The 72,089-nt window shown below is 40.7% G+C and overlaps 1 protein-coding gene across 1 annotated transcript; it reads left to right on the top strand.

Moving 5' to 3' along the window:
• Positions 1-33,174: 33,174 nt before the first annotated feature.
• LOC311038093 (uncharacterized protein) lies at positions 33,175-55,029 on the top strand. The gene is made up of 3 exons (XM_084047432.1): positions 33,175-33,421; positions 34,680-34,790; positions 53,332-55,029. Exons 1-3 carry the CDS (start codon positions 33,190-33,192, stop codon positions 54,996-54,998), a joined length of 2,010 nt encoding a protein of 669 aa, XP_083903558.1. The 5' UTR covers positions 33,175-33,189; the 3' UTR covers positions 54,999-55,029.
• Positions 55,030-72,089: the final 17,060 nt, after the last annotated feature.

Raw genomic sequence — 72,089 nt, 5'->3', positions numbered from 1 at the left:
GGGACGAATTTGGCGAGACCCCGCCCAGAAACAGCGTCCCGGGAGGTCACATGATCAGAAACGCCATTTCCCATAGCATAGTTTGGGAGGTGTACACAGTGCACATTTCTAATAGTTCTCTGTAATAGGCTTGACTAGGCTGGACCAGGCTGGACCAGGCTGCACAAGGCTAGCCTAGCCTCGAGAGGGTCCATCGGGGGGGGGGGGGGGTTGCATGGCATGAATTTGGAGACTCCGCCCAGAAACAGCGTCCCGGGAGGTCACATGATCAGAAACGTCGTTTCCCATAGCATAGTGTGGGAGGTGTACACAGTGTACACAGAGCACATTTCTAATAGTTGGCTTTGATTGGTTGATTGATTGATTGATTGATTGATTGATTGATTGATTGAATGACTGACTAAGGCTCTCTGCTGCCCCCCATTGAGAAAATATAGTTGGCACAGACAGTGTACACGAATAGCAGTCGCGAGTGTTCACGCTCCATAGCAACTATGGGAGATGATCGCTGCCGTGTTCACCGGCACTAGTCCGTACACGGGTCATAGTTTTTTCCATTAGAACTGCCTGCCGTGTACACCACTTCTATTGTTACCCTTATTATTATTATTATTATTATTATTATTATTACCCTTATTATTATTATTATTATGTTTTGAATGTGCTCTATATTATGATAAGTAATGATCGCTATAGACTGTTTGTTCAGTAAGGTCTGCCTGTCTTTCCAGCTCTCTAGTTAACAGAAAATGCATTTTCAGGTTGGGATACAAATGTTATCCAATCAGGAGAAAGAACTCATACAGGATACAGAATAAACAAGTTAAATTGGAAGTGACGACAAGCAGAAATGTATAAAACTGGAACACTATCAAATTGAAGCTGAATAAATTGTTACTGAAATTTGCAACCCACCTAAACATTTATGTTCTGCTGCTACTGAACGTTCTATAGCAATGATTACTATCACAATATGCTTTTATTTTAACCAAAAACAATACCACTTATCACACAAAAACACATAAGATAATCAAGACTAATATATCTCAAAATGTTCATTTTTCAGGAAATGAAAACAATAAAACAAATGGAGTTAGGAGGTTTTGTTCATCATTGATAAGAACAGCTAAATGGACCTCCAAGCTCACAATGAGGTTGGAGGTCAAAAGGGGGTGGAGCCTGGAGTCAGCAAAACCAGCTAACTCCACCCCCCTTTGCTGGACTTTGCCGGTTTAGCAGAACGTTTGAGGATCCAATGGAGTTAGCTGGTTTTGTCAGAAGCACTTTTTAACACTTTTAATTGTTTCAATTTTTTTTTTTACCAACACACAGACGTAAAGGGTGTTCAACAGCACTGATTTATGCAAAAGCGTAGAAATTGAGTTAGCTGGTTCCTGCCGGACAGCAACGATATATTGATTCAGTAAAACATCTGCCTGTAAGATATAGTTGACAAGAGTATTTACCTTGAGTCCAGGTCGTCCAGAGTAGCCCAGGTCACCCTACCATCACAAATATACATACATTACATGCAAGGAGTGAAACTCACAGCATTATGAAAAGACATGGAGCTATGGCGCTGGTTGATATACAGTAGACTACCTCAAACAAATTCACTTTAACTTTGGATTCATCCAAATTGATTGTGGGGAAAATTGGCAGACCTCCTGCAGTAAGCTATTGTAGCATGCAGGTGTCACAAACTTAAAATCTATAATTTACTAAATGTTAACACATCACGTATGCTTCTAAGATGTAACTATAGCTGCCCAGCAATGTACCGTAGCTACCAGCTCTTATTCATGAACGGTCACTGTTCTTGGTTCCTGCAATTGCTTCTGCCACAGATCAAATGTATGCATGAGAATATTTTCACTGGCTGTGCACATGGCACACATAGGCTACACACGTTTTGGTGTCATGCGCAATTGCATTTGGTCATGGGGTGTATATTGGTAGGTTATATCCACAGTTCTGTAGCACCCGCAATTAATATTCAAGCTCCCACTCAGCAACCCCAATAAAAAATCAACTGGTGCCACCACTTTACAGAGCTACTCTCCCTCCCTCCCAGAATGGAGAAATTATTCTGTTTTTTACAAACAGGGTACTAATTATATAATTATTTATCAAAATGTTAACAAACAAACACATCTAAATCAGTACATCAAATGTAGAAATGCTAACCCTTTCTCCCTTTGGCCCGTGGCTGGGCCCAGTAGGTCCGGGAGGACCTGGAATGCCCTAAAGCACAAGAGAAATACTTTGTCACCCTAAAACAGAACGTGATAATTACTGTCACCCCAAAACAAATACAAATGTAATTACAATGTCACCCTTAAAAAAAGAACATGGTAATTACTATCACCCTAAAACAAAGAACTTGATAATTACTATGTCACCCTAAAACAAATAACAAGGTAATTGCAATGTCACCCTTAAACAAAGAACATGGTAGTTAATATCACCCTAAAACAAAGAACTTGATAATTACTATGTCACCCTAAAAAAAAGAACAAGGTAATTACTAAGACACCCAAAAAAACAAGATGATTACCATGTCACCAAAAATAAAGAACAAAGTCATAAATAAGATAGTTCATACGAACCTGGAAACCAGGTTGGCCTGCATCACCCTTCGGACCAGGTAGACCTGGTGTACCAGCTGATCCCCGACTCTGGGAAAACAGTAGTCATTGTTAAGCACCCAGTTTAAAAAAATACAAAAATAAAAATATTATATTCTGGTGAATGTTCCCCGGGTTCCCCCAGAATACTTGGGGTTAAAGAGGCATGAAACCCTAGGCTGGTGTTGCAGTTTGTTTATCAATACAGCAGATTAAAAACATGGCAGACTAGTAAGCAACACAGCTGCAGCTAAACAAATTAGTAATGAGCGTGCTAGATTTCCATAGGTGTGTCCAAAGCCTGCAGGGCCAATGTGCAAGCATGATAGACAGTATTGACACACCTAAAATCTAACACACCTATTTTTAATTTGATTAGCTGCAGCTGTTCATGCCCCTTTAATGGTAGTATTGTCTTGCCTGGGCACAGATGCTGGACAGAGCTGTGATGAGCAGCGCCAGCTTCATGGTGACATAGGACACCATTGTCTCAACTGTTGACAAGAACATCTATTATTATTAAGAAGATCTATTATTAATCATCGACACCATTTGTGTTTTTGTCTACTTGATTGGTACAGATAACACAGTTTGGCTAAATCAATTGTGATGGTAACAGTTTTTATGTTTATAATGCATTATAAACATACACATAATGCATTATAATATGCTAATAACACTGTATAATTATAGCTATAAGCACTAATAGATCATAATGATTCATAACTGTAATCACTGTATTGTATAATGACTTGTAATGTCAAGTATCATAATTCAGTCACATAAATATCATAGTTGTAATACATTATAATAATGTTATAGTGCACTGGAATCACTGTTACACATCATAGTGTGAGTAAAGTCGTTATACGTGGTCATTAGGTGTTTGAACAAAGTAGAAGGTATTACATTAAATGTTTACAAAAACCCACACAACGTTCTGCACCTCCAGGAATGTCATTAATTTACTTAAAGCACCCAATGACCACTTATAGTGACTTATAATCACACTATAATGCAATTATAACAGTGATGATAATGGTTTATAAAAGTATTATAATATTTACAACTATGAGAATTATCATACTCAGAAAACAAATTCCATGAATGATCAAGTATTATTATGTTTGTCCTTATAGGTCATAATACAATGTTTTATAATGTGTTATGACTATTGTTATGAAGCATTATGCATTTAATTGAACATCAGTGTTGATCTCGTAAAACTAACGAAAACTATGATGAAAAATGTTTGTCAACTACCTTTTTTCACGGACGAAAATGAAATAAAAACGAAATAAAAACTAAGCTATGATGACTAAAACTAAGACTAAATGTATTAACGTTTTTCGTCAACAAATAAAAACTAGACAAAAATGTTAGGGAGGGACTAGTGGAGATCCAGTAGAACTAAAAGACAAGTCATTTTATGTTTGGTTGCACTCAGGTGTTGCGCTCTGAAAATAGCAGATCTACATGCTCACAACGCGTCGCAGCGTGACGCGTTGTGAGCTTGGGTTTTCACAACGCGTCGCAGCGTGACGCGTTGTGAGCTTGTAGATCGGCTATTTTCAGCATGCAACCAAGTGTCAAATCAGCCATTACGACGCCATCAAGGCCCGCCAAAATGTATTTTAGTCGACTAAATCTTTTTTTTTTTTTTGTATCTTTTATTGGTGAAACAGGTGGTACAGAGAAAGAAAAGATGGTTAACGGTATCAACATATCACCATGTTTCTTTTTTGTTTTTATGGGACATGACAGGACACAGACACGACTGAGAGATGACAAGGGGCAACAAAGGACTAACCAAAAACAAAAACGAAAAACAAAAGTAAACGAAACAAAACAAAACAGGACAGAGTTTTATACAAACAAAACAGAAGTAGATATGCATATATATATATATATATATATATATATATATATATATATATATATATATATATATATATATATATATATATATATATATATATATGTGTATGAATATGTATATATATATATATATATATATATATATATATATATATATATATATATATATATATATATATATATATATATATATATATATATATACATATTCATACACACTCACATATATCTATAAACAGGGTACAATGAGGCGGGGTTAACATAGTGTCAGAGGTGCTCACCTCAGAGAAGGAGTATTTCTTTTCTTTAGGATCAGTCTGGGTCAAGGGACGTGAGGGTGTTAATGAATGAAATAAGTGGTTGCCATCTATCATAAAAAGTGGCAGTTGAGCCTCTTAGAGAGTATTTTACCTTTTCTGATGATAGAAATGACATTAAGTCCTTGAGCCAGGAAGCGGTGGATGGTGGGTTTGGGCCTTTCCAATGCAGGAGAATACGTGCAAGGTTTTGAACTGGATTAGGCTTAAGCGAGCACATGATGATGTGTTATTGACCCTGAAGACTGCCTCTTCCCACTGTACATCTGTCAGATCAGACTCAAGCTCCGTTTCCCATTTACCTCTGACCCCCGCGAGCGATAACACTTTCAGAGATGATATGATGTCGTATAGGGACGAGATCCCACCTTGTGCTTTTGGGAGAGAAAGTATTCTACTAACCGCTGAGCCTATTGGGGACTTGGGAAATGGTGTAAAGTGGGTACGGGCGTAGTCGCGAGCCTGAAAGTAGCGGAACAGGTGGGAGTGTGGTATATTAAACTTGGTGCGGAGAGCTTCAAAGGAGGCAAATGAGCCCTCTGAGTATAGGTCTAAGAAATGGGTCAGACCTCTCTATCTCCATAAGTTGAAGGCTGCGTCTGAGCTGGAGGGTTTGAACAGATGGTTGTTGCACATCGGGCTGTAAGACGAGGCGGACTGGAGCCCGAAGTATTTTCTGAACTGGTTCCAGATTTTAAGAGTAGCGAGTACGACTGGGTTTTTTATATAGTCAGGGCAGCGAGAGGTGAGGGGGGCACAAACGAGCGCCATCAAAGAAGATGGGCAAGCAGAGTGGCTCTCCATTATGCACCAGTTGAGGGTGGGGGAATTATGCCAATTATGAATTCTTTGGAGGTTGGCTGCCCAGTAGTAATGTTGAAAATTGGGCAATGCCAGACCGCCCTCGCTTTTGCTGTGCTGGAGAAGGGCTCTACGCGCCCCCGGGGGGCTCTTGCCCGCTCAGATAAATGTTGAAATTGTTTTGTCTAATGTGTGGAAAAATGATTTAGATAAGAAAACCGGGAGGGATTGAAACAGAAACAAAAACCTTGGTAGGATGTTCATTTTGACGGAATTGATTCTGCCTGCTAGGGAAATGGGGAGAGAAAAATATAGTTTGTTTTTTTTTGGCAATAATAATAATGCAAAAACAGAAGTATTTGTTTGCATTTGCTTTGTTTCCATATATTTTCATAAGCTTTTTCCACCCCATATATTTTCATAATTAAAAACTGCCATATATCGTATCGATGTTGTGAGCCCAATATCGTATCGTAACGTTTCATGAAATTAGTGTACACACCCCTAACACGAGACAAAGTGGAGAAAGAGCTCTCGCATGATGCATTCTAATCACAAGTGAAGTCACATAAATACGATGGAGCTCAGGAAAGGCCTTCTTATACCCTGGTAGGTGTTTGCAAATAGTGGAGAGGTCTACATTAACATCAGAAGAGAACTATTTTTCCAACATGATTTTTGCAAAAAAATAATCTCATTAGAAAGTGTGTCACTGCGTGCACTTCCTGTCATCTTCTGCAGGGGACTCAACGTGGCAACATCCAGAAAAGAGGGAGATTTGGGAAGAAGGCAATAGGTTCTATTCACAGCAGCCATATTATGAAGACATTCACAGGTGTTACCAATGATACTAATGAAGGCTCTGTTCCATTCTGGTCAAACAGAGTCAGGGTGCTGATATTGTGCATGTTGGCTCGCTGGAAACACTCTGTTACACCAGTGGGTCTACAGTTGGGGTCCAGGGACCCTCATGGGCTTCCAAATGTCCCCTTACAGGTGTGTAACTCTGAGAGTGTACAAATGGAACCAAATGCCATTTGGTTCCATTTGTATGGAATATATGAGCCAAATGGAAAAAAACGGGTGCAATACGTTAGTCCGACAGCGCATTCCTCCGACAGCGCAGTGCTCCGACATTAAACAGTAAACCCGAACCAAACCCGCACCCTAACCCTAACCGCACGCGGATGCCACATAGTCGGAGAAAAGGTCTGTCGGATTAACGCATGCCTCCCGCCGGGTGAGCTGCTGGTCGCTGGCGGCACCAAGGTCTTGCTGGCGCTTGGTGTGCTGTCCTTTGCGAGCAGCTCCTCGGCAGGTGCTCCTGGCGCTGGCGGCACCACCAAGGTCGTGCCGGTGGTGCTGAAATGTAGCGTTCTCTGGACGAATCTCTTCTTCAGTGGTGGTCTCGTCATGTTGCAGTTTAATAATGAGTGGCCTGAGCTAGTCTCAGAGCCCCTTTTATACTGTACCTGCCAGGTGAGTACAGGTGATGGCCCAGACCCCCACCCCTGGCACCCCATGGAAACAAAGCCACACATTTGCATTGCTATGGGTCACCCTACTGAATGGATACGGTGGTGATTGGCTGGCTGCCAGTGAATGGACGAGGAGCCAATGGCTTGACGCCACTATTGTTGTCGGGTTGGAGTTTTTTTACTCTCTGTTTTTCAGTCACTTTATTTTTCTAGGGGAGGCGACGGACACCCCTGCCTCTACAGAGTCTGTTCATAAGCTGATTATAAAGACAAATTCATACTCAAAGTCCTAGAGAAAACTAATTGAATTGAACCTTACAATGTAAGGATTTCCTTCATTGTTCAGGTTGTGTTGCTCTGAAGGAATGTGGAACACTCAGGTGTGTGAAATTAGTAACAGGGTTGTGTGATTAAGCTTTCATTCAAAGTATTTTGAATGCAAATAATGAAGAAACCCCACATTCTTTCACCTGATTCAAATGCAACAGGCTCAATGGTGATGGCTGATGCGTCATTATAGACAATACATTCAAATGCTGAGATTAAACGTGTTAATGGACACTGGTTGTCTGCCATTGAACAGATCACCTGTTAACATTAACATAATGGATGAACTGACAGAGACCATTTTACTGCTCTTTGAGGAGTTTCAGCAAAACTAGATAAATATCACATTATTACCCCCACACAAACTCCCCTTTAACAGTTTGCAGTTTCATACTATAGCAGATACAAAAGTTTCTGCTGCAGTATTGTGTAAACATCATACTAGTAAAAGTAAAAGTTTTTGTTAAAGTTTTTGTTAAAGTTTTTGTTAAAGTTTTTGTTAAAGTTTTAGTTAAAGTTGTAGTTAAAGTTCTAATTAAAGTTCTAGTTTAGTATAGAGTTCAGTAGGTTTAGGCCTACCGGTATGTCTGTGTTTTGGGGGCGGAGAGTAACAACATTTACGTGAGTTTCCATTGGATTGAGCCCCATTGTTCTCCGGTTGCACTGCCCATAAATATCCTACCAGTGTGTTTGTAAACACACAACAGTATTCTTGCAATGGCTACCAAGGAGGACCAACTAGATTCATGCATGGAGGAGTTTGATGAAACCAACAGCGGCCTGTGTTCTGAAACATCTGATGAACGACCAGCAGCAGAAATGGAAAAGATCAGAAACTTTGATTGCAAATGCCAGCGAAAACAAAAAGAGAATTCAGAATGGCAGCCTGTGTCTTGCAGTCAGAGACTGGACCCAGACATGATCTGGGAGACCCAAACGGACATGGCAGCATTGTCGAGGGACCAGAGAGACCTAGTTCTTTTGGGAATCATAAAGACCTTGCATGAATGACTCGGACATGACTCAATCCACCAAGAAAGTGAATAGGAAGAGACAGATCAGCAGATCAACATACATGGTGAATGCTGTGGTGGTGTGTCGCCCTACATTCTGCTTCGTCTATGGGTGAGTTTCAGTTTTTTTTCTATGATAGCCTATTGATATATTATACAGTGGTGGAAGCAGTACCCAGATATATTACTTAAGTAAAAGTAGTAATACCACAATGTAGAAATATTCTGTTACAAGTAAAAGGCCTAGCTGGGTTCAATGTTTGAGTAAAAGTACAAAAGTATTGGCAAAATATACCTAAAGTACCAAATTGTTTGTGTGGTTTTGTTCAGGATCAGCAACAACCTTCTCCACGCCCTTAAGCAACACTATAAGGAGAATGGTTTAACGCCACGCCAGAGGAAGAGGCTACCAACACAGGTAATTATCATGATTATTGTATTAGATATTCATGTACTATGATATATATATATCATAGTATGAACATTATGTGTTGTAACAGTGGGAACATATTTTAAATGTTTGATTCTACTCTATTACAGCTTTGAGGACATGAAACCTGGCCAAAAACACAGTGATGCAGAGAACTGGCTGTCTAGCCTCAAATATTTCCTTGACATGGCCTGGCAGGAATATATTTTTTAAGGAAATCATAAAATGATGTTGCGATGATGCCCTACATACTCCGTCCACAGCACCTCAGAAGAAGACTGTCTCATTATAGTTATCCCTCTCAACAACGCTGCACATGCAACGTGTTTTGCATGCAACATTCTTTTTAACGTTATTTAAGTTTTTCACATTTTTAAAGATGCAACAGCAAGTATACGGTGCAACATTGTCTATAGGTCTACGCCCATAGATGTTTACTTTATGATGAAAATTGTAGCTTTGTGTTTTATTTTTGAAATATTGTTTTTATGTATAGTCACTCACTATGCCCTTATGTTTCAAAGTTGCAAAGTTGAGTTGAACATGACTGTGACTGTGGATGTTATCAAGTATGTGAAAATAAACAAACCTGTTTTATTATCTTCACTCTGTTTTTTTTTTACATTTTTGTTATAATAATAATTATTATTGATCTGTTAGTACTATAGTACTATTGTCATATTAGTACAACTCATGTAGGCGTGCACACAAAAACAAACTCATATGCAGTACAAGAATGGAAAGAGTGGGGTGAGGGAAAGCCATTATAATATAACACATATATGTCATGAGAACATTAGATTTTAGGACAGCTTCAGGTTTGATGTGCCTGATGTTTGAGTCTCCGCATATTGATCTCCTGGAGTTTGTCCACAGTTAAAGCATTGATCACTTTAATTGTACTATATAGCATTATGACAGTGATTATAATGCATTGAAATCATTATAATGTATTACAAGTATGAGGATAATTATACACTATGATCCTCACCAAAACAAAGTATGTATGAAGTATTATCATATAGTTATTATAATGTGTTATGGTTGCATTGTATGTGTTACAAGCAGATTACATTGTATTTATTATTTAGAGAAATTACTATACAATACAACACTACACTACACTACACTACACTACACTACACTACACTACACTACACTACACACACACACACACACACACACACACACACACACACACACACACACACACACACACACACACACACACACACACCCTCAACCCTCCATAGAAACAACATGCAGCATAAACGTTTATATCAGCTAGTATGAAAGTGCAAACCGTTGAATGGGGAGATTGTGTAGGGATAATAATGTGATATTTATCTAGTTTTGCTGAAACTCCTCAAAGAGGAATGTCTCAGTCAGTTCATCCATAATCATAATGTGATCATTAACAGGTGATCTGTTCAATGACAGACAACCAGTGACCATTAACACGTTTAATCTCTGCATTTGAATGATGTTTTGTCTATAATGAAGCATCAGCCATCATCATTGAGCCTGTTTGCATTTTAATCAGGTGAAAGAATGTGGGCTTTCTTCATTATTTGAATTCAAAGCACTTTGAATGAAAGCTTAATCACACAACCCTATGATGAAAGTGTAACACCTGAGTGTTCCACATTCCTTCAGAGCAACACAACCTGAACAATGAAGGAAAGCCTTACATTGTAAGGTTCAATTCAATGAGTTTTCTCTAAACTTTGAGGATGAATGTGTCTTTATAATCAGCTGGACTGAGGTGAACAGAGCCACAAAGAGGAGTGGCTGACAGAGATCTGTAACCACAATTAACCCTGTTGGCCCTATGTTGGGCAAATATTCAAAGATGTTCCACAAATGTTCATGTAAGATCTGTCTAAAATGGTGAAAATAGCCGATCTACAAGTTGACAGTTCTTCATTCCGCATGTTAAGCTAGTAGATCTGCTATTTTCAAAGAGAGAGAGAGGGGATTCAAAGAGAGAGAGAGAGAGAGAGGGGATACTTCTATATCTGCTACATCAAATTAATTAGTAATGATAAATATAATGCAAATGGGACATGTGATATTTCTGTAGTTTTGCTGGAACTCATCAGACTTAAAGCATTTTACTGCTCTTTGAGTCAGATGTGTTCCAGCCAAACTATAGAAAAAGGCCTATCACATGGAAATGATTCTTACCCATAGTGTGAAATGTTAAACATGATATAATTTGGTTTGGATAAAAGAAAGGTGTTAAATAGCTCTATATTCTGACATAAATCATCGTCAGTGTTTGTTCAGTAACATGCTCTCTCTAGCTCTTTAGAAAGGATTTACATGTTCAAATCAGGATACATATTAAATCCAATCCAGTAGAGATAACTCACATGATAAACTAGTGAAATCTGAATGGATGACAAATTGGAACTGGAACACTAAATGATATTTCCAGGATTGTCTCTCCTGATTGGATAGATTTACCTAAGCTATAGAGCTTTACATATCACTTACACCTTTAACATAATTGGAACAGTTATTTGAAGAAAGAAATGTATTAAAATCCGAGCTGGACCATATTTAAGAACTCACACAACATTTCTTTCAAGGTGACATGTTTTATTTCAACCGTGCTTACAACGTACATCACTAGAATATAATGAATGTATTGTGTGCTAATTTCTTCGTTGGAATGCAGACAATGATGTGAACGTAACCAGAGAAATACAGGCACAATGCAAGTCAATTTAAAGGAGCTTACTGGCATGAGAAAACATACATTTACATTGCCAGAGTGTCAAAATACAATAAAATAGTTTAGACACATGAGACACTTGTAAAAAATGTCTGATATACAATGTCGGATATACAATGTCTAATATACATAAGGTGCATGGGCAAAATAGAAATACAATGAGGCAGAAATGCTTCTTGCGCGAGGAGGGGAACATTTGCAGCAGTTATGAATAGCAGCAGATATAAATGCAGTTTCTTAAACAACACTTAGCAGCAGATATCAGACATAGTGCAACAACAGTGGAGTGTAATCTCTCCATTGAGTCCATTGATTGTGTGTTCAAATTGTTTCACAAAACAAAAACTTCTCACATTATGTGGACTTACTATGAGGTGGTGAGGTGAGGCATGAAGGGATGGTTCAACACCTGGTCAGGTGTTATCCTCTCCTTTGGATCCAGATGAAGCATTCGTTTCAACAGGTCCATGAAGAAGACCCACATTTCAGCGCTTTCATCAGCATCTTCATGCAGGGCAAACACTTCTTCCAGTGAGCAGCTCTCATCATCCCCAAGGTCTTCATCTTCATCTTCTGCTTCAAACTCTTCCTCGACACAATACTCCTCTGGTTTCTAGATTTTAAAAAATAACAAAAATGGTTAGTTTCAGGGATTTGAATGGATAATTACAAGGATACTTGAATATATGAGAGGATGTTATTACACCAATTGGGCCAACGTGTGTGTGGGGGCAGTCATACCTTAAATCTCCATGTATTGTTGTCCTGGATGAAAAAGCTGCAGGTTGTTTGTCCAGCATCCAAGAGAGCTTGTGCTGGCATACCAAGCATCAAGACGATGGATTGAAGCTGCAGAAAAAGAAGAGGATATTTAATATTTTCTACAATAATTCAGTCTTCTTTACATTTCTAGATCTAAGAACATGTAACTACTGTATGTTTATTGAGAGTAGAATCTGAAAGCATTGTGCTTTAAATGCACAGTTCAGTAGAATACTCACCACATCATATTCAGTGTCCCCACTGAAGAAATCACGACTCAGCATGGCATTAGCCACCACACAGCCCAATGACCACATATCAAGTGCTTCTGTGAGTGGGAGATCCAGGAATACTTCTGGTGCTCTGTGGGTTGTCACATAAAAGGGTGTTAGCAATTTAATAACGTTCTCATCAAATGCAGTCATTACGGTTTGTTGCTTGTGCTTTCAACTCACCTGTACTCCAGAATCGGTTTGATCCTCCGTTGCTTAGTCTCAGAGACAGGAACGGCGAGACCAAAGTCAATGAGTTTGACTTTGAGGGGTTGTTCTCGTTGGTTCACCAGCATGATATTCTCCAGTTTGATGTCTGTATGGATGACACCTATACCCTTCAGGGCCTGGAGTGCAATGGCAAGCTGCAAGTCAAGATTAAGGAGCATGATTAATATGAATATGTGTAGCAAAAGTGTGAAATGTTACTGAATATTTTTGTCTCAATGTGTTGCCATCACATTTCAAACCCATACCTGCTGTATGATGGGTCTCATCTCCATCATGGACAAAGGAGAATCTCTCCCATTCACAAACTCCAGGAGATCAATATCCAGAGACTCAAACACCATGCATGTCAATCCTTTATGCACAAAGCTGTCGTAATATCTCACTATTCCACTCGTGTCAGGGTCCAGGACTTTCAGCTTTTGCAACATGGCCATCTAGGAATACAAGAAGACAGATTTAGACAGGTGTCATACAATAAATGGTGCCCATTATGAGAAGCTCCCAAAGCAATGCTTACCTCGTGTTCTGCCACTTTATCGTATTTGCGACATTTCTTTAATATCTTGATGGCCACCATGTCACATGTACACGTGTGGATGGCTTTGGCCACCATCCCATAGCTGCCTTCCTCCATGAAGCTCAGGACGATGTACTGGCCTCCATCCAGCATGTCCTGCTCAACTATGCACCTCTCTGGGTCAGAGAGTTGGGAGGAGCTGGTGGTCACAATGGTCAATGGTGTTGGGGAAGGTACAGTTGAGCAGGACATGATGATGTGTTGGGGGGCGGACGTGGTCAGGATATCGACGTAAACCGATGGGGAAGGGACATTGACGACACACTTGAACAAGTCCTGTTCACCTGTGCCCCACTCAGAATCAAAGTGCAGGGGGGAGGTGGTGGTCAGGATGTCAACGTAAACCGCTGGGGAAGGAACCTCCTCAGAGTTGAACACATCCTGCTCATCTATGTCCCACTCTGGTTCAGAGCTGGACATGCTGGAGTGTCGGGAGAAGATGGATTTGTCCATGGAGGGTTCAACCGAGAGTCTTTGAAAAGACTGCTGCCTTTTCTCAGCACCTATAGAGAGAGAATAGAGAAATAATGTAGACTTGAATCAATTTAGAATCACCAATCATGATCAGTTTTCCTACTAATACTATAGTAGTAGATTGTCATATATCACCCAGATTGTCATTTTAATTATCGTCCTAATTTAATACAGGGACTATCATAACATACCAAATGGCATCTTCAAAACTTTATATCTCTATTATTTTGACTATACTTGTGTGATATCGATGATTCTGTCCTTAATCACTACTTATTTAAATTAAAGTGCAGATAAATGAGTTTGACCCTTACCTGTGCATGTCCTTGAAGAATGCTGGTATGGCTCAAAGCGATGCTTTTTCAGGCCTCCTATTTTAAGTTTTAATGTTTTGTTGCCTTGTTGTCTCCTGGTCATTAATGTAGTCATTATGTGTTTGTTGAGTCTTCTTTCTTCTGCTGCTTTCTCTAGGTTCAGGTGATCTGTTCTGAAGAACACTAAACCCACCCTATATATGCAGTCCAGCCAGGGTACTTAAGAAAGATGTTACCTGATTGGTCAGAGTCAGACAGGGGCATAACTTACTAGGGAGTGTCTGTTGGGGGGAGGGGTTGTGTGTATGTGGGGGGTATTGTTTGGTAGTATCCCTGCTTTATTATATTAAAAAGCTATTTATCTGAGATAATACCGTAAATATATTTTTCTAAATGCATTTTGAAATGTGTTTGCTAACTCACCTCAGCTTTATGTAACAATAGATTAATACATTGTTCATGTAAATTGGCCTTTTTTGGCAAACTCCTTCCAGTGTTGATGAATTGAACACTCAGGACCACAATGGAAACAAGCCATGTATTTTTATGTTATCCTTTTGCAAACTGTTATTCAACCAATGAATGAATCAGTGTGAGCATTAAAAATAACTGTACGTTGCCGTGTAGGCTATACAAGGTAATACTTCTTTATGTTTTGTGTAAAGCTCTTTTAATTGCCTTGTTGAAACTAACAACTAGCGTTTGGATAATAATGAAAACGTTTTCTTAATTCATAGAACATATCACTTTACATATCACTTACACCTTTAACATAATTGGAACAGTTATTTGAAGAAAGAAATGTATTAAAATCCGAGCTGGACCATATTTAAGAACTCACACAACATTTCTTTCAAGGTGACATGTTTTATTTCAACCGTGCTTACAACGTACATCACTAGAATATAATGAATGTATTGTGTGCTAATTTCTTCGTTGGAATGCAGACAATGATGTGAACGTAACCAGAGAAATACAGGCACAATGCAAGTCAATTTAAAGGAGCTTACTGGCATGAGAAAACATACATTTACATTGCCAGAGTGTCAAAATACAATAAAATAGTTTAGACACATGAGACACTTGTAAAAAATGTCTGATATACAATGTCGGATATACAATGTCTAATATACATAAGGTGCATGGGCAAAATAGAAATACAATGAGGCAGAAATGCTTCTTGCGCGAGGAGGGGAACATTTGCAGCAGTTATGAATAGCAGCAGATATAAATGCAGTTTCTTAAACAACACTTAGCAGCAGATATCAGACATAGTGCAACAACAGTGGAGTGTAATCTCTCCATTGAGTCCATTGATTGTGTGTTCAAATTGTTTCACAAAACAAAAACTTCTCACATTATGTGGACTTACTATGAGGTGGTGAGGTGAGGCATGAAGGGATGGTTCAACACCTGGTCAGGTGTTATCCTCTCCTTTGGATCCAGATGAAGCATTCGTTTCAACAGGTCCATGAAGAAGACCCACATTTCAGCGCTTTCATCAGCATCTTCATGCAGGGCAAACACTTCTTCCAGTGAGCAGCTCTCATCATCCCCAAGGTCTTCATCTTCATCTTCTGCTTCAAACTCTTCCTCGACACAATACTCCTCTGGTTTCTAGATTTTAAAAAATAACAAAAATGGTTAGTTTCAGGGATTTGAATGGATAATTACAAGGATACTTGAATATATGAGAGGATGTTATTACACCAATTGGGCCAACGTGTGTGTGGGGGCAGTCATACCTTAAATCTCCATGTATTGTTGTCCTGGATGAAAAAGCTGCAGGTTGTTTGTCCAGCATCCAAGAGAGCTTGTGCTGGCATACCAAGCATCAAGACGATGGATTGAAGCTGCAGAAAAAGAAGAGGATATTTAATATTTTCTACAATAATTCAGTCTTCTTTACATTTCTAGATCTAAGAACATGTAACTACTGTATGTTTATTGAGAGTAGAATCTGAAAGCATTGTGCTTTAAATGCACAGTTCAGTAGAATACTCACCACATCATATTCAGTGTCCCCACTGAAGAAATCACGACTCAGCATGGCATTAGCCACCACACAGCCCAATGACCACATATCAAGTGCTTCTGTGAGTGGGAGATCCAGGAATACTTCTGGTGCTCTGTGGGTTGTCACATAAAAGGGTGTTAGCAATTTAATAACGTTCTCATCAAATGCAGTCATTACGGTTTGTTGCTTGTGCTTTCAACTCACCTGTACTCCAGAATCGGTTTGATCCTCCGTTGCTTAGTCTCAGAGACAGGAACGGCGAGACCAAAGTCAATGAGTTTGACTTTGAGGGGTTGTTCTCGTTGGTTCACCAGCATGATATTCTCCAGTTTGATGTCTGTATGGATGACACCTATACCCTTCAGGGCCTGGAGTGCAATGGCAAGCTGCAAGTCAAGATTAAGGAGCATGATTAATATGAATATGTGTAGCAAAAGTGTGAAATGTTACTGAATATTTTTGTCTCAATGTGTTGCCATCACATTTCAAACCCATACCTGCTGTATGATGGGTCTCATCTCCATCATGGACAAAGGAGAATCTCTCCCATTCACAAACTCCAGGAGATCAATATCCAGAGACTCAAACACCATGCATGTCAATCCTTTATGCACAAAGCTGTCGTAATATCTCACTATTCCACTCGTGTCAGGGTCCAGGACTTTCAGCTTTTGCAACATGGCCATCTAGGAATACAAGAAGACAGATTTAGACAGGTGTCATACAATAAATGGTGCCCATTATGAGAAGCTCCCAAAGCAATGCTTACCTCGTGTTCTGCCACTTTATCGTATTTGCGACATTTCTTTAATATCTTGATGGCCACCATGTCACATGTACACGTGTGGATGGCTTTGGCCACCATCCCATAGCTGCCTTCCTCCATGAAGCTCAGGACGATGTACTGGCCTCCATCCAGCATGTCCTGCTCAACTATGCACCTCTCTGGGTCAGAGAGTTGGGAGGAGCTGGTGGTCACAATGGTCAATGGTGTTGGGGAAGGTACAGTTGAGCAGGACATGATGATGTGTTGGGGGGCGGACGTGGTCAGGATATCGACGTAAACCGATGGGGAAGGGACATTGACGACACACTTGAACAAGTCCTGTTCACCTGTGCCCCACTCAGAATCAAAGTGCAGGGGGGAGGTGGTGGTCAGGATGTCAACGTAAACCGCTGGGGAAGGAACCTCCTCAGAGTTGAACACATCCTGCTCATCTATGTCCCACTCTGGTTCAGAGCTGGACATGCTGGAGTGTCGGGAGAAGATGGATTTGTCCATGGAGGGTTCAACCGAGAGTCTTTGAAAAGACTGCTGCCTTTTCTCAGCACCTATAGAGAGAGAATAGAGAAATAATGTAGACTTGAATCAATTTAGAATCACCAATCATGATCAGTTTTCCTACTAATACTATAGTAGTAGATTGTCATATATCACCCAGATTGTCATTTTAATTATCGTCCTAATTTAATACAGGGACTATCATAACATACCAAATGGCATCTTCAAAACTTTATATCTCTATTATTTTGACTATACTTGTGTGATATCGATGATTCTGTCCTTAATCACTACTTATTTAAATTAAAGTGCAGATAAATGAGTTTGACCCTTACCTGTGCATGTCCTTGAAGAATGCTGGTATGGCTCAAAGCGATGCTTTTTCAGGCCTCCTATTTTAAGTTTTAATGTTTTGTTGCCTTGTTGTCTCCTGGTCATTAATGTAGTCATTATGTGTTTGTTGAGTCTTCTTTCTTCTGCTGCTTTCTCTAGGTTCAGGTGATCTGTTCTGAAGAACACTAAACCCACCCTATATATGCAGTCCAGCCAGGGTACTTAAGAAAGATGTTACCTGATTGGTCAGAGTCAGACAGGGGCATAACTTACTAGGGAGTGTCTGTTGGGGGGAGGGGTTGTGTGTATGTGGGGGGTATTGTTTGGTAGTATCCCTGCTTTATTATATTAAAAAGCTATTTATCTGAGATAATACCGTAAATATATTTTTCTAAATGCATTTTGAAATGTGTTTGCTAACTCACCTCAGCTTTATGTAACAATAGATTAATACATTGTTCATGTAAATTGGCCTTTTTTGGCAAACTCCTTCCAGTGTTGATGAATTGAACACTCAGGACCACAATGGAAACAAGCCATGTATTTTTATGTTATCCTTTTGCAAACTGTTATTCAACCAATGAATGAATCAGTGTGAGCATTAAAAATAACTGTACGTTGCCGTGTAGGCTATACAAGGTAATACTTCTTTATGTTTTGTGTAAAGCTCTTTTAATTGCCTTGTTGAAACTAACAACTAGCGTTTGGATAATAATGAAAACGTTTTCTTAATTCATAGAACATAATTTATTTTCAAGGTCTAATAAAGTATTGCCAAACCAGCATTTCTGAAGTGTTGAAAACCAGGACAATTTAAGGCTTTTAAGACATTGTTCACCATGAGGCTTTATTTCTCTGAAGTTGATCAATCAGGTGATGAAATTAGTTTCAATAGGGTTGTGATTAAAGGACAACTTTGTTTTTTTACAACCAATGTTTATGTTTTAGATTGTAATTAAAGTAAATAAAAGATGAGTGTTAAAAATTAAAAAACATTTTTTTTTACTGCTTTCTATAGTTTTAGCAATTTTCACAATCTTTTTTACAGTGTTTTCACAGTGGGCGGGGGCATTCTGTCCGGTGGCTAAATATGTAGTTTTTTTTAACACATTAACCCTGCGTTGTCTTTATTATTATTTACAGTAGCTCTTCTAGCCCCCAATAACTCACATCTGGCCATCTCAGACAGCCGGACCTTTTTTATTGTGTAAAAAAGGCATATTTAGCCACCGGACAGAATGCCCCCGCCCACTGTAAAAAAATATCGCAAAAAATGCTAAAACTATAGAAAGCAGTAAATGAAAAAAAAATTACACTCATCATTTATTTACTTTAATTACAAGCTAAAATATAAACCTTGGTTGTAAAAAAACAAAGTTGTCCTTTAAGCTTTCATTCAATGTATTTGAAATAATGAAGAAAGCCCACATTCTTTCCCCAGGTTAAAATGCAAATAGACTAAATGATGATGGCTGATGCTTCATTATAGACAATACATTCAAATGCAGAGATTAAACGTGTTAATGGTCACTGGTTGTCTGGCATTGAACAGATCACCTGTTAATGATCACATTATGGATGAACTGAGACCATTTTACACCTCTTTGAGTCTGATGAGTTTCAGCAGAACTATAGAAATAAGCCTTTCACATGGACATTATTATTATCCTTTATCCTGTTGCTCTAGTAATCATTGCTATATTGTTTGGACTGAGATACCTCTTTGAGTCTGACAAGTTTCAGCAAAACTACAGAAATATCTAATGTCTTAGTTTCTTTTGCAATTGCTAATTACATTTGATGCAGCATATATAAAAGTCCACACAATATTTATTCAACTTTTTATGTATTCAACTTATTCTCATTTTATTGTCATCCACACACTGCTGATAATCTATACGTCTGCCTATAATGCAGCTACATGCTGTATCTTAATCTTCAATGAATATGATGCTAATGGATAAAATGTATACCAATTAGTCACTATAATATTGACAATCGTTTTATCCTACTATAATTCTAGTAACCTCTGTCTGTAGTGGTGAGTAGGTGAGTACGTGAAGCTACTCGGTTCTCCTCAGTGGCTGGACCAATTGCTCTGATTTTGTACACAGCCATTGACCATTACCATCTGAACTTAACCGTGAAGCCTGTTTTTCAATTTAATCAAATCTCAGCTTCTTATTAGCGTTTTTGTGTAAAACACATCGCCATGGTTACGGGGCTGCCCAGCTATGGGACGAACTGCCTCCCGGGTTGCCAGATCATGTGCGTATATCCCCCCACGGATGCGTCGACCGGGTATGGTCTAGTAACTATAAACAACTCAACATTTATTTTTTACTTGAGCAAGAATTAAAGTTATCATAAATATATAAACAAGTCTGATCAAAGAGTGTTATTACATTTTTATAACTATACAGTGTTATAAGCAGATTACATGCTTATAATGCGTTATAGACATGGGATGTATATAAGTGTTACCTCCTGTTTTGTATTAAGACTCACCTTTTGAAAGTTTTCCCCTACATCTAGGATTTGTTATTTCCTTAGTTTTAGTTAATAACCTTGATCAAGGTTAACATAACAATGTATATACTAGTACAGGCTGGTAAAAAATGATGCCAACCTTAATTCCTACTCAAGTAAAAAACAAATAAAAAAGGATATGATCTTGCGATTAAATGTTGAGTTGTTTATCTAGTTATAAAATGATTGTTACTATTATAGTGACTAATCGGTTTACGTTTTAGCCACAAGCATCAGATTAATTCAATGTTAAAAGACAATACAGCATGTAGCTTCATTATAGGCAGACTGTAGATTATCAGCAGTGTGTGGATGACTATAAAATGAGAATAAGTTGATTACATACAAAGTTGAATAAATATTGTGTGGATGTGTGGATGATCACATACCAAAGAGAAAGAGACAGCAAGAGAAAGAGAGAGAGATTGTAATACTTGCTGCATCCAAATGAATTAGTAATGATAAATAAAATGCAACAAAAAAAAAAGAAAACGTGATATTTCATATCACTTGCATTTCCATGTGATAATTTCATATCACTTGATTGCACTAAAGTCTCATGGTGAACAATGTCTTAAGAGCCTTAAATTGTCCTGGTTTTCAACACTTGTTGAGCCTTTAAAGTCGATAAAGTGAAGTGCCAAATACATTTTGCATCTTCACTTGTGCTATTGATGGAGTCCATGGATTTCAGAAGTTGGTCTATTTATTTACCTTTCAGTAATAACATGGTTACAAAACAAACAGATTAAGTAGATTAGACTCCCTTTCTTTCCCCCTATTAGAGAGTAGATGATTGTCCTCCTCTTTAAGGGCATTTACACCTGTATTATGAGACACCACTTTTGATCACCCAGGATGCAAATGGTGAACCGGCCCATCAACACCTAGGATGCATTGAAATGCAAAGTATGACCACTTGACCAGGTCTATGAGAGCAGATGACCGTTCTGTACAAAACAACAACAGCCCTGCAGAGAACCAGACCACTATCTTCTATGTAATAAAGTGAAATCAATAAAGATTGAATTTACATTGCTTATTACTTTAATTCTAAAAATACACAGGGGATGTTATACATGTACAAGTCCAGATGTGAAGGAGTACTTTGTGTTCATGACTATTTCAGCCAGTAACATACCATATCCTTTCAACTTTACCTTTGACTGTACTACCTGTACTGTACTATATTATATCCTTTGACTCTGACAGTCTATTCTTTTGGATTTATACTCGCTCCTGCTTTGACTTGACTCACGTTCACATGGACTAATAGGATGTACTGACTTGTAATTAATTCACTCATATAACCATTATTGTTGCACATATATTACCCAGATACTCATACTATTATTACTACTATTATTATACTGTGGCTACTTCTAAACTATAACAGTGGACCCTCTATACACTCACAATGGGCTATGTATGTAGGCTGTGTCTTTTGACTTTGAACTTTTACTGTGTTTTGGCAATTTAATGTAATCACGAGGAAGACACTTGGTGTTAGGGGAGCAATAGCATACCTTGTACTTACATAGAACATACTATGTTTTGCCTAATAAATGAAGATGCTGTTAAGTACAATTCACACTATAAATACAATACAATAATAGCAATAATGGCAAGCAACTGTTCATTCAGCACACCAGGTTGTAATGCTCTTAAGGAATTTCGGAACAATCATGACATGTACAATTGAGGTTTCTATAGGAACTTTAATGGCCTATATCAAATCTGAGATAGTTTGAAGTGAACTATGTATGGTAACGTCAACAATCATGTGTCATGTTCTAGTAGCCCACCACCACTAGGGTTTAGACCTGCAATATTAACATATATTATTGTCCATGTGTATGTACCCATATGTAAGACTGTATAAAAAAAATAACAACAGTCCTGTAGAGCATCAGACCAGACTAAAGACTAAAAGAGAAGGCTTTACTCAAGTGAAATAAATGACGGTCAAAATGACAGATTTTTGACAGAACTGACAGAACTCATTTAACTTTGAGTATGAAGCTCTCAGATGTCTCCCCTTCCTTGATTTCCCGTAAATAATCCATGTTATACAGGTGTGCAAAAATATGACCATGTTAATACACAACAGCCTGTTATTTGGGGTCAAATGACTCCTATCAGTTGTTCAGGGCCACCTGGTGAGAAAGTGACACATCTCATTGTAACCAACGACCACGTTTGCATGGATATATTCTATATTAATCTTAAAGGAATTAAAACATATTTGAATTACATGAAGATTACAAATCAATTCATCCACAAATGTATACTCTTGGTTCTCTTGTAACAGAAAGTCAACAGTTTCTAGAAGGTTGCATGGGTGGAGCATGTTTGGGGGAGGAGGGAGGGGCGGAGCATGTAGAAGTATGTTAGGTTGTGATTGGTGGAGAGATGGTTGTATTGTTCTCTTTGTCCAATCATTCAAAGCAGTTACTGGTTCCACCCCAGGCTCTCTAGTATAAGAAGAGTTTGTAGTTGTAATTTATCCACAACTCCTCCAGGATATCAATCATTTCTGATCAGATCTGACTGTGGACTCCAGTGTTCAGTTGAAGATGAACTCTCTCAACCCAACCGGGGACAGTTCTACTGGAAAGGAAGGACCCACAGAAAATGGTATGTTACTTATTATTTATGTTATTACTTTACTTTTCAAGTCTTAAATTAAGCAGCCTCACTACTTATACTTTGTGTCACAATCATATCTCCATGGTTGGCTGGTGGTTAACTTCCAATTGTCTAGAGAACAGCATAATGTAATGAAGTTGTACATTTGTACTCTATTCCCACCTCAACCGTATTTCCTTGCAATCCAGTGTTGCTGGTTTTGAGAAAAAAAACGTTCAGAACCTGCTGCTCCATTCACTTCTTTAACGTATTACTGAAAAGGCTGTATCTCGGCTCCTGAGCACTATGTACACTCCTTTACTATGTATTTTTTTTGCTGGCACAGTTTGCAATTCTTTTTTTATTTCATTGGCACTGAATGAGTTAACTTCCAATTGTCTAGAGAACAGCTTAATGTAATGAAGTTGTACATTTGTACTCTATTCCCACCTCAACCATATTTCCTTTGTCTTTCTGCAATCCAGTGTTGAATCATCAGTCTGGCTCTCCTGTGCTACCAGCAGTGAATGAACAAAGAAGCTTGGCTAAACCAAAACGACACTGCTGTGATCAGTGCGGACACCACTTCAGTTGCATGTCTAAACTTAAAATACATCGGAGAATTCACACTGGAGAGAAACCCTATGGTTGTGATCAGTGTGGTCAACAATTCTCTCTAAAGGCCAACCTTAAAACACACCAGAGAATTCACACTGGAGAGAAACCCTATGGATGTGATCAGTGTGGACAATACTTCTCTGATACGTCCGCTCTTACAAAACACAGGAGAATTCACACTGGAGAGAAACCCTATGGATGTGATCAGTGTGGACAACACCTCTCTGATATGTCTAACCTTACACAACACCATAGAATTCACACTGGAGAGAAACCATATGGATGTGATCAGTGTGGTCAACACTTCTCTCAAAAGGCCAACCTTAAAAAACACCAGAGAATTCACACTGGAGAGAAACCCTATGGATGTGATCAGTGTGGACAACACTTCTCTGATACGTCCGCTCTTACAAAACACCAGATAATTCACACTGGAGAGAAACCATATGGATGTGATCAGTGTGGTCAACACTTCTCTCAACAGGCCAACTTTAAAACACATCAGATAATTCACACTGGAGAGAAACCCTATGGTTGTGATCAGTGTGGTCAACAATTCTCTCTAAAGGCCAACCTTAAAACACACCAGAGAATTCACACTGGAGAGAAACCTTATGGATGTGATCAGTGTGGTCAACACTTCTCTCAAATGGGCCACCTTAAAACACACCGGAGAATTCACACTGGAGAAAAACCCTAGCTGTGAACAGTGTGGAAGCAACTTTACGAGACAATATTCTTTAAATATACACCACAAAATTCACACAGAATTGAAATCTATCGCTAGAAAGGATCAGAAAAATACAACATGATGGCCCATTGTTGTCCTTTAAGCAATTGTTTATTAAGTCTGCTGAGCTGTTTCAAACCTATTTAGATGTATATTAGCATTGCTGTTATAGATGTGTGGACACTAGTGTGTTAATGTGTTAACACTGTGCATGAGAATGCTAATCACACCAAATTCCTTGCAGTGGTAGCACACAGCAGAATAAACTAAATAGTGGTCTTCCATAGACAAGAAGGTGGCTGCACAGAGTGGTTAGTGTGGAAAAGTTTTTACTCACTCAAGCCACCTAAAACGTCATGAGCACACACACATGAAAGATAAATCTGATGTGAACAGTATGACGAGAGATTCATTTTTTATTACAGTTTATTAAGACTTGTAAACTGGGTGACAAAAATCAATGTTTTTTTTTAAACTACAACTTAAACCGTGTCAAATTGCAAATTGCATTAGCACAGTCTTGTGGAACTTGTCCCACCAAATGATTAATTCTTGTACCTGAGTGACAAATAAACCTTGTTTTGAATGATTCTTGATTATGTTGTGGTACTTTATTATTTGTATCAAGAGTTTTTAAATAAATAATTATAGAAAAAATATATGAAGACCATGATGTGGTCTCTGATTTTACTTTGTCTACAGAAGGACCGGAATGACTCACATCTCTCAATAGAAATAACTTCATTAGAATTGGAGGCCGGGAGACCTAAAGTCTCTTTATTTTGTTCTTTGCATTTGAATGATGTATTGTCTATAATGAAGCATCAGCCATCATCATTGAGCCTGTTTGCATTTTAATCAGGTGAAAGAATGTTTTCTTCATTATTTGCATTCAAAACACTTTGAATGAAAGCTTAATCTCACAACCCTATGACTAATGTCACACACCTGAGTGTTCCACATTCCTTCAGAGCAACACAACCTGAACAATAAAGGAAAGCCTTACATTGCCTTACAATTTAATGAGGTGTGTCTAATCGTTTGAGTATGAATGTGTCTTTATAATCAGCTGGACTGAGGTGAACAGAGCCACAATGAGGAATGACTGACAGAGAGATCTGTAACCACAATTAACCATGTTGGCCCTATTTTGGGCAAATATTCAAAGATGTTCCACAAATGTTCATGTAAGATCTGTCTAGTGAAAATAGACTTCATTCTGCATGTTATAGTAGATCTGCTATTATCAAAGAGAGAGAGAGGGGATTCAAAGAGAGAGAGAGAGAGAGAGAGAGAGAGAGGGGATACTTCTATATCTGCTGCAGGATACCTATTCAATCCAATCCAGTATAGATAAATCATACATGATAAACTAGTGAAATCTGAAGGGATGACAAATTGGAACTGGAACACTAAATGATATTTCCAGGATTGTCTCTCTTGATTGGATAGATTTACCTAAGCTATAGAGCTTTAACCAGAACATGTAACTTACACCTTTAACATAATTGGAACAGTTATTTGAAGAAAGAAATGTATTCAAATCCGAGCTGGACCATATTTAAGAACTCACACAACATTTCTTTCAAGGTGACATGTTTTATTTCAACCGTGCTTACAACGTACATCAATAGAACAATATAATTAATATGCATTGTGTGCTAATTTCTTCGTTGGAATGCAGACAATGATGTGAATGTAACCAGAGAAATACAGACACAATTCAAGTAATTTCAATGGAGCTTTATTGGCATGAGAAAACATACATTTACATCGCCAGAGTGTCAAAATACAATAAAAGAGTTTAGACACATGAGACACTTGTCAAAAATGTTGAAGGACCGGAATATCTCTCAATAGAAATAACTTCATTGGAATTGGGAGGGCGGTGGATAAGATAGTTTATTGGTTCTGAATAGTAATTTGGTGTTTTGAGGGTTTGCAGCAATGAGATGTGAGAAATATATGTTTTTACTTTACAAGTACTTTACAACACTTTACAAGCTCTTTCTTGGAAGCAAAATTGCTCCATAATGTATAAGCTTTCCATTTACGCTCAACACGTCTACATGTCCTTCCAGTCACTGTCGTTAACCCAGCTTGGTGGGTGAATCAATAGTAGGAAAGGCTTAAAGATAATTTAAGGGGGGCTACAGTGTCCATAAGGTACCAACAGCACTTTTAATATTTCCATTCAATTATCATCTGATTGGGTTAGTTTTAGTGGGGAACCAGGCCATACAGCAATTATTCTACAGTTCCAACCCAAACTGTGACCTCAATCAGAATCACGTACAGATCATTTATATAGGTATTATTAGCCTTAGGGTAGGTGGTTCAATGACATTGTGGTTGAATATCACAGATTATTCAATGTGAGTGTGGAGTGCTTGCTTTGTTGAAACACCTTTAGGTCTTGCATACTAAACCAGTACAGCAATACAAAACCCTCTCCCTGGATGAAAATGTCCAGCGCTGAGGGAGATGCAGTCAGACATTCATTTGATTCCAGTGTGAATCTCTGTTCCACTGGGACCTGCAGTTCCTGTCAGTCGTGTGCTATCAGTGAGGCTGCAGACACTGATACGGGAGGTTTGGTTCGGGTTTACTGTTTAATGTCGGAGCACTGCGCTGTCGGAGGAATGCGCTGTCAGACTAACGTACTGCACCCCATCTTACACGCCGATTAATCTCTCATCATCTCTCATCTCCTTCAGAGCCTGCAGAGATGCACTGACGACTTCCACAGCACAGCACAGCACAGCACAGGTCAACAGAATGAGCCTGCAGAATAGCATTTGCAGGCTTCAAGGCACCTAGAACTTTCAAATTTCAAAGAAATGATTCCTCCTCAACATCATCAATAGGCCTGATGCCTCGTGCAGATATCAACTGCACTGTCCTCTGTAACCTCAGACAGGATACTCATAATAGCATCCTGATTCTCCATGAGGCACTTGGTCACATCATGGTGACTTGTCCACCTGATCTCCAACCTGTCGTTTAAGGGAGGGGACATCATAGTTCTGTGACACATAATGACGGTGAAGAAATGAGTGCAGTGATCCTGATAGATTAAAAAAAAATTGCTCATGGCTCTGCTTGCATTGCATGGGCCACTGCTAAGTGCAGCTGGTGGTTATAGCAGTGGATATATGGAATAACCTTCCCTACCTTCTTTTGCAACAAAGCCTGAACCCCACCCCTAATCACCCCTACTCATGACTGATGATTTCATCTGCACTGTAGCCTGAGTCATGAGAAAGATGCTTAAGAATTTGGGTGGTAATAAATTCAGCATCTAACTGACTGAGGTCAAGCAGACCAATCAGGTGTTCCTCTGGAATGCCATTACAGACAAAACGGATCATGACAGAGAGAATTTCCACATTGCATCTGTCCCTAGTGCCATCACTTTTAATGCAAAACCCAGCATTATCTGCTTTGTTATATTCATCTTTTACCTCATGTAATACCAATTTAGCCAGTGTGTCAATGATCTCATTTTGGATGTTGTGAGATGTGTAGGCCTATTTAGCATTTTGTGGGATGTTTTTGTTAATGTCATTACATTTGGGGTCCTTTGCCAGAGGGTATTCAACCATTTTTAAGAAAAGTCCTGCAGAGAAATCATGTCCATCATGTGAGCTTTCCAGACTGCCACAAAGTGGAAGCTCATTAACCACAAGGAACTGCACTACTTCTCCTATGATTTTAATGTAGTACCTATTTTTTTCTATTTGGGTGGGCCCTAGGAGATTTGCAATGGTTTCCCCTGTGGCTTCCCTTTGAGTTATTTCAGACCAGGCAATCTCGGAACCCAGAGTACAACTGAAAAGGAAAAACAGCGACCTCTGCTGTTCGTTCCTCTTCAGTTACACTCTGGGACAATGCCGACGAAGCACACGTGCGCAAGGAAACCGGGGTTTAAGTCTGCCTCCACCGCTCCACTTCCGGGTGGTGCGACTACATTTTCATTCCCACTGACAATATTTCTACACGGAACACTAACACCACTTCTCCCAGAGAACATGGATCGTTTTGGTTATAAGCCCACTTGTTTCTATGATGAAAGAGTAAGTTCAAATGTGAATATCTTTCCGTGGTTTTGTCTGCTCCGCGGACGCTATTGTTAAATTAGTTTCGGTTAGTTTCCAGCAGGGAAGATCGACGGACACGTGAATCCCGCCCACTACATTTGATTGGGTAAAGCGCGGCCTGCTTCCTGATCTGAAGGCACGCCCACTCCCACACAGTGTGTACACGTTCTGACGAACCTTCAGGACAGATTCCAACGCAGTGCAGAATCTGTTCTTGAGAGATTACAGACCAGGCCACGGTGACTCGCTCGGTGAGTGAAGTGAACCACTTTAGAAAAACAAAATGTTTCCAAAGATAAACGTCAATTTGATGAAATTGTCTGAAGTAGGCAACTGGTGTGTCTGTATCAACCGGTGTCAACAAGCGACTGACTGGAGTGGCTACTGCTCGTTCCTCCCTCCCTATGCATTACACACCCCATGGCCAGTGTTGCCATGTCCGCTAATTATAAGTGACTTTGGGCTTCTTTTTCTGTTAAGTTGCTTGTAAAGATTGGTGGTTGCGTTTTTTTGGGCTTGTTTCTAAACTTAGAATCTAAAAGTGTAGATTTGTTCTTATTTAGGCATGCTTCCAAATGTTTTAATTATTATTTAAACCAGTGGTTCTCAAATGTTTTCATGAAAATGTTTTGTGCGGTGCCACAGGGAGCATTTGTGTTCCCAAAAACACAATATTCCACATTTTATTGCAAGAGTTTTTGAAATGAGCAGATCCACACAACGCATCACGTCGTGAGCTTGATGCATAGGTTTAAAGTGCTCATGTGGCCTACTTTGCTTCTTTTGGGCTTGTTTTCCTGGGCTTCTTTCTCTCGCAATATCTGGCAACACTGCCCATGTCAAATCAGGGCGGAGAATTATTTGAATTGTGCAATGATGCATGATGGAATATGATTAGGGATTACTTTGATTATGGTAAGCTCACATTTCATATCACACACAACATAAATGTAACTTTCACAAGCCCTCCCAAAAAATCTTTTTTTTGGGCATCAAGTTTGGTGGGGCAGTCAGGGCATTTGGGGGGGCATTGCTAGCCTGGTAAACCCCCCTCCCTCCGGAAATCTCATTTGCATTTGAATTCAGGAAAGAGTCTGGCCTACCGTTGACTGACAACCCCTTCAACCAATCAGCAGTTTGTTCCCTAACCCCAACCCGACGCAAGGGGACTTTAAAGGGGATATGCCGAAAATAGGTTGCTTTATTCGGATACATACGTGTCACTGCCCGCCCCTGCCGGTTCTCTGATTTTTTTTTTTTAAATAGGCTCTGTCATGATTAACTGACCACATATATGAAGTTAAACAACTAAATTCTATCCAAACGATATCTTAAAAGTAAATTCCGTGCCTCAAAAAATAAGTTTTCAAGTTTTAAAACCAAAACCAAAAACAGCGGTCAGAAACAATGGCCGCCCGTTCCATTTTTGTCGGCTCTACTCGGTTCCATTCGGTTTCACTCAAACTCGCCACCTCAGTAAAATCAGCAGGAAGTTGACATTTTTATAATAAAAAAATCACACCCAGTGTGAAGTGGGCGGTGTGGTCATCACAGTGGTCATCACAGACCCATGACATGAAAAAACATAAATGTATTTTTTTTAAGTGCATAGTCCTAATTATAGGACTATGCACATGTGTCATGTGTCTCGCTAGCCAATCACAGTGCTGAATAGAGTCAGCAAATAGAGTCAGCCAATCACAGTGCAGCTAGTGGTCATCACAGTGATGGAAGCTCACTTAAAGAAAAGTATAGATTTGCATTGAATGTGTAGGGGTTAGGGGTGTACAATGGGTGGCCAATCACAGTGCAGGGTTAGGGGGGTACAATGGGTGGCCAATCACAGTGCAGCAAATGTCAATGTCCCAACCTCACATATAGGGGCGGCTACACCGCCCAAAAACAGTACTGGGTTTGGTGATGAAACATTGATCCCGCTGGTGCTACTCGCTGCTCCTGGGTGCCCTGTGTCGCCTGGGCCTGGCATTGCCAGTACAGATGACATCGGGGCGAACTGTGAGGAGGATGGCATGAAGTCATCATAGTCTTCATAGCCGCTATCCTCGGAGTAGAGGACAGAGGCGGATGGGCTCGAGCAGTCATCGTACGGCTCCGGTTCTGGCTGGGCCGCCGCCATCATCACAAGCTCCGATTCCTCTTGTTCGAGAGGTAGGAGTTCGTCGGCGTTCTCTGCCCAGTCATGTACAGGGGGAGCGGGGTCTATATCGACTCCCTCTGTGTCCATGGTTTCCCCGAAAAGGTTTTGTCAGCTCGCTTTGCTAGCTTGCTTAGCCGTCGGATAAGGATTTTAATTTCCATTCGTTCACAGTGCTCGCAGAAACCAGGCCCATGGTCGCGTGTAGCAAGCCCAGGCATCTTAGGCAGCGAGTATGGGTGTCGAAGCCCGACATTTTGTTTCCACAGGGGCACAGCTTTTGACCGGGCTTCTTCAACACGCTGGCCGCTGGGGAGACGCTCTTAGCCGCCGCGTTCTGGGAGGAAGGTGGGCTAGACATTCTGTAACACGGTTCGACTTCTGAGGTACAAACGTGGTGTTAGTTTCTTTATTTCGTTTTGGCGTTCGAGGCTCAAACTGGGAAATATGTAATTAATTCGGCTTATGTTTCGCTCGAATTATCACTTTATTGTGTGTTCGCTTCTGAGACTTAACACGGTGTTTTGTCGTTAGCTTTCGAGGCTAAACACAAGCTCTTCTCTAGAGCGAAGGTAGCTTAATAAGCCTACCCAAATTTCTGTGCACAATCGGTTACGCTCTGAGTCCAAGATTTGACACTTGTCTCAAGTCGAGCTGTTAAGTGCGATGTCCGTCTGAGAGATAAGGTTGAGTATGCTCTGTGATTCAGAGAAGGGAAATTTGAATGGCGCGGCTGGCACTCATCAGTGCTTATAAGGGCATGCAGGGGGTGGTACCTGCTGATGACGCCAGCACGCAACCTTGTTCCAGCCAATAATATTGCCTGGAGTGTATAATAATGCTTCTGTGATCACGCCAGGGGACGTTCTCCCATAAGCGAATATTGAGCTTGTAATATGATAAAAGAACAACATTAACAACACACTCTACCATCCTTCAGTGGTGGAAAAAGTACTCAAATGTTTTATTTAAGTAAAAGTATCAATACTGCAATGTAGAGAAATACTCTGTTACAATTAAAAGTCCGGAATTCAAAATGTACTTGAGTAAAAGTATAAAAGTATTTGCATCAAAATGTAGGCCTACTTAAAGTACTCATTATACAAAATGTCCCACTTAAAGTTTTGAAATGTACACAAATCTTTTGAAAATAGCAGATCTACAAGCTCACAATGTGTCAAATCGTGATTAGTGACCCATTGTGAGCTTGTAGATCCGCTATTTTCAAATGGCCTAAAGGGCTGAAGTGGTTACTGTAGGCTATGTTTTGTAATAATAATCTAAATCTACAAAGTAACTAGTAACTAAAGTTTTCAAATAATTGTAGTGGAGTAAAAGTACAATATTTGCCTCTGAGATGTAGTGGAGTAGAAGTAAAAGTATTGGAAATTGGCAAATACTAGAGTAAAGTACAAATGCCTCAAAATTGTACTTATAAGTACAGTACTTGAGGACATGTACTTATAATTACTCACTGCTGTAATATTATTGATTCACAGGACCATTGTCAGATGTCCTCAGTCAGGACATCTGACACTAGCCTAGCTGTAGTGTAGAATACAACTCTCGTAGATTCTGACGTTTTCAATCTACGAGAGTTGTAGGGTTCACCCCACAGGGACTTTCAGCACTATGCCCCATAGACACTCCAAACATGAAATTGAAAATAAAGGTGCTTACCCCCAAGCCCCAAATGTTAACTGTCTCTACGCAATAGTAGTTGAATGTAATAATCCATATCTTTCAATAAAAAAGTGTTTTAATGCCGTCTGTGGCCGATTCTGTCGGAAGTTCCCAATGGGCGGTAGTGACGGGGCGCATCTGGTGAAACCCGGAATTACACTACATGTAAACAGGAAGTAAACGAGGGTGAAAAAATGGCGTTCGGCCACAGACGGCATTAAAACACTTCTTTATTGATTATTACATTAAACTACTACCGCGTAGAGACAGTTAACAATTGGGGCTTGGGGGTAAGCACCTTTATTTTCAATTTGTACATGTTTGGAGTGTCTACGGGGCATAGTGCAGAAAGTCCTCGTCTCCATGGAACGTGAACCCTACAACTCTCGTATATTGAAAACGTCAGAATCATAAACACGTCTACGAGAGTTATTCTACAGCTAACACTAGCCTATGCCTCATACAGACAACGGTACTTAACAGGTCACACTTGGACCATTGATATGCACGAGTCTGTAGCTTTTAGCTTTGTAAAAGGTGCGAATGGGGCAGCCTATGTATTACTGCGGTAACGTGAGCCGCCGGGCGCGACCGCACGTACGTTTGCTTGTTGAGCTGCTGGCGAATGTGGAAGATTATCATTTAGTGACAGTTACACACCTCTTCCGCCAGGGGGCAACGGTGTCTCGATCATAGGGGTCTGGACCCTTTAGTGCGCATGCGTGAAATACGTTGACCAGGAAGATAGGAGAACTAAGGTTGACTACTAATTTCCTGGTGGTGTGAGCCAACGGTCGTCGTGGTGAAAACATGTGTCCTAAAGGAGGTAAAATGCGTCGAATGGAGTCTGTACGGCTGTCGATAAATGAGCACATGGCGTCGGTGGGAGAGGAGATAGTGTGTGTTTTGGACAAGCAGGAGCGTGGTGCTGATGTTTGTAGTGTGAAGCTTGTCAGAGTGTTTGTGTTGGAGCGCCTCGGTGCGGCTGCAGAGTTCATGTTCAAGCTCTTCCAGAGAGAGACGGAGACACTACAAACTCTGCTGGAGAGACAAGACAAACTGCTGGAGGTCATTTTACAGCCAAACATCAAACTACGCCGAGCAGGTTTGTTCATGCGTCATTCCAATCACACTGTTTACATACGAGCTACATGTGGCTAAGCTACGAGTAGCTAAGCTACAAACTGAACTACATTTCCCAGCAGCTTGTGGCTGTAGAGTCACCACTTTCACATTTATACAGATTTCAGTTGTTTATGAAGCTGTTAGATCATTTTCAGAGGCTCTATTTTCATAAAATAACACAACAGTTCAGAGCGTTAGTGAGTTCCCTCTAACACCCTGGAAGACCCCTCGCTCTGCACTTGTACAAGGAATTCCACTGCCCTGCGAGCGCTCAAGAGTAGTGAAAATAAACAAAACCATTTCACTACTCACTGAAGCAAAGGCTGTTTTGTGTTGTTGAAAGTCTATTCTCGGAGGTGGGAAGCCTCTCAGCACCCCACCTACTCTGTAAAATACACCTTTTGGGCAGAAAATAAAATATGTCAGCGAGACGGAAATTATTTTTATTTACTCCACAGTGCCCTCTACAGATCTGGAGGATTTGAACTTACCATCAACCAAAACCAAAAAGTGTATTTTACAGAGTAGGTGGGGTGCTGAGAGGCTTCCCACCTCCGAGAATAGACTTTCAACAACACAAAACAGCCTTTGCTTCGGTGAGTAGCGAAATGGTTTTGTTTATTTTCACTACTCTTGAGCGCTCGCAGGGCAGTGGAATTCCTTGTATAAGCGCAGAGCGAGGGGTCTTCCAGGGCGTTAGAAGAGCAATTTGTAATGACGTTTGTGATGACCAGAGGATGTTTGGGTAAATTCGGTCCTTCACTCAAGTCTGGCCCCTCGGCCGTACAGAAAGTCGTCCGTGTGCAGCTCGTGGAAAAGTGGAGATATTTCACTAAACACACGTTTTCTGGCAGAACTTTCAAATGGATATGAAACTAGAGGACAATATCTGACTCCAAGTCTTAGGAATTAAATATTGGGTGAGTACAAACGGAGTTTAGAGCACTTTTACGGCCGCGCAGATCGTGACTACACAGCGCGTCGTCCAGACTGATCTATGACTGTGTATTTGGAAGACATGAAATGTATGTAAGATCACAGACATTCTAGGGCTATACCAGTCTGTAAACTCGAGTTATGGAGGTCCGTGACTTACATTCCTAATTGGGGCCCTTGAAATAAATAAAAGTTTGAGAGCCGCTGGTACTGGCATCTTGTGAGGTCATCTCATTCTAAGTATAGCACGTTTGAGTTGTTGTGCTGATGCTCTTCTCTCTTCCTTCTGTCTGTGTGTAAAGAGGTTTCCCCTGAACATGAGAAGAGGAGCCCCAGTCTGGTCCAGGAGGAACCACAACCTCCACAACACAAGGAGAGAAGAGGAGAGAAGATGAGGTCCAATGCCCTGTCAGGTAAAACAAAATTATGTATTTATTCGTTATTTTTTATTTAAAAAATGTGGCCACTGTGAAAGCACTACATGTAGACATGGCCATAAAAATGGCCCGGTCTATAATATATAACCACATTTATAATGCTTTATAGTGCACTTATAAGGCAGGGGTCGACAATATAAATAGCCCGGTTGCCCGGAAGTACTTTTTAAACCGTCCGGGCCAGCAGAATGCACCAAGCAGTTCCCCGGCGGGGGTCAGTGAAAATAATGCCTTGAAAGTCGAATCAAAACATTAACATCTAATAATTGCACACTATTTCCCTTTCACAATATTTCCCTGTATTACTGTGTTTCAGGGTTTCCGGCAGTCGCCGGGCCTGAAATTTTTACCGCAGAGCCTAAAAAAAATCTGGTGGAAAATAAAATGTTGCAATGCAAGGCTCAGGAATGTGCCGCGCAGCGCCGCAGGACAAATCCAATGTAAAGCACATTAACACCAGATAGATTTGTTTAATGTAGTTGTTGTTATTGTGGCTACCCCTGTGCAAAATATGTTTTCTATCGGATCAGAGCCGCGCGCGCGTTGACGCTGTGGGTCCAGAGCGCTTGTAGTCACTGTGTCATAACAAACCAGTGTTGCCATGTCGGCTTATTTCACGCAAGATTTGGCTTATTTTTCACGCAAGATTTGACTTGTTTTTAGAGGTAACTTTGCTTATTTCTCTCACGAGACTTGGAAACGCTGGCTACACAAACCAGAGGAAGAGGTCTTTACAAACTAGAAGTTTGGCTTGCTGCGCGGGTTGTCTCTCTGTCCGTGTGTGTGTGTCTCTCTCTCTCTCTCTGTCTCTCGCTCCGTGTCTCTCTCTCTCTTTCCCCGTCTCTCCGTCCGTCCCCGTCCGTCCCCCTGCCAGTGGAGTGTGATTGTCGCACCTGATTGGCAGGGTTGGGAAGTAACAGATTACATGTAACGCCGTTACGTAATCAGAGTAAAGAAAAACGCAGGGGCGTCAATTGGGTATGGCAGGCTATTGCAGCTGCCATACCCTGGCTCCAGGGGAGAAAAAAAAGAAGTGATTTTTTGATAATAAATCGGGAAAATCAGGCAAAAATAAGAATTAAATAACATAACCCTAACCTAACCCGAATCCTAACCCTAAAACCGAAATAAAGTAACCAAAAACTGGAAAAAAACGAACCCAACCCGCCCAGAACCGCACAAAAATTTCGCGTGCGCGCTTTGGAAAAACGTACAGTACATTACAGTACAGTACATTTTAAAATGTGTAATCTGGATTACAGTAACGGGGGTGTTGTAACGGGGGTTACAGGCGGATTACATTCTCCCCTTCCCCTCATCAATTTTACAAACAAGTTATAAATTATTATAACACCAAACAACCACCCGCCAGAACGCACACTCCGCACAGGCTGCAATGGATGCGTGGAGACGGCCAGGACGTAAAGCGCGCACTTCTGTCAATACGGTAATGGTAGACACCAGTTCTCTGGTTGAGATTCAACAGCAAGTGAAACGCAGCACATAACCAGTGATAGGTTAGATGTAAAGCCTATATTCCATTTTATAATGCGCGGAAGCCAAGCAACACTTTTGACAGAGAGAGGGGGGGAGAGCATGAGAGAGCGCGCCGGCGCACGAGAGAGAGGGAGGGAGAGAGAGAACCCGACGTCGGATGAACAGTAATACAAATTAATAACTGCAAACAAATCCAAAGATTAGGCTATCAATATCATACAAAAGCAGAGAGAAGCTGTGATCTCACCGCTCTGATGGACAATTTTTCAAACAATATCCATGTTCTGTTCCTTTGTCAACAATGATCCAAATGGGAAGTTTATTTCAGCAGCTAGAACGTGACAGTTTGACATAGTTTGAGCCGTTTTAGCTGCGCAGCTCCTTGCTTAAGTTAATTGCCTTCACCTGCTGTGCTGCTGCGCAACAGGGCAGATCTCCACCAGGCCAGGTGGCCCTACCCAGGCCCATGAAATTCATAGGCTGTCTACAGTAGCCAATTATAATGAAATCTGCTAAAACTGACTCATACACTGATAAAGAACCATATATAGGCTAAATATTGTCTCTGACTCTCTGTCGTTTGGGGAAACTGTTCCTTTTATTTTAAAACAATTTCAAATGGTGAAAAAAGCCAATCTACAAGCTATAATTATTAAAAATTAAGAAATACTATATTTTAAATAGTGAAAAATACAGAAAATAGGGGAAAATACATAAAATCTCTAATCTGTGATTCTAATGTGATTAATGTGACCCCTACAGTCAGTGAAGTCCAGGGCTGAATGTGACAAATATTGAGACAAATAGGCTATAACCCAATACATAATTTTATGAAGTAAAAGGGTTATATTTTACAGATGGTTACACTATTCTTGTACAATATTAAAATTAAATCATCCTTAACCTTCAAGTTAAATTATTTTTTAAAAATCATTGTTTTATTTGATGGCCTTCTTTTTGATTGGCCTTTTACAGGCCCTACCAGCCTGTAGGGGGAGGTAGAGAGTAAAATATTATAATACCAGCCTGTAGGGGGAGGTAGAGAGTAACCTTATAATACCAGCCTGTAAGGGGAGGTAGAGAGTAACATTATAATACCAGCCTGTAGGGGGAGGTAGAGAGTCACATAATACCAGCCTGTAGGGGGAGGTAAGTAAGTAAGTACATTTTATTTGTATAGCACATTTCACAGAGAGGACCAGAGATGCTCATAGGCCTGCGTCCTGCGTCTCTGACGCACAATATTGTGAAAGGACGCATTCATGACACCGTCCTGGTGTCCATGGGACGCACTAGAGTTGTCACCAACAACAGAGAAAAATATTTTAAAAAATCGCGGTAAAATATTTTTTTTACCGCTAATATTTTACAAATCCACGGGAGGGGCATGGTGGCGCAGTCGGTAGCGCTGTCGCCTCACAGCTAGAAGGTCCTGGGTTCGATTCCCGCAGGGGACACTGTGGGCGCTGGGGGCGTGTTCTCTCCTCCGCGTCATCAGTGCCCACACCCTAGGTGGGGTTGGCGAAAGGGCCTTTCTGTGTGGAGTTTGCATGTTCTCCCCGGGTCTCCTAGGGTAGGTACCCTCACAAAAAACATGCAGTAATCCTGGTCACTATACTGCCTCCCCCTGGCCAGCCAGGGCGCCTGATGGAGGGGAAGGGAACTGGTTGGAATAACGCGTTCCTTCCACGCGCTACGTCCAACCAGGGAAACTCTCCCCTGTCAGGTGATAAGAAGGTCAGTTGGCTCTCATGCATTGAAGGAGGCATGAGCTCGGCCCTGGCCTCCCTAGGTTGGCAGAGGGAAGGTAGTGCCCAGGATTACAGCTTAGGCATTGGCACTGGGTGAAAATATAGGGGTTACAAAATCGTGGGATAAAAAAAAAAAAAAAAAAAAAAAATCCAAGGGACACCACCATTTTGCATGGCCACGTTCTACTTTATCCTACTTTATAAACAATAAAATCCACGTAGAAAGACGATACAAATAACATTAATAATCCACGGGAGCCGCCATTTTGCGCATGCTCACTCACTGCTCAAAAGAAATCAGCAGCATTAAATGTCCAACAAATAAACTTATATTCAACAACAAAGGAAATAACATAAAATAATAATAAAATAAATAAATGCTTTCCAAAACAGAAAGCAAAAAAGAATTGACATCTCTTAGACTCAGACTGAGTTAGTGCTTGATTTCGAACAAGAAAGCCTTCAATAAATAATGCTACTGGGCTTCTTTTTTGTAAACAAAATACACAATCCCCTGGCTTCAACATATCTTCATAGTTAACTATGACAACAGAAAATTAATGTATGCAGCAGCAATACAATAAATGTCCAACAAATTACTTCAGTTCCAATACTTCCTTCCTTCCTGAACTCTAAAGAAAATAAAATCAAGAATATAAATGTCCAACAAATTACTTCAGTTCCAATCCTTCCTTCCTTCCTGAACTCTAAAGAAAATAAAATCAAGAATATAAATGTTTTACAGAACAAAAAAGAATCTCTTTTAGACTTTCAATAAAAGCACAGCTCTAGGTGTTTTTCTGAAGGAAGATTAGCATGTCTGCCTTGTCAGGCATGAGCCTGGATCTCTCCTGGCTGATGGTATCCCCAGCAGTGGAGAACACCCTCTCTGAGGGGGTGGAGGAGGCTTGAACACAAAGGTAGCTGCTAGACAGTTCAGCTAGCAGGGGCAGGGTGTCTCTCTTTCCCCACCACCACATGACAGGGTCTTCTGCCATAGAGACTGGAGGTAGGCTTCTGTCAAGAATTATCTCTTGGCGAACCCTCTGAGTGGTGGACACCCTGTTTGGCTGGATGTTGCGTAGCTCTTGCTCCTCCTCTGCAAACAGCTCCTCCAAGGCGCTCCTCCTAGGCTGTACTAGTGGAGCGACTGCGACCACAGGAGGATCCTCTTCTTCCTCTGAGGCCAGTGAGCCGTCATCATCATGCTCTGCCTCCTCCTGGTCTCTGTCCTCAGGGTCTGGAAACTGCTCTGCCTCTGTGGCATTGGCCGCTATACAAGCCTCCTCTAAACAGCCCCAGGTGGAGTCTTTGTCACTCTTAGCTTTGAACCTGGGGTCCATCGCAGTCACCTCTTCCAGGAACGCATGGATGTTTTCGTCCTGGTAACGTGCAGAGAGGTCAGCCCAAATCTTCTGTTTAATGCCAGCCACAAACAAAGTGTCTCCTTCCACTACTGTGAAGTGCTCCTTCAGTTTCTCCAGTATGGGAAGGATCTGACCGCATGTGGGGCTTTTCTCACTTGATACACACAGTGTAGAGGTGTACAGGATCTTCATCACCTTGATGAACTGCTCTGCTCTGGTGAAGTCCTCATCTGTGATTTTATCCAGTTTGTCCTTCTCCATCGGCTTTCTTATCCGTTGGTCTATTGCTGCAGCTTGGAGAGCCGGATACTGTTCGAGGAATCTCTCAACCATCAGGAACAGAGAGTTCCACCTGGTTTTGGCGTCCAGTATCATTCTGTGCGAAGGAAGTTGGAGGAGCTCCTGTTTTTCGTTCAGCACAGTCTTGGCCATTGTAGATCGCTTCATCCACACAACGATCGATCTCAGTTTCGCTGCCCATCGGGTCACTGTGTTAATGCTGTAGACTTTGTGTGCTGCCAAGTTGAGTGTGTGGGCAAAGCATCCAATTTTGAGGAGTTTCAGCTTCTTCACAGCAACATCCATGTTGGATGCATTGTCCACCGTTATGGCAAACACCTTGTGCATAATGCCAAACTCTTCCATCACCTCTCCAATCTCAACTGACACGGTTTCCCCTGTCTGTGCCTGGTAGACAGCTTTGGTCCGGAGGACCTTTTGGTGAAGTTTGCCTTGGCTGATGTAATGTGCGGTCACTGTGATGTAGTGGTCCTGCGCTATGCTAGTCCATCCATCACTTGTAATGGCTACCGTGGCCACATTTGCTAGATCTGTGATGACATTCTGTCTCTCCACTTCATGCCATGCAGGGATGAGGGTGTTGGACAGAACGGTCCTGCTGGGGGGGGGGTGTAACGTGGATTGAGGGCATTTGTCATCTCCCTAAACCATGGTGACTCCACTGTTGAAAAGGAATGCAGCCCCTTTACCACAAACTTGGTGACAGCCCTGTGGCACTCGTGCACTTTGTCAGGTGCCATCTTTTTGGAAGCCAGAGTGAAGGGCGTTTTTCTGGCCAATTTGGGGACAGGGGGTCGGGGTGGAGGTGGAGGTGGGGGGCTGGGTGGGCGTGGAGGAGGAGGCGGGGGTGGGGCTGTAGGTGCAGCTGTGGTCTTGCTGCATGCTGGGGGGAGCTTGGGCTGACTACCATCTAAAAGTAAATGAAGATGACAAAAGATTAACATTTGTGCCCATCATTAAAAAAAAAACATTCATTATGTGCAATAACTTCGTGTTAAATGGCTTTATATTTATAAATATAGTACTATAATAATTACTAAACATCTCTTCACCTCTTTATAAACAGAAAATGCATCTTTGTTTTTTCTATTTGTTTTTCTTTGTTTTAAGTAACTAAAACAATATCCCTTGACCCTTGAACTACATTTTACCATGGCCTTCATACACAGTATTTTTCCAACAGACAGAAGGCAAGTGACCTTTTTACTTTGAGAATAATATTGTAGAAACTGTGTGTGTACTGTCACTTTAAAAGCGTAATTTATACGTCATCGTACGACGGTGTGCCACACACCAAAAATAGCCGACCTACAAGCTCACACTGCGTCTGCTCGCATCACTTTGTGAGCTTGTAGATTTGCTTTTTTCGGCGTCGCACATTGAATATGTCACGCTAGTAGTCATTCATTCATTCGCAGGGAGCGATATATTATAACTCTATGGCGGGGAGATTTGAGTTTCCTCAAAGGATTATTATCAATTGGATTATTAACAGAGACTTGCTAACATGCTGGACTGCAAACACCACATACCTTGGGTAGAAGTGGAAGGTTGCTCCGCTGTGGCAGCCGACGGCTTCGTGTTGTTTCGACTCGTTGCAGACATGCAAAGGTATCACATTTTGGCTTTATGTCATGTGATGCACGATGGACAGATGCCTCTGCATTGTTGAGGTGTTACCACCTATGCATGAAACAACCTTGCCACATATTGTGCACTGACTTCCCCCTTTGTCTTTTTTAAAATGTAACCAAACTTTCGAGCGTTTCACGCGTTCCGCCATTGTTCCCCCGCACTCAAACAACAGTGACGCAACCACCGTTCTCTCCCGGCTCCCTTATAAAGCGATTCTAGCCAAAATAAAACTTGTCCAATAAAACTCCTCTTCCTTATTTCCCCGAGCAGCGCTGGGTGGAGGGTATCAATTCAATACACTTTTAAGTCGTCATCATGTTAGTGCCAGTGTGGATGATAAGATATATATTGACGGCTCTTATTTTGATATGACGTCATCATGGGCTGCTGCACTCGATAACAGGCTCGACAAGCCCAAAGCTTATCGAAACCCGGGTCTCGATAAATTCATGCCCGGGTACATAATGTACCCGGTTTTCGAGCTCCATCCCTAATTATAATACCAGCTGTAGGGGGAGGTAGAGAGTAACATATTATAATACCAGCCTGTAGGGGGAGGTAGAGAGTAACATTATAATACCTTTGCTCTAAGTGAAACCTGTGTCCAAACCCAATGTTGAATAAATGTGACTAACAATAGCATAATGTACGAAGCGCGGGCGCACATAATAATGGGAACAATTCAAGTTACACTTACTGAAACAAAAATAGATCTAAAATATTATATATATATATAACTTAACTTATAACTTTAAGTCGGATTAAGTCTCCCCTGGCCTAGCACTGGGCCTAACTTTTTTCCTGCAGGAAACCCTGTGTTTTGTAAAGATTTCTGTGAAATCGTCTCGGTAATTACCGTTAAAACATAGCATTTTGGATCACAGGCAAATCCGTCTGCTGGAACTCTGCCCCCGGACCTCAGCGTACCTGGCTGCAGGCAGTTCACTGCTTGCTCGCTCCCACGATACGCGCACGTTCCCACGATACGTCCAGCTTTGTCAGTCTAGTAGCCTACACGGAGGGCTAGAGGGGGAGCGAGAGATATCCACCTCTGTGGTGCTGAAACGGGATATAATTAATAATAACTATTCAGAATCAATCATCTCCTCATCTCCATTAACTCTTTGGCTGCTAGATTACTTGTCATATTTTGCTATGGCCCACACCGCCAATGACGAGTTGTATGTTTTCTGTGGTTTTCCACTAGATGGAGCTGTTCCCTCGTCTATGTGTCACTGTTTGGCTCTCTGTGAAGCAGAGGATCAGCAGGTTACGTGATCGCAAAGAAACCAGCCCATTCATTTCCTTGTTATTTGATCTGGAAGAATGGCTTTTTCTCTGTTGCTGTTGCTTTTTAGCGAAAACTGCTTACAGTGCCTTACAACTGCCTACAACTACTGAACGGATAATCGCGGCGGCTCGCTTCCCCCGCACCCCTATTCTACGGAAGTCTTTATCTACAAAAAAATAATAGAATGTCATCGCGACCCCCCGTTTGCTTGTTACAGGCCGTTGGAAATAGCATGTCTCACCAAAAATGCGTGGTAAAACACAGGAGGCGAGATACAGTCGTTTTCCCAAATATTAACCAGGAAGTGAATGGAGGAGTAAGTCTTGCGATCACCTGCTATAAATGTTTATAATTATGAATAACAACGTATAACAAGGTTTATGAAGTATTATAACTATTATAATTTATATGTGCTGGACATAATGCATTATAAACTCAGTGGAACAGCACTAAAGGTTGTGTCTATGATGCATAATAATCACACTTATAATGCATCATAATGCATTATAATGCATGTATAATACTTCATAACACTTCATACATGATTATAAACATTTATAACGAGTGTTATGAAGCGTAAGTGTAATACAATGTATTATAAATGTGATAATAATGCATTATAGACCCGACTTTTAAGTAAAGTGTTACCACTTGGTGTGAGCAGCCCATAAGAGTTGAAAAGTCACACTAGATGCTATTATAGACTGCTACGTAACGTCACACAGGGTTTTGTTCAGAGAAATTCAGTCTTGGCGCACCGCCGAGACTGAATTATTCACCGGCAAGACGGAGTGCCAGAAAAGTATATAACACGCGATTAGCTAATCGCAAAGGCTGCGATTTGTTTTTCATCATAATGTCCATTCCCACATTAATATTAATCCCAGAGCACCCGCGGGACTTGTCTCCTTCTCTCCAGAGTGGCAGCCTCTCTACAGGGAGCGAGGGGGCAGTGAGTCCCCCCCCCCCCCCCCCCCCCTCTCCCTCCCCGGTGGCTATGTGTAATTATAGTTTGTCGAATGGCCGTGTTGCACAAAAGTCCACAACACGGCTGTTGCGCATAAGTCCGCGATGCCGTGCATAGCGGTAAAATGTTCTTTTCGGTGCGACACAAGCAGAAATCCGACTTAAAGTTATAAGTTAAGTTATATATATAATATTTTAGATCTATTTTTGTTTCAGTAAGTGTAACTTATATTGTTCCCATTATTATATATAGTTTTTGACTTTCCAATGTGTAGTGAATACAATGTACAGTAGGAGAGGACTTTGCCCTGTGAGAAAAAAAAAGCATTACATTTTAGTTGAATGTGACTCTACATGAGCTAAATACTGGATATCAGTATATTTTCTTTCGTGCAATGTGCTTCTGGAGCTATAAGTGAAAGATCTACTTATTTCACTGTTGTGAATTGCTTACACAAAAAGGTCATTATTTGTTTACTTTTTATTTCTATTACTTGAACTTAATTTCAGAAAGTGCTGCTCTTCTTGAGCCATAAGTTAATAACTTAAGTTCAATGTTGGGTTGTTTACAAAAATAAGCTATTTCTATTCCAGCTAAATGTTTAAATATGTACATGTAAAAAAAAGTACTTGGAAGATACATGTTGGAAGCATTAGCAATGAAGCAATTCATATCTTTTAGTTCTCATACTTATTTATTAGAATCTAGAACAGTAAATCAATGGTATGCCATTTGGTAATGTTCCATTACTTCCAATTACTTTTTAAACGTACACAGTGAATACTAAAGTGAAATTTAAGAACTTTTAAAAAATCGCAAATCAAATCGCAATCGCAATTTTCTCAATTAGGGCTGAAATTGTTCAGCCCTAATATATATGTGTTTGTATTGTATGCAGCCCGAACCCGGACCGATCAATTAGGCATACATTTAAACTTGCGAGTGTGTGTGCATGCGCTTGCCCGTTGTTCGTGTGACCATTTGTAGCATTAGATGTGTTTCCTGCTGGACCAATCAAAGGGTTATAGTCAAACAATCTCACCGGGAGGGCCTGATTTGCGCAAGTTGTCAAGTGCGCAAATTAGCATGCATGCAAATCATGCATCAAACAAACATATTTTAAGACCTGGAGTCCTCTAGGTATGCCCCCAGTATGTAGACACTAAGGATGTGCCTATATGATTTTTTAAAAACCGGTTCGATATTGAATAAAAAAATCTAATCAAACCGTAATTCCGGTTTTGAGTCTTTTTTCCTTTTTATGTTTTCTATGGGCTGTTGTTGACCCCTATGCTATGATGTTACATGAATTAGCGTGTAAAAAACATAATTTGGACAACAGAGTGACAGTCACACATGTCTTTATTTATCAATGCTCACACAAATATTAAATAACTTCAAATATAACAATAAAACGGCAGGCCTACTCGTTCTCAGTGACTGAAAATGAACAACAAACTGTTAGTACTTTTACTTTTAGTACTTTAAGTACATTTTGATGCCAATACTTTTGTACTTTTGGCCTAAATCGGCAGGCCTAGCCTACTCGTATTCAGTGAGTGCAAATTAACATAAAAACGAACTGCAGTGTAAACAATAAATATCGTCAAATAGGAAAAAAAATGCCTCGATAAAAGACTATGGCATCAATCGGCAGGCCTAGCCTACACGTATTCAGTGAGTGCAAATGAACATAAAAAAGAACTGCAGTGTAAACAATAAATATCCTCAAATGGAAAATAAAATGCCTCAATAAAAAAACTATGAAATAAATTGGTAAGCCAAGCCTACTCAGTGCAAATGAAAATGAAATGGGTCTGTAAACATTGAATAGAAAAACAAAACTACAACATAAATTAAGTGTAGATAAGAAATGACACAAAACTAAAATGTGCCGTTGGCGCACACAGATATATAAAAAAAAAAATGCAATTTAAAGCCCAATGTAGACTTTCTGTCCTTTAATATTCCCGCTGGGGAAATTCACAGGTTCTTGGCCAGAAACACCAGCATGTCTACCTTTGCAGGCTTCAAGAGAGATCTTTGAGGTCTGACTATATTCCCCGCTGTGCTAAACACCCTCTCCGATGCAGTGCTTGTAGCGCAAATGCAAAGGTACTTGCGTGCTACATTTGCCAACAATGAAAAGCGTAGCTCATTGCGTTGCCAGCATATTAAAGGGTCGTCTTCTGCGTCAATAACAGCCTCCTGTGTATAAATTGCCAATTCACTGGCAACCTTCTCCTCTGTGGTTTTAGGAGGTGCAGCGGCCGCTGCTCTGCGACCAAGAAGACTTCCCAATTACCTCTTTTACCTCTTTCGCTGCATCTCCTTAGCCAGAGTGACTGCCTCCGTCTCCACTTTACGCACAATGTCACCCAACTCTTCTTCATCGAAATGAATCCCACGGTACCGTGGATCAATGAAGGTAGCCGTGCGCAGCAACTCTTTCACTAAGGCCTTACCATATTTTTTCTCTAGACGCTTCAAGATGCCCTCCTTCAGATCCTTAGTGAGAGCTACATCATCCTCTGCCTCACACAAAATCTCACTCCTCATGAGTTTGAGCACTGGGATAAGGGACGATGAGGTGACATAGTTCTCCCCTGAGAGAATGTCGGTGAAATCACTGACTGGCTTGAGGGCTTTGTTTAACGCGATCAACACATCCTTATCAGACCAGTTGAGCTTGGCAATACATTTGGGGTCATTCGCTTGAATACGACGTATTGCTGATTCCTGCTCCACAATTCGCTCAATCATCTTCTGTTTGGAGCCCCAGCGAGTTGCCCAATCCCGTTGGATGATAATAATGAAATTGTAAAGGTGGGGGGCTATAATTATAATGTATCTATAAATAACATGAAATAGCCTACTTACTTAATATGCACGTATTGTTTATTTCTATGAATTAATAACTGGGTGGTCTTTCTTAACTACAAGGCCATAGGCTAAACTTTTGTTATTGATTGTCGCGTTGATTGAACGTTATCTCACCGTAATAAGCGAGTGGTCTGGTAAATCGAGGTCCTTCTGTGCTAGGGCCATGTCCCTCTTGCTCTTCCAGCTGTGAGAAAACTGGCAAATGGTGCTGCGACACCACTGCATGGTGTCATCTATCCTCTTGCGATTCGGTTCGACTGCCAGTGTGTTGTTCACGGCAAGATGCAGGTTATGGCCAAAACAATTAACCCACGGCCAGCACAATTCCTTTGTGATGGCAGCAACAATATTGGCTCCGTTATCCGTTGTTATTGCTGACAAGTTTCTCGGATCCAGTTGCCACTCACGTAACTGTTCTTTTCATGGCATCAGCCATGTTTTTCGCTGCGTGGTCTTCTGGGAAGAAACTTGTCTGGAGGCACTTAGACACCATATTTGATAGAGTGTAATCATAAAACTATCATTTGGCACATCACCTCAGGGCTTCAGCACACATTGGAATAAGATAGACACAGACACAGTCGGAGATCTCCGTCATATTTTACTTGGTCCAAGGAGCCAATGTCCAGCTTTACCTGAATCATTTTCTGAAGTACAAAATACTTTACATTGATATATATACAGCAACATGAGACAGGAGATACAGAGACAGCAAGCAGAGGGAAGGCGTGACTTAAAAGTATCAGAACCACGGAGGTACTTAGAAAGTACCTAAAGTAATAAGTACAAAAAGTAATCACAACTGATTGGCTCTCAGCTACAGCAGAGAGGAGAGATAAGCCTGGAATGCCAAACACATAACTCATAGGTGCCTTGTAACAATAACAGAGCAGCTAGTATTGGCCCCTCTCTCCTCCTCTCAGTACCAAGCACATTAATTATATGAACACATTCAAATATGAACAGACTTATAGTCACACATTATATAAAACTGAGAATCGGACCTTTCATTTCCCTCCTTTTGATCAAATAATTAATATTCCTAGATATCAAACACATTTTCAGCATGGACATCATAACAGGATTTTATTAATCACACCATATAACTTGCCTCTTTCTTTCAGTGGCCTTGGTACTTAAGCTATCCGCTGTCTCAGCTCTAGCCATGGCATAAGACAAAGTTTGTCATTGTTGATCACATGATGAGAATTATAGAATGTCACTTGATATGGTCATTAATGATAGACACGATTGTGGATAATGTCGAAAAAACCTAATGGTAGGAAAAAGATCATTATCACCCTTCATTACCATGTAATGTCTTGCTATTCGTATGAGCGGCAGCCTCAGCCCTCAACCGGGTATATCACTTGACCAATCAATTGACAGTCCTTACTCAAAACATTAACAGAGCGCATAGAAGCATTGTCCCACTTGTACCCAGCTGTCTGTTCCACCTCCCCCTCCCTTAACCTGTGACTCTCTGGAGGGCACTAAGGTGTTAACATCACATCACTGGCATTTTTAGAACTAATGTCATCTGACATGGAAAACACGGTGTTTGATGGCTTCATTAGTATGTGGCTTCTGAGATGATGACCGTTTGATCGGTTATCTGATGGGGGCACCCGCGCCTCCCGTCGGAGGTTGTCTTAAATGCGCCCTCATACCACACTAACACATTTACACCAGTTGGCATTTTCCATCTCGCTCCATGATATTGCATTTATCACACTTCATACTTAGTCCGCTTCAGAGTGACATAAAAGCTCTTATTTATGTGCTTAAAACTGATCATACGTTTTGCACGGCAAATAGCTTGACCCAAGGCTCTCACTGTTTGGATTCGCGGCACTTACTTACTATCAGTTAACTGGAACAGGAAATGTATGATGTAGACATATATCGCTGCAACATAACAATCATAATTATCTTAGCTTTAGCCTTCCCCTGCTTAACTTTAATAATAGAGACAAAAGATACATAGAAAAATATACAATAACATAGATAGGAAAATATAAAAATAAAAACAAGTGTGGTGCATCGTCCTTTTAAGTGTAATCAGGTGAGGGGGGGGGGGGGTACTATTCTAAGTGGATTCTTCACCGGTTAGGGCCTAATCTCACTCTATATGTGAGACTCCACCCCACAAGCCGGCCTTCTTCACCTTTTTACGTAATGTTCGATGATGTTTGCACCAACTTGCGAATGTTTTTGTGTGGATTGGACAAACCACACGCCTCACATTAGGTGACATGTTGACCAGGGACTGCATCTCACAGCAGTTGGCATGTTGACGTGACCCGGGCATGGACCCTCCTAGCACAGAGAGTTCAGTTCACACTTGATGACCTGGTCAGCATCACCATAAGCAGTCCCATCGTTCCTGTGGAAGAGATAAAATCTTGGCAGCTTACTAGTTCTTTTGACCTTTGTAACGTCTTCAAATTCATTTTTACAGTGTATGGCTTTTACCAGAATTTAAAAAAATGTAAGTTTGAATATGTTGTGAATATGTGTCTTTAATTACTATTAATACTTCTTAACTCAGTGTCACTCTCCCTCCTGTTTGAACCATGGCCATACCTTATGGTCATGATTCAATATACAATTAATTACAATGATTCACAACTTTACTTAGAACACTGCAAATATACTTCAAATATAGAGGAGAAGACACGATTTTTCAAAGTGACAAATTGGGGCATAACAAATCATCTACAAAAACAAAACTAAGTGAGAAATGGGGCCTGTGGCACACTAGTATCAAGACACAACAAATGAAAGATAAGTTCCATGAGAACTGAACTCGCTTCCTTTACTATTTTTTTTATAAGCATTCCCATGGGCTTGGAACGTGGGAGTCACTGCTCTCGTCATAACAGCTTGCAGGCTGAGATTAGAATGCCTTCACATGATATACTCCTCACTTGAGTAGAAATACTTTTCAGTCAAAGTGACTAAATGCTTTTAGAAACATGGCAGCTTCTTACTTGTGAAGAGGGAAAGGGCCAAACCTATGAATATTACTAATTCTCAAACTTGGACGAAGTGTCACTAATCTTTTAACAAAAATAACAACAACGGGGGATTTCATAGTAGTGAATGAATACAGAAAGACACCTTTTTCTTAATCATGACTTTGTGGAATCAACAACAAAAACAGAAAAGAACCAGGGTTTAGTCCCTATCTACATGAAGAAAACAACCTTTGCCCTTTAAGTGTTCTGTAACTAAAGGGCTTGGACACAGCCTTGACTTCAAATAAGTCTTCAACTAATACTTAAGGTACTTTTCATTATTGAGTATTTCTTAAAATCAACAACTGCTCTACAGCTTGTAGATCTGTCATCTTTTGGAAAAAGATTTCCATTGCTAGTTACGACACAAATGTCACTTTCAAAAATAGAACTGCCTGCCATTTGACTCAATTTTAATCAAAACAAAAATATTGATTGAATACAGTTTTAATAAACTTAAAGTTTGTGAGCCACTCCATGGCACAGCGGATTCAGATTTGCAGCCCTGCAGTAGCTTTCAAACTCAACCCACACTCCAGGACACGACACACAAACCTCTACGCTTCTTCTCTGGACAGTAATGCCCCTTGACCCTGCAGTGCACATTCCTAGCTTGGGGTACTTGGAACTAATCCCTCTTAATATTTAAGGTTCACTTCGCTTCGCTAATTTACTAAAAACTTCATATTCTACCGCAATGAGCTCAATATCATTAAGCAAAGGCCCATGTTACTTTGATCACTCTTTCAGAGTAAACCACCCACAGGCCTTAATTCAATGTAATGTCACCGCAACAGAACAGAAGTCATAACACATCTTTAACATTTGAGTTTAGACAAAGGGCTTGTAACAGAAAAATGGGCCTTATATGGGAGCTGGTTAATAGCTTTAACTGCACAAACTTCACTGATAAGGGCTCCTAAATATCACTAGAACTTATGGCCTTTTGTGATGTTTTTTTTTCACTTCATCACTGTCTTTCTGTCTCGCTCTGTTAGCACACAGCCCGCACACACACGTGCACATACACACGTGCACACAGACTCCTCTAAACACCCACACACACAGTACCACACAGCAACCCTATTGGTTGGCATTTAAGTACAGTACTTGAGTAAATGTACTCAATTACTTTCCAACATACACTCATTTCAACTGTTCGCTGTAACTCATTCATACCAACCACAAAAATACTTTTACTCTCTGGGAGTTACTCATTTGCTCAGTCACCATTCTGTCACTTCTTCCCCACACATGTATGTGATACTTAAGTACAGTACTTGAGTAAATGTACTCAGTTACTTTTCACACACACAGCTTTCTCTCAAGCAGTCGCTATCTCTCTCTCTCTGCACACACATGCAGCCCTCACACACACACACATTCACTTGTATTCCTATACTCGTGAGGACATACACAGACACTGAAAAACTCATTCATTCAAAGTCACGACACTTTGTCTGCTCACTCATTCAAGACTCAATGCATCACGTGTCCTGGTACACCACGACATGTAGAGTAATACAAACACACACAAAGTCTTACAAATGACACAGATCTTGACAGAATTACTGTATCCATGTACTTCAATTTCATGCACATACTCATGTCATTTACCAGGCACACACATTCGCTGGGATCCCATCCATCACACTGTATTTTCATTCATAGATTCACACAATAGTCACCAGTCCAAGGGGGGGTGAGACTCTACTCGTCTCTCAACCACCGTGACCCACTCACACTTATTTCGAGCGTTATTTACACTGCTGTATACTGTTTGAATCATACTTCACACATTCCTTAATAACACATCTTAATATCACACTATCACCACGTTCCAACGGATTTCTCCGGAAAGGTGCTCACGGTAGTGAGGATCTTTTAGTAATATTAAGCACAAACATACAATATAAACACATTCAGTTTCACCACGTCCCAACGGATTTCTCATCGAGACACCCAAGTTTAGATGTGGGTTATCTCTAGCTGATAGATCCCGAAAAGTGCTCACGGCTCACACATAGTGATGACCGCGGAGAGAAAATTGTTAGACCCGGATAATTCACTCAGATCGCGTTTTGGATACACATAGTGATGACGCGCGTCCGTCAATATCTGTGATTTCATACACACTACAGTATACAATTTGCAGGAAATAAATCACTCTTGTTGCTTCTAAAACATAGCAACATACCCTAAGCTTTCACTGCCTACAGTGCTTAGGTTCATGTTTATGCACGCAGATAAACAATGTCTATGCACATAGATAGACAACTTTTGTGTCACTTACGTGCTATCTTATAGTTGTGTGATCAGCGTTCAAATGCCGTCGGCCGTTCCTTGAAGAGCAGATGATAAGACGAGATGACCACCGGCCTGGAGGCGAATTCAACGCTCCAGGATTTTTGCAGGATCCGGGTCCTGGCTGCAGACTTTTCCAGCGGCGTCTTCCTTCTTTACTCTTCTTGGAACAGCTCTGGCATCCGAGCTCGATTAGGACCAGTGAAATGATAGAGTGTAATCATAAAACTATCATTTGGCACATCACCTCAGGGCTTCAGCACACATTGGAATAAGATAGACACAGACACAGTCGGAGATCTCCGTCATATTTTACTTGGTCCAAGGAGCCAATGTCCAGCTTTACCTGAATCATTTTCTGAAGTACAAAATACTTTACATTGATATATATACAGCAACATGAGACAGGAGATACAGAGACAGCAAGCAGAGGGAAGGCGTGACTTAAAAGTATCAGAACCACGGAGGTACTTAGAAAGTACCTAAAGTAATAAGTACAAAAAGTAATCACAACTGATTGGCTCTCAGCTACAGCAGAGAGGAGAGATAAGCCTGGAATGCCAAACACATAACTCATAGGTGCCTTGTAACAATAACAGAGCAGCTAGTATTGGCCCCTCTCTCCTCCTCTCAGTACCAAGCACATTAATTATATGAACACATTCAAATATGAACAGACTTATAGTCACACATTATATAAAACTGAGAATCGGACCTTTCAATATTCCATTCTTTGTCAATCAAATGGACCGTTAATGACATGAATGGTGTCATATTAACACTGGACCACATGTCCGTCGTCAGTGCGAAGTGGCCCTGGCCCTTGTTAATTAAAACTTGCACCTCATTTCTGACTTCATTGTACAAGCCTGGAACGGCAGTTTCTGAAAGATACTTGCGACCAGGTGGATCATATTGACGGTCAAGTGTATGGATAAGTGCTTTAAAAGGCGGCTTTTCCACGGTGTTGAAGGAAACCATCTCTTTCGCAATGAATTTAGTGAGTGCATCCGTGCACTCCTTCCATCTGGCACTGTTTTGATTATATTTTGTGCCCTTGGAAAATTACTCTTCTATGGATACTTATACTGTTGAAGGCCCAGCAGAACTTGTAGATGGTCCCCCTTTGGCTGCTGGGCCCATCTTGGCAGCAATGGCAACATGCTTCTTTCGCAGGTGAGCGTGCAAGTTTGATGTATTACCACCTTTAGCCGGGACTTTTTTGAGACGGCTCTTGCATATAGGCAGATCTAAATTTTTCGGATCACCTCTTTCATCTTTTTCGAAGCCAAAATGTTGCCATATTTCCTTTGTTTTTGTCTTTGGTAATACTAGGTGTTCTGCCATCGTGTCATTGTTTTTGTTGTCACTCCAACTCTCTGGGAAACTTTTCTAACAACAATGCAATGCGCAGCCAACTACCAAAGCTATAAAACAGAGGGAACACAGCATGGAAAAAAAAAGAAATGTAAATTATTTAATGGTTTGTATCTTTTTCCTAGACTTCCTGGACCTCCCTGTGCGTAAAGAGGTTGCACCTGAACAACAGGAGAGGAGCACCAGTCCAGTCAAGGAGGAACCAGAACCTCCACAGATTAAAGAAGAACAAGATGAGCTACTCCAAAGACCAGAAGAGGCTGATTGGTCAACATTGACATTACTAGCAGTGAGAAAAGAAGATGAAAATGATGAAAACAGAGAGAGACAGCCTGTAGCCAGCACCTCAACTCAACACATGAAAACACAATCTGATGTAGAGGACTGTGTTACATCACAACCAACTAGCAATGGCCAGCTCCTCTCTTCGCCCTGTTCTGAATCTGAAACTGAGGACAGTGATGACTGGGAGGAGACCACGGAAGGTCAGTCGGCTTTAAACACACTGAAATCCCACAAGACACACAATGTGGAACGACAAAGATTGTCTTTGAGCAACAAGCTGTCCCAGGACCTGAAATCACCAAAACAAACTCACTCCAAGAGGCGTCAAATAGTGAGGAAAAGGTTTACTTGTGCAGAGTGTGGCAAAATGTTTAATCAAAAGGCAAATCTGAAGACGCACGCAATGAGTCATACTGGAGAAAAACCCTTTTCTTGTACAGTTTGTGGTAAAGGCTATGGTCAAAAGGGTAGTCTAAAAACACACATGATGACTCATACAGGGAAAAGGCCCTTTACTTGTATAGTTTGTGGTAAAGGCTGTGTTCATGGTGGTCAGCTTAAAGAACACATGAGGACCCATACAGGCGAAAGGCCCTATACTTGCAACGTTTGTGGTAAAGGCTGTAGTCAAAGGGGTCAGCTAACTATTCACATGAGGCGTCATACTGGGGAAAAGCCCTGGACGTGTACAGTTTGTGGTAAAGGCTTTGTTCATAGTGGTCAGTTAAAAACCCATATGATGACCCATACAGGGAAAAAGGCTTTTTTGTGTACAATATGTGGTAAAGGTTGTGTTCATAGAGGTCAGCTTGATGACCACATGAGGACCCATACAGGGGAAAAGCCCGCTACTTGTACAGTGTGTGGTAAAGGCTGTGTTAATAGTGGTCAGCTTAAAGAACACATGAGGACCCATACAGGCGAAAAGCCCTATACTTGCAACGTTTGTGGTAAAGGCTGTAGTCAAAGCGGTCAGCTAAAAATTCACATGAGGAGTCATACTGGGGAAAAGCCCTCTGTGTGTACAGTTTGTGGTAAAGGCTTTGTTCATGGTGGTCAGCTAAAAAATCATATGAAGACTCATACAGGGAAAAAGACCATTTTGTGTACCATTTGTGGTAAAGGCTTTGATCAAAAGGGTAATCTAAAAACACACATGATGACGCATACAGGGGAAAAGCCCTTTGTTTGTAACGTTTGTGGTAAAGGCTGTGTTCATAGAGGTCAGCTTAATGAACACATGAGGTCCCATACAGGGGAAAAGCCCTTTGCTTGTGCATTTTGTGGTAAAGGCTTTGGTCAAAGGGGCAGTATGAAAACACACATGATGAGTCATACAGGGGAAAAGCCCTTTATTTGCACAGATTGTGGTAAAGGTTTTGTTCATAGTGGTCAGCTAAAAACTCACATGAGGACTCATACAGGGGAAAAGCCCTTTACGTGTACAATTTGTGGTAAAGGCTTTGGTCAAATGGGTAATCTTAAATCTCACATGATGACTCATTAGGGCGATAAGCCCTTTACGTGTACAATTTGTGGTAAAGGCATTGGTCAAATGGGTAATCTAAAACTCTTTTAAGGGAAAAAAAAGAGTCGAATGAGTAATCTGATAAAGCACATCAGGACTCATACAAGGGCGGGGAAACCCTTTAGTTGCAATGTGTGGTAAATGTTTCGGTTGAAATGCAAATCTGAAGATGAGGATGGGTTGGGTTCATTGACTTCATTCCAAGCGGCAGTTGGATGAGGACTAGAGGAAGCACTTGGCTTCCAAAAGGGAACTCATTCACTACCTAGACCAGTGGCCCTCAACCTTTTCAGGCCGCGACCCCCAAAAAAATAATCATATTTGAACAGGGGACCCCCACCCTGAAAAGCACTTGGAATTGTAGGAGTTGAGGCGTTACATTTAGTTTGACTCTGTTCCACAGATAAATCTAGGGTTGCCAACATCCAGAACTGGAGAAACGGGACACATGCACGCGCGCGCATCTCACACACGCAATCTCACACACACACACACACACACGCGTGCGAGCACTGTGCCTGCCCTGTCAACTGAGCGGTCCTAGCGCCCTTCGCATACAGCACACAAACACGCAGCCAGACACACTGCATTGTGCGCAAACAGAAATATATTTTTTATTTTTCCCTTTACACCGGAGTCCGGGACAAAGAAAGTCCCGTACGGGACACGCCCCTTTTGGCTCAAATATGGGGCGTCCCGGCTAATACGGGACGGTTGGCCACCCTAGATAAATCTGTGGGATTGTAGATCAGCCATTTTCACAATGTTTGCCTCTTTCTTATATACTTCTGCATACACACACACACACACACACACACACACACACAGACACACATGTGCAGACACACGCACCCGCACATTCAACTGCACACAAGGTACTTGTTGATTGTCGTGGCTCATGTTTGATTACTGTGTTTAACTTACTACTTGTTTATTATTTTAGGTGAGAACCTTGTATAAGGCCTATATGGGTTTCCTTTCTCACCGGCACGTATTTCTCTGATGTTTTAATAATGTTACTTTTGTACTATTTTTATTGTGCAAATAAATAAATCAAATCAAATTTAACAACTTGGCAATTTTTTTGACCAGTTTGTTGATTACTTTATTTCTTTTTTTTTTATGTATTAAAAAGGTTAAATTGTATGGAAGATTTTATTGGACTTTATTATTTGCAAAGATATTTTCAAACGTCGCAAATATTTTCCATTGGTCACTCATATTTTCTTTTAACCTCGCAAATATTCTGCATTCCTCACTTGTATTTTTTTTAACCTCGCAAATATTCTGCATTCCTCACTCGTATATTGTAGTGTGCTCACAAAAAAAAATCAGCATTGTAAATATAAAATCAAGCTCTGTAATTACGAGTTATTATTTACACATTTGTCGCCTGCTTTTTACAACCTGCTTGCCTGCTTTTTACAACTGAAGCACAAACACACATTTGCGCAATAATGTCCAATTCCTCCCTCTCCAACTTTGTAATTAACACCTGGCAAATAATTTTTATGGCTAATAACTCGCAAATAAATTCACAAATGTTTTGACTGCTTCACTTGTGTTTTCTGGTATCTGCAAGTAAAAAAAATCGAGCTCTGTAACTACGAGTTGTTGTTTACACATGTGTGGATTGCTTTTTACAAGTGACGCACAAATTACGCTTGTGGATCTCATTTCTACACATTTGTTGCCTGCTTTTTACAACCTGCTTGCCTGCTTTTTACAACTGAAGCACAAACACACATTTGCGTAATAAAGTCCAATTCCTACCTCTCCAACTTTGTAATTTATACCTTGCAAATCAACGTTATATCTTGTAACCGGGCAAAAAATGCACACATGTTTTCCGTGGTTCACGTGTGTTTTGTAGATCCTGCAAATGAATGTGTGCATATCCACAAACATAATTAACTTCTCTGTAAGCACGGCATCTTATTTACACGGTTGCGGATCCTATTTCTACACTTGTGACTCTTCTTTTGAGCTTGTGGCCACGTGACATTTGTGACGTAATTTTGTCCAATGTGAGGCTAGCGTCATGTGTAGAACTTGAACGTCGCTTGCAAAAACAGGGACGTCGCGTGTATGAACAAGTACACCACATGCCTCTATTACCATACACAGCAGGGAGAAATGTATGAATCTCAGGTAATATTTACTTTGTGCACCACAGTTTACTTCATAAAGCAGAGTGAATGTTGTGGTATAAATTGTATACATGTTGTACCAAACCCTTACGTCATACAGTAGCCTACTTACATTAAAGTAAGGACAAGTTGAGTTGAAAATGAATTTATTGTTAGTACCAGACCTATCTATGGCTAGTTTGACCAATTCCAATATATACTATTTAATTAGCCAAGCTTGTAGAACCTCTCTCTCTGGTTGTGAAGACATGGCACGACGATGTAATGGCAGCAGAACAGATGGAGACTGTTGCCGATGTCTAGCTGGTTTTCTTCATCCAAGGTGTGCAGAATGTCATGGAACAGCCAGTTCACCGCCATCCATAAATCCCTCCAGAGCCTTTCCATTTTTTAAAAAGTCAGATGTAACGTTTTTCATTTTCTGCAGTTCTCCCTCACAAACACACCCACCCCTATACATTCTTGGAAAGTCAGCATGTCTGTCTATATCTCAAGAACTGTTCATTCATGTCTTCACACTTAACGACTGAGTAGTAGCTGAGCCCAACTGTCCAAAAAAGAAATACTACTGGCATAGGACATTCGAGGGTGAACTGTAAGACCTAGCATCACACCTGGAGTAAATGTTTGAAGGACCTACAAAAAGAAACATCAGATACATGTGCATACAATGTAACCATTTTATTAGAATGTAAATTTTTCGAGTACAAAATATTCATGGTGCAAGAAAAGTGAATTCAGAACTCAACGGGGAGTGAATGGACTATTGGTGCCCTCTTCATCAACCAGCACTTCTGGTTTTCCATCACAAGCCAGCACACCATGTACATTGTATAGAGACTCCCTCCCAGGGACTTCAATGGACACCATTCCAGGTCCAATGGCCAGCCGGCCAGGTCAGACTTCAAGGCACAGCTTCCCAGGCCCTTCGCCACGTCCGTCTTACACAGACTCCCTCCCAAGGACTTCAGAGGATACCTTCCCGGACTACGGGCCAGGTCCGTCTTCAAGGCACAGCTTCTCAGGTCCTTCGCCAAGTCCGTTTTACACAGATTCCCTCCCAGGGACTTCAATGTATACCTTAATGGACTACGGGCCCGGCCAGTCGTCTTCAAGGGACAGCTTCCAAGGTCCATCAAGACCAGCTTCACCTTCACAGGATCTCTCTCTTTTGGCACCAGGGCAAGATGACGAGAGACCAGGATCTCCACTGATAGGTGATAATCCTTTATCAAATAATCCAGGATCCTTGAGCTGTTAATTATGAAATTGAGGTTGGATTTGCCCTGTAAAGGAGATTAAGTTATTGGTTTAAAACCCATGTCATACTGTGTTAAAGACAACATAATGGCTGAAAAGGTTTAAAGAGACTGGGTGGAGCTAAAACATGGCTTGATGACATACTGGGGGTGGGGGGGGGGTTGAATGCAGCATGGTCTCTAACACACAAGCTGAAAGCAAGTGCTCAAATCATCCGCCCCTCTCCCTATAATTGTTGTTGTGTTGTACCTTTGGCGCATACATGCCCGAAATGTACAGATAGTTTGCCATCTGTTAAATTCTGAAAAGTTATCTGAGCAGCTGCCCCTATATGTAATTACTTTTTATTATACTAATAACTAATGTATCAGGCGGGAGCCCTAATCTTGTGCCTACGCAAGACTGTGGCATATTATATAGTCTTGCTTGCATAACAGTACTGCTGTTAATTTTTCATAGCTTAGAGAACTGCGGTGGACCCTCAGATGGCATGCTATCTTTTCAGAACGGAACTCCTTCATAAACATGGAAATGGCAAAGCGCTGCATCTTACAATCGATGTAACAGAAGACAAAGACGAGCAAGATGCCACAGTGATCTGTTTTTACAAGGCGGAGGGTAAAGTGTGGGCTTCGCCGCTTAAGTGCAGACTACAAGGTGTGGTATCATATTTAATAATGAAGTGTTGTAAATTGTACATAATAGACCCTTTAGTCCTGGGTTTCTGGAAAGTGGCATATCATTTTCCTGGTCCACTTCAGTTAACATGTCAGCAGATTTGAACCTGAAACGCATGGATATTGTTTCCAGTTTGTAACTGTTACTGTGCCAAATGAAGCTATCTGTAACAGCAAATGGGTATGCCACCCTTTGGAAAGCCAGGACTACTTAAGTTGTGAACTAGGGTTTAATTTATCTTTTTAAAACATCTGAACAGGTGATAAAGCCATGGGAACTGGAGTGATGCGTTATGTCCTGTCGTCTGTCATGCACAAGGTCAAGACTGGCTTCCATTTTGATGTTGGTAAGTGACATGGCTAGACTTTTTTTATGGCCCACTGTCCCTGCACAAAATTATTTTCTCATTATTTTTTGGTGTGTTTTAGGCGGCGCAGAAGTGACACTAATGTTTGCTGGTGAAAAAGATCACCTGGTTCCATCTACAGCGCCTGGCCTCATTGACAGTGAGCTGTTCATCATGGTCGGGAGAATGATCGGCCACAGCTTCCTTCACGGAGGCCCGACATTAACAGGACTGAGCCCTGCAATTATACACCTCTTGGCTGGAGGGCAAACGGACACTGCAGCAGCTCTACTGTCATTACAAGATTGTCCGGACCTTGAGTACAGGGAGACAATACAGCCGGTGAATAGAGCTACTTTTCTAGCTGTTTTTTTGTTTCAACATGAATTGTGTAATATAGTATGTTGAGTACTTGTGCCCTGAAAGCATTTATTTTTCTCTCACAGTTGTAGAAAGACTTTGCTGACATCACAGAAGAGGAAATGGCTCAAATCAGACGTCTATGCCAGGTCTGGGACTGTGATTTGCCCACTCCAAAAAACAAGGACTGGGTTTTCCAGAGGCTTCTCGTGTATGCTGTAAGAAAAGTTACTTAGAAGTCCATATACCTGCTCGTTGCTCTCACAGGTCTTTACATCTGGAGTTTGAAGTGTTTCACATCAAACTACTCTTGTAGTTGATGATTATTGATACTGATGCCTTTAATGTTGAGGTGAAAATTGTCCTTGTTCTGAATAGTGAATTTGAATTTAGTGTAGAGCTTTTCAAGACACAAACTGTAAATGTGCTGGAGCAACAAGCTATACCATGGACTATTTTCTTTGGCCCTTGTAACTTCCATTGACCTTTAGCTGTGCTGAAAGGGATGTGCATAACCTTTTTAAACTAGTCCAAATATATTTTCTTTACATTTAAACAGGTCCTGACTCGTGCAAGGAATCAGGTGAAACAGTTGCGAAAAGGATTGAAGGACACAGGAATCTGGCCACTGATAAAATCCAGTGCAGACATTTTGCCACTCCTGTTTCCAAGAGAGGCTGAGAGCCAGCCAGATCCACAGGTATTCATCGCCATTTCAAAAAAATGTAATGGAGTATTTGATAACCTCTCAGGATACTAGCAATTTTGTAAATGTTCATAATTGATTATAGATGTTTTCATGGGTACCATCTGAGTCGCTGGTCAGCTCACTCGACACATATACATGTGCGTGCTTGTTTGTGTTCTTCATTGTCTGATGAAGAGCCGGTAGGCTTGAAACCGTAATCCCATGATGGTGTAAACTGTAAAGGAATCCACATCTTTAAACTTTGGAGCATGACCCAGTGTGCAGACTTAATTCTCAGTCCACACCTGTTTTTTGAGTGGATGTGTGTGCTTTATTGTTTTCTGTTTAAATCCATTAGATAGAAGTTGGTTGGTTAAACTTAGATCAGTGTTTTAATTGCTGCCCCTGCAATATTAAACCTATTACAGATTTGTGAGCTAAAGTGACTTTTAATGTGACATTAAAAATATGAATGTTGGCATGACATTGATGACGCATATTTTTGCCAGATCATCATTCGCAGTATTTGCTGGCCTACTGCAAGAGAATCTGGAGGGGACGATGAAGACCTGCCAGCTGAAGTAGTTTGCCGCATCACAGGCTATTTCCGCCAATTTCTGGAGGAAGGTGTGTACTTCGTTTATGATTCGGTTTTCCACTGTCATAACATTCTTGGTAATATTTTTAATGTATAAAAAGAGAGGAGGAATAAATAAGATAAGAGTATGTGTAGTATCATAAACTGAAGGACAAGAATACGCATTGAAGGTACACGTTTATGTGCATGACACCAGCTTTTGTCCCCACCAGCATCCACAGACACATTGCAGGACCTGTTGAAGTTCTGGACAGGCTGGGAGTGGGAGGTGACCCCTCCACAGCTCAATCTGGAAATCGTCCGTGCCTCACATCCTACCTCGGCCACCTGTTTTGAGAAGTTAAGGTTACCAAGTCACTACAAAACAGCAGCAGAACTGGAGGAAGATCTGTTGATGTGCCTGAGGTCAGTTGACTCTGGTTTTGGGCTGGTGTGACCACTTTTTTATTTTTTGAAGTATGTTTGCAGTCATTGCACTTTAGGGTCAATGCATTATTCTATTTTGGTTTGGTTTTGGAGTGCTATTAGTTTGTCAAGTGTTAACTGAAGTGCACTTTAAGGTCACTGTATTATTCTATTTTGGTTTCAGTTTTTGCACTTTAAAAAAAAAATGCTATTAGCTTCTAAAACTTGTTCATGTCAAGGACCCCCAAAATGATATGTATTTGGCCACGGGCCCCCATCCAAAAATGTGTTGTTCCAGGGACCCCCAGAAGCAAAGATTTGAGTTAAAATGTTCTCTTTAAAAGAATATAAATATATTAATTTGCACACATTATCTCAATTTTTCAAAAAGCCAAAGTGTTAAATAATGCTTTGTAACTCAAATAAAAAAATGACACGGATGCGTTCCAGGTGTTCACTTGTTTCTCATTTCATTTGCAAGTTCTGAATTCACTTTTCTTGCACCATGAATATTTTGTACTCGAAAAATTTACATTCTAATAAAATGGTTACATATGCACATGTATCTGATGTTTCTTTTTGCAGGTCCTTCAAACATTTACTCCAGGTGTGATGCTAGGTCTTACAGTTCACCCTCGAATGTCCTATGCCAGTAGTATTTCTTTATTGGACAGTTGGGCTCAGCTACTACTCAGTCGTTAAGTGTGAAGACATGAATGAACAGTTCTTGAGATATAGACAGACATGCTGACTTTCCAAGAATGTATAGGGGTGGGTGTGTTTGTGAGAGAGAACTGCAGAAAATGAAAAACGTTACATCTGACTTTTTAAAAAATTGAAAGGCTCTGGAGGGATTTATGGATGGCGGTGAACTGGCTGTTCCATGACACTGTATGACGTAAGGGTTTGGTACAACATGTATACAATTTATACCACAACATTCACTCTGCTTTATGAAGTAAACTGTGGTGCACAAAGTAAATATTACCTGAGATTCATACATTTCTCCCTGCTGTGTATGGTAATAGAGGCATGTGGTGTACTTGTTTTCTGATGCAGAACAAATTTACTTTTTTGCTTGGTTGATAACGATTCGTATGGAGTTGGAGTATATTAAGAACAACTTTTTAGAATCAGAATGAGATTTACAGTTACAAAATGGGTTTACAGGTATAATGAAATGCCTTAATACAATTGAAAATTAAGAAATGATTATTTTCATAATTGTATTCATAGTTCATCTTTTACTTGAGGGGGAACCCCCCCCCTTGCAAGTTGGTATCATTTGACCATTTAAAATACATAAAAATGTGAATTTAACCGAAACAAAACTAAAGAACTAGCATTTTTATGAATTAATAAGTTAATTAGCTTAATAATTATAGAGGGCAATTACAGCACATTTAGGCCTATAAGCCAGGGATTTAAGAACTGAACTGCTCATCCACTGCTTCGATTAAAAACCTCTAAGTGGTTGTCAGAATGATAACTAATTTATTCAAGCAGAGAAAAAACTATAAACAGTTATTGATTTAAGAAGGAAAGTATTTGCTGCTGTAGGCCTAATGACTGTAAAAACCTATTTAAAATTGGGGAAATTGCCCCATCTGCTGGATTGTGTCATAAATGCACCCGGGGGGGGGTTCATACACGCGACTTCCCTGTTTTTGCAAGCGACGTTCAAGTTCTACACATGACGCTAGCCTCACATTGGACAAAATTACGTCACAAATGTCACGTGGCCACAAGCTCAAAAGAAGAGTCACAAGTGTAGAAATAGGATCCGCAACCGTGTAAATAAGATGCCGTGCTTACAGAGAAGTTAATTATGTTTGTGGATATGCACACATTCATTTGCAGGATCTACAAAACACACGTGAACCACGGAAAACATGTGTGCATTTTTTGCCCCGTTACAAGATATAACGTTGATTTGCAAGGTAAATTACAAAGTTGGAGAGGTAGGAATTGGACTTTATTACGCAAATGTGTGTTTGTGCTTCAGTTGTAAAAAGCAGGCAAGCAGGTTGTAAAAAGCAGGCAACAAATGTGTAGAAATGAGATCCACAAGCGTAATTTGTGCGTCACTTGTAAAAAGCAATCCACACATGTGTAAACAACAACTCGTAGTTACAGAGCTCGATTTGTTTTACTTGCAGATACCAGAAAACACAAGTGAAGCAGTCAAAACATTTGTGAATTTATTTGCGAGTTATTTGCCATAAAAAATATTTGCCAGGTGTTAATTACAAAGTTGGAGAGGGAGGAATTGGACATTATTGCGCAAATGTGTGTTTGTGCTTCAGTTGTAAAAAGCAGGCAAGCAGGTTGTAAAAAGCAGGTGACAAATATGTAAATAATAACTCGTAATTACAGAGCTTGATTTTATATTTACAATGCTGTTTTTTTTTTGTGAGCACACTACAATATACGAGTGAGGAATGCAGAATATTTGCGAGGTTAAAAAAAATACAAGTGAGGAATGCAGAATATTTGCGAGGTTAAAAGAAAATACGAGTGACCAATGGAAAATATTTGCGACGTTTGAAAATATCTTTGCAAAGAATAAAGTCCAATAAAATCTTCCATAAAATTGTCACTTCACTGTCATCTGGGGACCCCCCCCCCCCCCCCCCCAAATCATGTGGGGTCGTGGTTGAGAGTCTTCAAAAAGTCTTTACCTTAATAGCTAATTTATGTAAATATGGCCTCAAGCCTCATTCACACCAAAGATGGAGCAAAATTAAAACTACGCTAAGCACAGTAGAAGCGCGGTGCGCTCTACTACAATAATTGACTGACGGTACCTATGTTCCCCGGGTCCTATGTTCCCCGCTTTCCTAGGGAGAGCGGGGAACATAGGACCTAACCTAAACCTAACCCCAACCCTAACCTTAGTGGGGGAACATAGAACCCGGGGAACATAGGGATGACCCCCCGCTACCATTGCCTGCTCTCTGGGGAGACCACCTGTGGAGACTGTTTTATCGCGACAATCAATACAATTAATGACACTACTGGCATTAAAAATGCTTATCTGTGCTGTCGGGCAGAAACCAGCGATGTCCAAAATATTAACTTTTCTGGAAATTAAAAAAACAACGTGTTTTTACAACAGCACAATACTGCCTCATCAAAATTGGTATGGTGACTTACATTGTCAGATACTTGAATGTGTCCTTATCACAATTTTACCCAAATACAGCTCAAGTGGAGTTAGGTTTTTTTTGACCATTAATGTGAGATTTCTATCGTCTGACTTCGTCATTCTAATCAATGATGGAAAAAAATACTATCTCCAAAGATGGTGTTAAGTTGAAGCTTGTATTTGCAGCCGAACGGCGTACTACTGATAACTTTGGCTCGCCTTTGGGTGTGATGCGTGGTGAATTGGTGATCTTGCATAGAAGGGTTTGGAGGCGATCACCGGGGCCAATAAACGCTGTCTATCTCAGGGACCTGGCTTGAGGGGGAGCGGCGCGTCAGTGAAATCCTGCCTAGGGTGCCGATAGGGGCAGAGTCGGGCCTGTATGCAGCTACTATATCATTTGGACTTTGAACAGCATAGCTCAATGGTAAAGAGCCTGTCTCTGTAAACAGCGGCTGACAGTACGCACACACACATACACTACACACGCACAAAGTTTATAATCGTCCCATCGGAAAAGTTGTAGCTGCACATTTCACCGAGATCTCCGGTCCGGTGCCGTGACCTCGAGAGGTGGCCCAGAGTAATCACACACTCCGTGATATAAAGTGTTATTAATGAATTAGTTGCCCAAGTTTCACAATCTTCAGCACTTAAACATGCACAGCTGCTAATTAAAAACATTCATATACATTTGCGAATGCTGCTTCCGGTGCCTTCCACGCCGCCGGTGAGAACCACAGGCATCTATACCCGGGAAATGGCTGCACTGACAGCTGGGATGGAGGGACGGGAAGGTGTGTGGTTAAACTTCTCCATTATATTGTTCAGTTCTCTGTCCATTGATCTACATCTGCTAGTTTAAAAAACTTTAATATTAGTTTTTGTGAGTGTGTGTTTAGTCCACGGTCAGCTTCCGGCGTTCAGCGGTGACATGGTGCTTCACCCAGCCCCCGGTTCTCAGAGGCTGCTCTCATGTCTCCTCTCCCCGGGAGACCTGGGGCGGAGGGACGGGTGTCCCGTCACGGGACACAGACAGTGTTCAGCTTCCACGACCTGTTGGTTATAAATCATTTTATTTCAATCCATACTTTTTGTATTGATATCCTCATTGGGGAATCTTAGATCGCTTCATATAAGAACTGTGTTCCAAAAATAAACACACCACCCTTGCGTTTTTACTCATATGGATATGAAGCATCGACTGAAGGTGTAAATGTACACATTTACCCAAAGAGTAACACAATATAAACACTAGAAACAAGTCAAACAACCCAAAGACTACATTTCCCATGAACGCGGCTGCTGTGGGGACAGTGATTTCAGACCGGGAAGTAGTAGTTCTTAAGACTTTTAAGGCAGAATTAATTCCATTTTCGCCAGAAACAGGCTGTATCAAATATGAATGAATATCATAAACGATGCAGAGCCACCCCCCTGACAAAAACGCCAGGGTGGTGTGTTTATGTTTGGAACACAGTTCTTATATGACGTGATCTACAATTCCCAAATGGGGATTTCAACACAAAAAATAAAGCCACGAACCCTGCAACAGCGCCCTCTACTGGCCCTCTACTGGCAGTGACTTCAGACTTCGGTGCTCTATAGACAGGTTTCCTGTTAGTAAACATTGAGAGGAATATGACCGCGCAGCTGCGGGGGGAAGCCTATGGGTGCGTTTGGAAATTACGCACCGGAGCACACTCGCCTATTAGTTTGTATTGGCCAGTGCGCTCACTGCCGCTCAGGGCTGTATTTTCGAACGCGCCTTCCACCCCCAGGCATGCGCAGATTGCGCATTCTGCTCTGTGATGACGTCGCTCGGAAACCCGTCTATATCCATTGCCATTGACAATGCAAGTTAAAAATCTCAAACTACAAAACATTTCAAAGTAAAAAGTTCAAGCATTTGTGTCCACAGTAAGATGAATTATAAAAAGTGTGAATGGAGTTTCTAGGTGAAAGCTTTGTTTGAGGTGCCAAAACTTTTAAAGGAGTACATTTCTAAACCTATGAAACATTTCAAAGATTTGTTTTCAGGCAAACATTGTTCACAGTAAGATGAACATTTTAAAGTTTGAATGGGGTTTCCAGGCATAAGTATGTAGGACTAGTAGCCTGCCAAAGTTTGTACTTTTTACCCTGAAATCTATAAAAGCAGTGATGGTCAATGGCAAAATGGACATTTAAAGGGAAAAAGTACAAAATTTGGCAGGCTACTAGTCCTCCATACTTACGCCTAGAACCCCCATTCAAACTTTAAAATGTTCGAAGATTTATAATGGAGGCCGATGGAAGACTTTGGGACCTCAAAAAAACACTTTCACCTAGAAACTCTTGTCCATTTTGCCATTGACCATCACTGCTTTTATATATTTCAGGGTAAAAAGTACAAACTTTGGCAGGCTACTAGTCCTATACTTACAGAGATGGGCGAAAATACATTGAAAAGTATTTTGATACAAAATACAAATACTTGGTCAAACAATGTATCAAAATACAAAATATAAATACAGGTCGGAGAAATGTATTTGTGATACAAATACGTATTTTGTATTTTGAAAATACAAAAATACGTATTTTGTATCTCAAATACACAAAATACATTTCTTAAAAAATTATCAAATGGTTATTTAATATATTGATTGCCAAATATTAAATCAATTGCCTGTCAGAATTTCTAAGAATAAATTGACCATACAAGCAGAGTGTTTTTGATGGTGTTTGGCTTTGGAGCACGCAGCCTAAATGTTTACCACTGTGTGTGAGAGCGCATGCCAGAGTTACCGTTATCATCAAAAACTAGACAATAACTATGGCATGAGACTGAATGCACAGCTGCCTCTACAAATGTACTTCAAAGCCTGAAAAAACGCTCTGCCAGCCTAATAATATTAATAATGATTAGGAGAAATTCTAAGCAAATCAAAGTGCTATAACTGTATCAAACATCCACCACCACCAAATTACATGTTATCTTTGAACTTCATGCTGTATATACATAGCATCACAAATACTATTAGGCTTGTCTGATCATGTATGTGTTATGCAGTAATTTACAAAAGTAAACTATCTTTAATGCATAAGGAAACCAAACCTTGTGGCTGTGTTTGTCATATCCATGTACATGGTGAATAAACAAAGCTGCACTGCACAGATGCCACAACTTGAACTTTATTTAGTAGATTTAGTTTACATCAAGTCAAAAACTGAAACTGACTCCACTATGCTGGCTTCAGTGGCTTGTGTGGGTCAGGTTTGTAAAAAATAAATAATAAAATTGGCATGGACATTTATACCAGAAACACACAGGGCCTAGCCCTAAATGTGTAGCCTACTAGTGGACAAACATAATATTTCCGTACTCATTAAATGTCTTACAAAAAAAAGGTTTGAGTACTATCCGTGCTTTCTTCACACATTACACAAAAACAAAATTATGTTTTTTTTTGTTAAAACAATTCTGTATGTTTCGGGGCATTCGGGTGGTGCCAGGGTAAGGTTCCTGCCAACACCGTTGGAGGTCATTTATGCCAGGATGAGCGGTCGGGAGGCGGAGATTATGTTTTCGCCCCTGTCCATCCGCCTGTACATCTGTCTTATATTTAAAAAATAGTTTTTTTATGAGTTTACATTTACTGGCAAATTATGTGTGGTTTTCTGAGAGCCTAATAGCCTACTGGCTTCTTTTGCTGCGGCTTGCAATAAACACAGATACCAAGGCCTGAGCTGTGTGCACAGTGGCATGCGGAAAAACTTTCCTTCCTTGCCACATTTTAGCAAAATCAATGGACTAACAAAGGGTGTGAGTTGTGTGACCAACATGAAACAGGGAGCAATAAATGATCCTTCAGCACTGATCACATAATACTGCAGCAGTATAGCCATGAAGGATACATCCAAGCAAGCCTTCATCTTCAGATAAAGGCTACTCCTAACGCAGCTCACATTGAGTTGCTACAATCTGTGAAAGCCTCCGACTTTGGAACTGAGACGGATATATAAAAGCAGTGACTCTGTCAATGACATGGAGAGCAGAGCAAATGAATGAAAATGAAATTAAATGAATGACATTGCAGGCAAGTTACTTCCTTGTGACAAAAAATAAAACTGATTATGTAGGCTACTATGCAAAGGTGGAAGCGTGTAGATCTGTTAATAGCTTGTAGATATATCACTCGTCCTGACTACTTTCTGTGACACACACCCCCTGCATGATAGAGTAGATCAATTATGCTTTAGAAAACTGGATGAACGCAGGAACAGCGAAGTGCATCTGTGATAGAGGAGGAAAGAAGCACTGCAGTAACTAGTAACTAGGTGTAGCGATCAGTTGGCACACACATCTGCACGTGAGTTATGGCAAATCAATTTGGTAGATGAAATACAATTTTGTCTGGAACATTGGCTTGCCCCAAAAATGCCTACCAGAAACCCTGGCAGAGATCTGCGAGTGCACTTTTCTAGTTGTATTTATATTGGTTTTATGATTGTTTTGTTGTTACTGCATCTTGACCACCAATTGGGCGTGTTTGTGGGTGGAAGATAGCCTGGCATTGGCCAGAGTGATAACGTGGATTCACTCACATTACACATTATGGTTTTTTTTGTTAAAACATTTTTCATCCCCCCCTTTTGTTTAAAAAAAGAAAAGAAAAGTCACAGACATGGTCAAGTCTTGCCATGGACAGATTTGTCACATGTGTGTGGACACATTGACCCTGAGTTCAGTTAGTTGTTTTTGAGTACGACTAATTTCTCAAACAGTTCAGCTGATAATCTCCTTCTGTGAGGGCGGTTCACCATACCAGCAAAGGAGAACAGCCGTTCAACTGGTGCAGATGATGGCAAAGTGGTGTTAAATCTCACAAATAGTTGCTTGATTTAAGGAAATGAATCCAGCGAGGAAATATCCTTTCTGGTGTCCTCCAGAAAATGAAGCATCTCCAACTCTGCTTTGCTGTGGCTGGGCAATGTATCCTGGCTTTCAGTTCCTGTTATGGGATGGAGGCAGTAGAGAAGAAGGTTGTTATTATTATGAATTTACATTCAATTCACTAAAAATACATTTCAATCATGACATGAAAGTAGCTACTAATACATGTTTTAATTGATTAACATTCTCATCTAATATGAAATTGTATTGATGATTAATTCATGGAATTGCAGTTTAACTTAAAGTGAGAATAGTCTACCTGTAGCATGATCAGCAAAGACGAAGAAGTCATCTTCACTCTCTTCAGCACCGGCACTTGAGGTAGTCTCCAGCTCTGACAGAAGGCCAAGCTCTTCAGCTGAGTGCAGGAACAGCTGATGGATCCTCTTCTTCTCTGCACTTAGCCTGAGAGGAAACCACCTCATCTTGAAGTACGGATGGGTTGCTGTAGCCAGGATGGCTTCCTTTACATCAGTCTTCAGCTCCAAGAAGCTACTGAACCTTTTCTCGAAGCCAGTTATGGTGGCTTGCAAGATGTTAGAGCAGTATCGAAGGTTTGATGATTGCAGGCCATGCAGTTTTGCCTGAATACTAAAGAGTGTGGGTATGAGCAGGAGTTCTGTCCTTGAAGGCGATCAATTGCAATGGCAATGGGCTTGAGGACTGTGCAATATTCATCAAGGAAATCAAGCTCTACCTCTTTGAATGGTGGAAGATTCAGGGCAGTCATGACCTCAGGAAGCTTCTCCCGAAGGGAAGTCAGCTGGTTCAAACAGTCATAAAGAGAATTCCACCTACAAACGCAGGGTGTCTTCAGTTCCTGTTTGATCAAGCCCTGGATTGTTTCTGCGCTTTTTGGTCTCCCTGAAGCATTCCATAGAGCTGAACACTTTCCCATGGATGAATGATTCAGTCTGGAGAGAGTTGCATTTTCTTTAATTGCCCTTTTGGCATCAGTGGTTGAAACCAGACTGAGTGTGTGAGTGGAACACCTGACGTGAGATGGCAGAATGATGGAACCTTCTGGCATTTCTTCTCCCTCTGGATCGATCACCACAAATAATAGCTCCTCTTCCGGATCATCTGTGTCAATGTCATCCTGTTGACCTGAAACTACTGTGATGTTGTATTCTCTAAAAGCTTTGGAAAAGTTGCTTGCATTATCAGTAACAGTAGCCATGACAGTGTCAGGTGTGAGCCCATACTCAGAGTTGATTTCCTCCAGTAGTTCAGCAATTCTGTTGTATGTATGTGGACTGGGGAAATGCCTACAAGCCAGGGCAGCTGATCTACGCTCAAGGGTGTCAGGTACTATCCAGTGAACAGTGACTCCCATAAAACTGGTTTTCTTTGTTGACCATATATCGGCAGTGGTGCAAACATGTTTGATGCTCTTCAGTGTTTCCTTCAAGTCTGCAGTTTTACTGTTATATTGGGTATCGATCCTCCTCCCAAGTGTCCTCCTCGACATAACTGTAGCACCTGGGGAAAGCCCTTGTACCAAATCTACAAATTCATGTTGTTCCACAGTGGATAATGCGTGCATGCCTTTTACTACAAATGATGTGACCAGAGTGTCAATTTTGTTTTGTGTCACTGGAGCATGGTCAAATAATGTACTTTGCCTGTATTGGTGTGGGCCTGTGGAAGTGATGGTCTTCGCTTTTTTTTTTTCCCAGTGGCAACTTCAAGTTTATATTTTTCAAATTCTTCTAGTTTCTCTTCATGTTTTCTTTTCGTGTGGGTTTTGAAATTTGTTGTTGCCAGAAGGGTGCCACTTATTATGGACTTTTTAGAAGTGCACAGCTGACACTCAGCCTCTACCTTTCCAGTTTCAATGTTATGCTTAACGATTTTATAATATTTCCCATCAAGCATTGCACGGTTACACTTTGGTAGTGTGACTGTGCCTGTGGCCTCTTCTGGTTCTGGTGGTGTGGCAGATGGGCCATCCTGGCAAGGCTCTGGTCCTTCACTGTCACTCATCTTTGACTTCTACCTCAAGAAAAATGTAGAAGGATATTGATTGATTAGGCTTACCAGTTGCAAATTTAAACCAACATAAAAAAATTAAGTTAAAGTTAAGTAAACAAGAGACTACAGACTAAAATGTATAGATTATCAATTAATTGCCATTTATAATTTAACCGATTTAAAATGTGAACAGCGTGACATTACTACAACAAAAAAGCACTTTATTATACAGGCTGAAAACATGAAGTGCTGTGTGATTTGTCAAACAGTACAAAGGATAACTTTGATTTTACTTGGATAAACTCATAAAAGTGGTGACTCATCTAAAATGTAAATTGTGTGTCTAGTTTAAAGTATGAAGGACCAGTTAAGAGTTGAAAGAGGGCATGGTTTTATATTGAACTGCTGTTTAAAACAATCTGCAGTTGCGCCACTAGGTGGCTTTTTAATGATTAATTACAGCCAGGTGTGTTTTGTGAGACTGAACAGGGCAAACAAAACGCCAAAAATAAAATCATACACCCAGT

This window comes from Gymnoscopelus microlampas (assembly GCF_963454915.1).
Source record: "Gymnoscopelus microlampas genome assembly, chromosome: 21".
Lineage (NCBI taxonomy): Eukaryota > Metazoa > Chordata > Actinopteri > Myctophiformes > Myctophidae > Gymnoscopelus > Gymnoscopelus microlampas.
The sequence above is the reverse complement of the archived record's forward strand: the minus strand, read 5'-3'. Positions and strand labels throughout refer to the sequence as shown.

Bases quoted from the DNA above. Each gene is read 5' to 3' on its own strand.
- LOC311038093 (XM_084047432.1), top strand. From the start codon at position 33,190: ATGGCGTCGGTGGGAGAGGAGATAGTGTGTGTTTTGGACAAGCAGGAG. The intron at 33,422-34,679 runs GTTTGTTCATGC...CTGTGTGTAAAG, and splicing joins CATCAAACTACGCCGAGCAG to AGGTTTCCCCTGAACATGAG. The intron at 34,791-53,331 runs GTAAAACAAAAT...TCTTTTTCCTAG, and splicing joins GAGGTCCAATGCCCTGTCAG to ACTTCCTGGACCTCCCTGTG.